At 40.6% G+C, this 71,332-nt stretch overlaps 6 protein-coding genes and 2 pseudogenes across 7 annotated transcripts; 2 read left to right on the forward strand and 6 right to left on the reverse strand.

Moving 5' to 3' along the window:
* Window positions 1–25,183: 25,183 nt before the first annotated feature.
* LOC144652152 (uncharacterized) lies at window positions 25,184–26,044 on the forward strand (the record flags this gene model as incomplete). Its single annotated transcript, XM_078512171.1, has 1 exon — window positions 25,184–26,044. A coding segment is annotated over one exon (861 nt), but the record flags the coding sequence as incomplete, so codon positions are not given.
* Window positions 26,045–26,352: 308 nt separating this feature from the next.
* Window positions 26,353–28,482, forward strand: LOC144652153 (uncharacterized). Its single transcript, XM_078512172.1, has 2 exons — window positions 26,353–26,656; window positions 26,783–28,482. The coding sequence occupies exons 1-2, from the start codon at window positions 26,353–26,355 to the stop codon at window positions 28,480–28,482; spliced, it is 2,004 nt and encodes a 667-aa protein (XP_078368298.1).
* Window positions 28,483–32,424: 3,942 nt separating this feature from the next.
* LOC144652309 (uncharacterized) lies at window positions 32,425–33,189 on the reverse strand. The gene has a single exon (XM_078512353.1). It carries the CDS (start codon window positions 33,104–33,106, stop codon window positions 32,444–32,446), a length of 663 nt encoding a protein of 220 aa, XP_078368479.1. The 5' UTR covers window positions 33,107–33,189; the 3' UTR covers window positions 32,425–32,443.
* Window positions 33,190–33,750: 561 nt separating this feature from the next.
* On the reverse strand, window positions 33,751–34,350 carry LOC144652155 (uncharacterized protein F54H12.2-like). Its single transcript, XM_078512174.1, has one exon. The coding sequence runs from the start codon at window positions 34,348–34,350 to the stop codon at window positions 33,751–33,753; it is 600 nt and encodes a 199-aa protein (XP_078368300.1).
* Window positions 34,351–34,953: 603 nt separating this feature from the next.
* Window positions 34,954–35,576, reverse strand: LOC144652157 (uncharacterized; annotated as a pseudogene).
* A 17,318-nt stretch (window positions 35,577–52,894) lies between these two features.
* Window positions 52,895–53,896, reverse strand: LOC144652160 (zinc finger protein 862-like). Its single transcript, XM_078512176.1, has one exon. It carries the CDS (start codon window positions 53,894–53,896, stop codon window positions 52,895–52,897), a length of 1,002 nt encoding a protein of 333 aa, XP_078368302.1.
* On the reverse strand, window positions 53,896–54,698 carry LOC144652161 (zinc finger protein 862-like; annotated as a pseudogene).
* A 3,650-nt stretch (window positions 54,699–58,348) lies between these two features.
* LOC144652320 (uncharacterized) lies at window positions 58,349–61,415 on the reverse strand. 2 transcript variants are annotated; one of them, XM_078512371.1, is made up of 10 exons: window positions 60,799–61,415; window positions 60,583–60,612; window positions 60,146–60,175; window positions 59,979–60,023; window positions 59,718–59,762; window positions 59,576–59,620; window positions 59,413–59,450; window positions 59,250–59,294; window positions 59,029–59,079; window positions 58,472–58,606 (listed from the first exon to the last, which is right to left on the reverse strand). In XM_078512371.1, the coding sequence occupies exons 1-9, from the start codon at window positions 60,893–60,895 to the stop codon at window positions 59,035–59,037; spliced, it is 420 nt and encodes a 139-aa protein (XP_078368497.1). In that variant the 5' UTR covers window positions 60,896–61,415; the 3' UTR covers window positions 58,472–58,606; window positions 59,029–59,034. The 2 variants fall into 2 exon arrangements, with proteins under 2 accessions (XP_078368498.1, XP_078368497.1); XM_078512372.1 differs by lacking the exons at window positions 59,718–59,762; window positions 59,979–60,023; window positions 60,146–60,175; window positions 60,583–60,612; window positions 60,799–61,415 and having other exon boundaries at window positions 58,349–58,606; window positions 59,413–59,457; window positions 59,576–59,681.
* Window positions 61,416–71,332: the final 9,917 nt, after the last annotated feature.

Below are 71,332 nucleotides of genomic sequence, written 5' to 3' on the forward strand. Positions count from 1 at the left end.
CGTGCGATTTTTTTGCCTTCACAGTTTAGTGGAGATGTACTATAGCTGTATAAGTAACCGCTACCATTTTGCTTTGGTGAGTACTCGTATATTTCAGTTCATAACTCGGTATTCTTTGCGATATTCGTATTTTTAAAATTAAACATTTTATCGATTTTAATTGTTGTTGTGTTGTTGTGTATTGCTGCTGTAGAAAGAATCTCTCTCTCAGAACTATTCTGAGATATATATATATATATATATATATATTTTTTGAGCGAAGCCATTCGGCTGTGGAAAACTAAATAAAAGTGTTATTCAACTCCTTAGCCTATGTTTCTTTGTATTTTGCCTTGCTTTTACACTAAATTTGGCGGACTGCCAAGACGTACTCTCCCCAGACCTTTTCGGTTACGGTAGCCGTAGTAGCACCTTGCCGTAGCGTATCTTAAACTGCCTAATTCCACATTGGTTGCTGTCTTCCTCTTGAATTAAAGCAACAGCTTCATCATTGCCATCATACTTTTTACGTTTCACAAACAGAGAAGTGTTTTCTTTCTCGCAAGACTGTCTAATGACTGTAAAATCACTGATTACTGTCAAACAAGCTTTATTATAATGTTACCTCTACATTTCTTTGATCCTGTCTTGCATAGGTCTTTGAGTCTCGCTGATGTGAACAAAAATCTGTGTGACTGATACAAACTAGAATTGCTTTTGCAGTTCTCCATGCTACGAGCGGCTCGGTTACCAAAGAACTGTGAACTTGTAGATCCTTTACCACATTCAGAGCAATCAACGAATAAGCTCTGCCAGATTGCAATCAAAAAGCATTTTTCACAGTAGCAGATGCACTTTCGTCTGGCAGTTTGTCTTGGCCTTCTTGAGTAAATTCCACAATCCACGCTCCATTAGCACAAGCTTTATGTTGTACTTCCATGACTGGTAATACTTCCATTCTTCCTGTTGAGTTTCTTGAAGCAGTAGCTCAACGTCCTGGGCCCATAATCTGTAAAAAGGAAACCAAACGAGCCACAACAATCCAGGAGTTTTAATCAAAACTTGGAGGTCACGACGAGAAGACTTGCTTCCATTTACTTTCACGACTTGATGTCGGTCAGACGGATATGATCGGAACCACTCCAAAGCACTGTCCACGATACCAAACCGTTGTGGCAGACGATCTAATAGGATATGATGATCACAGTATCAAATGCTGCTGATAGATCAAGTAGCAGCAGAATTACACAACAATTGTTATCAATTGGCTGAAGAATATCATCTTGAACTTTGATCATCGCCGTTTGAGTGCTGTGGTTCTGTTCATACTCTGACTGATAAAGTTTGTTTGAGTTGTTATCCTCAACGTGTTGACATATCTGAGCTGCAACAACTTTTTCAACACATTTGGAAATGAAGGCCAGGTTAGAAACTGGGCAAAAGCTGCTAAATTCTTCATGAGGTGGAGTTCGCTTCTTAAGAAGTGGATGCAATAACACATTTTTTAGAGCACCACAGCATTAGTTACAGACACATTGACTATCTTAGTGATGACTGGCAACAAATCAGAGAGACACTGTTGCTGGAATAGGATCGAGGTCACAGGACTGGTGCACAGATTTACCAATAAGCTTTGCTAACTGTACCTCAGTAACAGGTGTGGACTGACGAAGTAGAACATCACTTTGTCGTAGGCACGTATCGGGAAAAGGATTCTGCTATTCCATCCTCTTGCAATCTAGTTCTTTCAGTAACACCCCCAAAGTCCCAAACAGTTCTCTAGGATCAGATGCAAGTTCACTGATAAGCTCTGTGTAGTAGTTAATTTTTTTACATTGATATCATTATAATATGTTGAAAAAATAAAAAAAAAAAGTAAAAAAAATCCTTAAAAGTTAACAAAATGGTTATATTTATTAAAAATCAGTTAAATTAATCATCTTGAAATGTTCAGTTCTAAAACCCAATGATCTTCTAAGAATCTTCTAAAACTTATAAAGGTATTTAAGTGAATCGCCTGTGTGGCAGATTCAGACAGAAGCTGTATTAGTCCATGAGCCAGACCTCAAAATTTTACATTTTGGTACCACTTTGAGGGACCAAACGCCTTATTCATTTTTGGAAAGACACATATCCATGGATGTTAAAAAACATTGATGGACTTGAATGGGATGTAGCTGAGGGGTTAATTCGGCAATAATTTCACCACCCTCTAGAGCAAGGACTAGCAGAAGGGAAGAAAGAGCCGGCACCAATTACATAGTGTTGTGACTTCGTAACAAACAAATCTATAACCCTTACATTTCCTTGATCATACTATAACGAAGATTTAAACATTATCTTTAGATTTATTAAGGGTGCGGTAACAATCGTTTCCATGGCAACCAAATTGTCAGTAAAAAGCCAAGGCCTAATAACTTTGTGCACCATTTATTGACCTTCAGATTTTCCGATCCTGAATTCACTTTTTAACTATGCTGGTACATTGTATCTATCGTATTGAACACCGAAAAGGACTGTTATGCATGTGTTCTTCCTGTGTGTCCTTCCTTCTAGTGTCAAGAACATATACTATACAAAACCTTTGAAAGCACTGAATATGAAAGATCTACCTTGAGCATGAGTAGGCTTCAGAAACTTTGTATCAAATTTGTTACACCTCACTTGATAAACATAGACTACTAGCTGGCAGCATAACAAAGTTAATCCTCATCGCCTGAGCTATCTTCGGAATCAGACTCTTGCCCTTCTAAATTCTCATCTTGCCAATTGTTGCAGTCCTGCAGCCTACAGGTAGTGGTACACTTCAGACCATTGGCTAGGCACTGGCAATTTGGCAGCTTGCATACTGAGGTGCACTTGCAAGAAAGAAACTCTATGACGACATCTGGGGCAGGTGATCCGGTCATCCAGCAAATTGCAAGGTTGCCATCTTCATTACACCATCCATGACCAATTGGATTAGGAATTCTAGGACACGTTTCAAGAGCACGGCGCCACACTCCAGCCTGGTAGTTCGCACGTAGGCTGTGCATGAACAGGCAATCTTGACATGGTGGTAGTTGCCCTGATTCGATCTCTCCCTTCTTGGCTCTAAACAGCTGGTACCGTAGGTCATTCACGGTATTAGATGGACATCGGTTTGCATACAATTTACAGGTAAACTCTTGGAGCACACTGAAGAGTGTACTTGACATCGACCAGTCCTTTCCCAGTTGGCTAAATGCATCTTGGTACTTTCTGTTCTTCTGTACCAGCTTCAAGGCACTGATTTTGCCTTTTCCTCCGAAAGCACTCACAGTATCACACCCAGTGAATGCATGCATTCCGGGAAGTGCACTACACATGTTGTGACCAACAGCAGCAGCAACCTTCAGAACATCAACGAATCTCTCTCTGTTTTGGGTGCCGCACTTGATGAACAAATGGCAGCCAAATGTAGGAGCAACCGAGAGGCAAATGATAAGGACATCCGTATCTTCTGATGCGATGATGACGGAACTGGAATCTTCTGCTGCATGGTTTGCGTGGAGTAACATGCGCGTGTCTGCCTCCTCTTGTGTAGTGGACAAAGCGGGAACTTCACTTGAAGTGTCACTCGTCAGCTTGAAGCATGTATTTTCACACGTGATATACATGACTTTGTCGTGGAGCTTTGATCTCAATGCTTGCTTCTGCCAGTCCTGTGCTAGGAACTTGATCAAGTTGGTTTTACTTTTTGATGACGACAGAAGACGCCTCCACTGCTTGACTTTGTGGCCAGCAACGATTTTGCCAAAGAGAAGACCACTGTCTGACCCACGATTGACACGTTCAGCATTCTTTATGGACTCGTCTTTGTAAACATCAAATACCACATCCACTCGGTAGCTTTCTGACCCAGCACGTAATGCAGACACGAAAAGAGCCTCTGAAAGTTCACCGAAAGTTTTGTTCTCTCCGTGGGCTTTCTGTACAAGACTCATCCCATCGATCACACAGGCTGATGGTCGAGGAATGACTTCTGCCAAGGAAACATTTTTCTCCAGCTGTCGTGCTAAGGTGGCCTTGCTTGTTTTCTTAAGGGTGCCATCACAGTTTCCAAGTGACCATGGTAATGGCCCAAGTGGGTGAGCCAGAACTGAACTCATGTCCAACTTTCTGCTGGTAGCAATGAGTACCATGTGGCCAAATAACTTGTGGTCAGCTTTGAGAATAGCCTCCTTAGTAGTGCCTTTGGCCACTTTCGGTTTGTTCATATCAGAAAATGTTTTCAACTTCTGCTTGGGTAGTGGATCATGAAAGGGCTTCTTTCTGCTTTCAACTCGGTCATCTTGGAAGTGCTTGTACGCTGTTTCGCCAACTTGCTTTGCTGTGAGAAGATCCGTTGCAACATCAGCTGGGGCAACAGTAGCTGTTGAAAGGCTAATCAGCTCGGTCGGCTCACCGCTAAATGGATTTATCCATTCATTTTCCATCAAATCAAGAATGGATTGAACAGCTGCTTCATCCTTTCGAATACGAGATGATTCTAAGTCGTGATGGCTGATGCCAGGTGGCCTGATATCAGTCAGTTCCCGTATTTGTTTCAAGCAAGTGCTTCTGTGCTCTGCTGTAAGGTAATAGCGGCTCAATGCAGCTGGCTTGAGGCTGAATCCTTTGGTTCCTCCGGCAGTTTGTGTGTCCTTGTTGACTGTTTCTTCAATGGTTTGGTCAACTGGTATCCGGCCAAAGGGATTCTGTGTGCCCAACTGTACAGAAAATCCTCCATTCTCAAGCTGGACATGGACATCTGGATGATCAATTGAAAGTCGGGTCATCTCAGTGTAGTAAACGGAGAGGTAACGACTGTAATTCACTCTGTCGTAAGCAAAACACCACGGGAGAACAGCACGGATGGCATACAGATGGAGCATCCAGTTGCCTTCTCTTGAAGATCTAATCAAATGCAGAAGTGTCTCAACCATGTCCATGTACGACATCCAAAATTGTGCCAAATGCCCTGCCTCAGTTCTCAGGAAAGAAAGATAATCCTGATAGAGATCAAACAAATAGGCAAACCGCGGACTGTTGAGAACCGCATCTAGGTTTTCCTGCCGATTAACGTTGACAATCAGTGCTCGCGTGTCATCCAACAAGGACTGTAACTCTCCAGGGGAAGCTTGTTTCCCTTCAAACCACTTAAGGAAACCTTTCCAAGCTAGTCTCTGAAGCGCCTCAAATACAAGCTTGTGAAGGCGTATCCCTCGGTTGTACTGCTGGCCATTCAAAACTCGATCTACAGAACCTTCTGTGATGACTTCGGACTCAACAGCCAGATCCCGTAGTCCTGCATCAAGGAAACGCTTTCCAATAACCGCCAGGAAGTTGCAAATTGTGTGAAACGCGCCCATTCTCAGTACAATTGGTTGGAACTTGTCTGGGTGTTTCCAGGTGATTTCTGCTGCCTTTGCATACATGGCTTGGTCGAAAACACACACAATGTCCTTTAGATGAAGAGATTCTTTGATCTTGAGAGCTTGGTTTAACACTTCATTCACTGTGCTCATTGCTGTCGCTGGTGCGTTAATAGTTGGAAGGTAACCTACTGTGTCCTGGTTGACAGGAGTTTTATCTCTCGTCATGATGTTAAAACCAGTCCACCCACTAATGTTCTGCTCAGTGGTGTTAATTTGTCTTGCCATACACCAAGTAAAGTTCTTCATGTTCGCTGTTTTGATGGCATCGCTAGAATCAACTGGTAGCAGTTTTATTTCTGGCGGGCCAACACGCTCACCAGCGTTAAAACTTGGCAAAGGAAACTGTGCTTGTTCGATGCTTCTTTTCTTTTGCTTTGGCATTGTCGTAGCAGGTGTTGGTGCTTCAACTGTGTGTACCATTGGCTGAACCACGATGCCATTTACACGGTGAGATGTTCCACCTCCACTGAGAGTTTCCTCCAGTCGGTCAATGTTGTCAAACGCCAATGTTGTAGGCACACCAGGATAGATGTTTGATGGCAACATAACACCCATTTGCTCATCACTTTCAATCTTTTTCATACACAGTGCAGTTTCTATTTCCTCCAGTTTTGAATATGACACGCCATGGCCAAGCCGGTTTAACAGCTTAATCACTTCCACGTTTCCAGTGAGTGTTTTTACAGCCCAGGGAAGCAGGATGTGCTTGGCTGTAGTACACGACCCTCCGCTTACTGCAAACATGCAGTCTTGGGAAACGGAGTAGATAAACCTATTCACACGGGACGTCATAGGCTTCTCTGTGTCACCTGCCACAAGGGTCTGCAGGAATGCTGTCAGGAGGGGCGTTAAAGGTAGATAATCCTTATCCAACTCATGTGGTTCAGGAGGCCATCCAAGGTGTGCTTCATCTTGGGATTTCTTCAACTCGTCTCTGACGTATAATGCTGTCTTCTTGACCAGTTGTAATGGATCTGATTTACCTTCTTTCATGGACTTTAGCTCTCCTTTCATTCTCATTTGCTCAGCTGCCAAAGTAGTGATCTTTAGGTTATCAGGAATTATAAGGAGTTTTCCATTGTCGTCAGGAAAAATCAACAGACTTTCCCCAAATTCTCCCTCCAATTTACGGCGGATGTGCTTCTTAGTACTGGCTTGTACGTCTTCAACACCATGCGCTTTCATGTACAGAACTAGCTGGCCTGTCAAATCCACCATAGGCAAAACCCGGGGATTCGAAAACAATTCTTCCCTTATGTTAGCAAAGAGCATCTGGTAGGCATCGTCTTCAGCATCTGCATACATCCTGTCCCCATCTTTTCCTTTATCCAGATTGTCGCTGGGTTTATAGTATTCTCGTGTGTAATCGCGGTAGCAAGTCTTGTGATAATGAGCCTCCGCAGCAACCAATTCTCGAGACGTCACTGTTAATATCTTGCTATCCCTCTTGGCAGTGGCCACAGCTCTAACTTTTTCATCTGCACGAAGTTCACTTGCTTGAATAAGTGGCTCCCTGGAGTGTGATCGTTTTATGTATTTGTTGCCTTTGTCACAGAAAATACATATCTTTTGATACACCCGGGAACTGCTGGAAGCTCTCTTAGAAGAAGATAGCTGTTCATCACGAGGGTCTTCGGTCACGGTATTGGCAATCTTTGATTGTAAGCTGTTCAGCGTCTTCTTGTGCGTAAAGGCACTCCTACATTCTCGATGGTAATAAACAGCAGGAACAGCTTCATTGCTGGTCGGCAGTTGTAGGATGGGTTCGAATTTGTGCATTTCTGCTGCTTTTCGAAGGGTGACCCATGATGACTGATCTTTTGGTGTTACTAGTTCTATGCGTGGAGCTTTCACAGAGCATATTACACAGGTTGTAAAGTCAGTGTCAACACGTGCCCTCTTTGAAGGCCTCCCATCTGAATCCGGAGACGACATTTGCCGTTACTGTCACAAGCACGCACATGACTGAACGTTGAAGAAAGAGAAAATTGCGTCATTTAACTACCTTATTACATGAAATTTTCGCGACACGTTAATTTCGCGAATTTCGCGATTCCAAAAAAATCGCGAAATTAAAGTGACGCGAACAATAAGTGTCGCGAACATAACATGAGGCGAAAATTAAGTGACTCACATTATAATAATAATAATAATAATAATAATAATATGAATTTATAGAGCGCTACATCTAATAAAAATCCGTAGCGCTTTACAATAATAACAGATAAAAAATTTAACAATAAATGACCATAATTTACACATGTAAACAAAACGGAAAAATAATAATGATAAACTATAAATCATAGGCCCGTTTAAACAAGAGTGTTTTAAGTTTTTGCTTGAATTCCTCTAGAGAGGCACGTAGTCTTAAGTTGTCCGGTAAACTGTTCCATAGTTTCGGGGCAGTATAGGAAAAGGCTCTACAGCCATATGTCAATAATCAAGAAAGAATAAGTCTAGTACCACTGAAGGAAGGAATTATCAATCTAAATGGATTTTGTCGTCAATTGACTCAAGAACAATAACTCATGCACGTACAAGCATGACCTACTTGTAGACATTGTGAGGATCGGACTGCTCTGTTGTTGCTATTGCCGAGATTTAGTCCCGCCCTTGCGTTTTTGTTAATTTTGACGTTATTGTTCCTTTGATGAAGTCGTTTAATTTAATTCAAGGGCATGTTAAATAATACTGCCAAAGAAATATTAATTGTTTCTTACTCAAAAACGCGAAATTAAAGTGATTCAAAATACAAAATTTTCGCAAAATCGCGAAATTTAAGTGTCGCGAAATATGCGCACCTCAAAATCGCGAAATTAACGTGTCGCGAAAATTTCATGTGATAAGGTATTTAATTAGTTTTCTATGAAATGTTGCTAGCCTAGAATTATGAATTACACTGAACGTATAGCTGAACAAGTAAATCGAGTTGCCCAATCTGCCAACCATAATTATTGCCTGTAACAATGTAATTATAAGTCAACTTGATCACTAGGTTCACCACTATGGTACCTGTAAGTTCGTACAGTTTGACATCGATAACCTTTCTAAGTACTATTTTGGCTATAGCACTTCAAATATTACTGCTTTTAAGGTTTTCTTATCTTAGAAACTCGTCAAAAGGCATTTAAACATGATAAATTTGCTTAAAATGCCATAATAGACAGATATACTTACAGTTCTGGCCTCTCAACATTCCGCCATCTTGGATTCCAAGGATACACGTCATGTAAGACATCACAAAATATACTTTCGTTGTTATTTGCTTTTTTATGCGAACGAATGGGATAAATGCAGACATTTTAACATAATTACCAAACGGAATAGCATTAGTTTACATATTTTATTCAACAGTTGTGAATGTTAGGGAATTATAGGCATTTTGATAAGAAATACATTTCATGGCCGCCATCTTGGATTTTCACTCTCCAGGTGATATAAAAGCCTACGTTTAATGTTGCTTAGCTACAAAGAGGACAGGTCCATCAAAGTTTTTTGGGTTCTACATACAACAGGTATTAATAAAAACCAGGTAGCGTCTGGTCCCTACACATGGTACCAGTAGGTGGTCTGGCTCATGGACTATATATCCTCCAGTGTGTAGACAATTCTTTCTGCAGAATTGTTCTTTTTGCCAGTCATGACACAGTTTATAAAATAAAGAAAGTCCTTAAAATTTAACGAAACGGTTTTATTTAATAAAAATCAGTTAAATTAATCATCTTGAAATGGGTCAATCTTCTTTTCTTCTTTTGTGAAGACAAATCTTTTTATTCTAAAAGGTAGACATCAAAGTCCCCCCATGTGGCAGGAGCAACTCGTCTCAGTTTTAAAACACAATGATCTTCTAAAACGTATAAAGGCATTTAAGTGAATCGCCTGTGCGGCAGTTTCCGACAGAAGCCGTATATCCTCCAGTGTGCAGAAAATCCTTTTTGGAGAATTTTTCTTTTTGCCAGTCATGACACAGTTTATAAAATTAAAAAAATCCTTAAAATTTAACAAAATGGTTATATTTATTAAAAATCAGTTAAATTAATCATCTTAATTTGGGTCAATCTTCTTTTCATCAGGAACACATCAAAGTTCCCCATGTGGCAGGACGAACTGCGTGGATGAGCTGAGCTTTAAGACGTTTGCAAATGTTATCTAAATACTTTCAGTTTTGTCTGCCGCTTTGAATCTTTTTTATCCTTGCCATTAAAATGGCTTTCGTTTAAATGTATTGCATTGTCATTTAAACATTTTCGGCTTGAGTTTGAATGTTTGCTTTGCAGTTTTAGCGCTTGAGCATCTTTTTGAATGTTTAATTTCCGTTTAAACGCTTTCGGCTTCCGTTTAAATGTTTTGCCTTACTGTTTATACGCTAATTGTGAGCATTTAATTATTATGCTTGTTCGTTTGAATGGTTTAGAAGCCGTTTACTATCCATCTGTTTTTATCCGTTTTTGTTTTGATTTGACTTAAATATCATTATGAAGTCATATACCTTGATTTATTTGTTCAGTGACAATTTAATCAGCTGCTGCAGGCATGTTTCTAAACCACAATACGATCCTCTGCTCACCATTATCAGCTGATCTGATTGTCTGAACGCTAATGGTGTAGCTGTCATCTACTAACAGTGGCTCAGGGATGCATGTGTTAACTCGCACAGCCTGCATAAGGAGATTTGCGAGTACTTCTTTTGTTGCTATTCTGTTGAAACCCGCTTGATAAGCCTCGCAAAGTCGAACTAGTTGATCTTTTTGTAGGTCATGAGCCCCTTTTACCCATGTTTCTCTATGAAATTTCACAGTCGGCCATGCGATATCTGCTTCCCAGCACTGCTATCCATTACGATTTCCTGAAACACAATGTTGATATTTACGCTTACACCTGTATAAGCTAGTTTAATTTTGCAAATTTAAGTATTAACTACAACAAAAAGAAAAATCCATGTACACACAGTATGGGTTCAGCTACTGTTTATTTGGCAAGTAAGCTTAAGATTGTGGTAAAAAATTATCTGTATCAGAAAGTATTTCATGGTTATAGGGGTTTAGTTGGACCCCCTTGCTGACTCCCCTCCTCCCCTAAATTCACATGTAGACTGATGCTAAAATTCACCATTATATTCAAAAATTACTTCTTATACAAATATACCTTATGAGGAACACTGTCACTTTGCTCCTTTTGCTTTTTCTGTCTCTGTAGGACATGCTTCCTTAGCTCGGCACTTTTCTTTAAGTTATGTGCTCGTCGAAAGTCTGGGAGATACTGGGCTGCCCCCATATTCAGGTAGTGCTGGACCACTTCTTCATAGAGTTGGTTGATAGCATCCTATAAAAGGAAATCGATTTTAATGAGTTAATTAAATTATGTAAATATAATTGAATTTGAAATATATTATTTTTACTATATAATTTTGTTGTTATATATATATATATGGAAGTTCAAAAAATAATTAGTATAATCTAAACAGTTAATTAAATAATGTAAATATAATTGAATTTAAGTATATAACTTTTCAATAAACTGCCAACTGTAAATATCAAAGTGTAACAAAAAATTTAACAAATAGCTAGATTGATATTTAGTACTTTTTGTTCAGCTGTATCTACACAAAACAATAAATTTATAAAATAAAAGTATTTCGAACAAATGCAACTTATGAGTGTATCATTTTGATTTTTTTAAGCGCTACTGACAAGAAAACGTAGTTTTATTTATTTTTGTTTTTGCCCCCTTGCTATCATTCAGCAGAAGCACTCGCTGCTGCTCGAGGCTCATAAAGAATATGAAAGTGTTGTCTGTTATATGAATCAGGCCCCTGTTTCTAAACTGTCGACTTTCTGTCACCTGCAGACTGTCCTTGGTACAAGCTGCTATTTTACAATTTGGAGTAGGGTGCCACAAGATTTTCTTCAATTATTTCACACATTGCGCTTTGTTTATTCACAGAAGCAAGAGTTTTACTGTTTTCTGTGTACATGTTTCCCCTAACATGCTTCCGAGCCTTCTTCAGCAATTTCTTGACAGCCCATCCCCCGACGTGACGCACTTTTGCCTTGCCTACAGAATCCATCGCCTCAACATCAAACAGGACTGGCTCTTTGTTTCTGTCTCTCTTGACAACTTGAAAAACTCTGTAGCTAGTGCCTTTTCAATGTCCGACAACTCCATTCCCTGTCTTTCACCATTCCCTCAAACAGACTGCTTATCATTTCGTGGTACAAAGGTGTGCCAAAAAACTCACGAAGTTTAGCTGAGACCTTTGTAAATTTCTCTCTTTGCATTTATATGATGAATTCATATCCGTTCTCACTAATGTGACTTTCAATTAACTGAAATGACCGAAACCACATGATGTTAATAAAAATACTGATATCATCAAATTTATTATTTGAGAGTAATGTATCAATCAGTTCATTCTTGGAAACAGCAAACATGTTTCTTGGATCAGTTTTCTTCAGTGATTGAAGTTTTTCACGCACATTGTTTTTAGTAAACATTTGACTTGGTGGCTTTGCCAATTAGAGTAGGCGGAGTTCAACTGGGTCTTTGGCTAGATCAGGAATTTCGTAGTAAGATGACACATTCTCTTTTAACTGTTCAGCAGGACATGCAAAATCATCGATTGAATCAAGTATCATTGTGTTCAATCTGTCTGCTACGCTAAAGAATTCTTTGTTCATTTTCTTGTGCCAGCAGCAAGACAGATCTGATAAAGGTTCCCCAAGAGCCGTTGAACACATGTCAATTGCCTCCTTTGGCTGCTTAAGGAGTTGGTTGGGTTTAAAGTTCAGCATCTGCATGTGACTGGCTGATCTGACGCTATAGGAAAATACAAAGATCAAGTCAGGCACTGCACAATGCACAACTACTGCATCCAGTGTTAGTCCTTGTGATTTATGACAAGTAATGGCATAAGCCACAACAATGAGATACTGGCACACTGAGACAGTCTTTCATTGATGTTGGCCAAAGTTTTCTTTCCAATCTTCACAGTTCCTTCCTTCTCAATTCTGACTAGGGCATTTCCATTCTCATTCATTTCCACAAACACACTCATTGTCCCATTCTTCAACGTGTCCGTCTTGTTACACACCAACATTACTTTTGCACCTTTTTTAAGTATGACAGTGTCCTCTCCCGGCCATTTCATATCGCTGGTCTCTCATTCTTACCGCCTTCAGCCTAATCAACTCTCCTGGGAGTTGTTTACAACCGCTCTGTTGTGGAGAATGGTTGGGGCTTTTCTAAAAAATATGTTTGTTGCCTTATAATCAAGATCTCTGTGGAATGTTTCCTTGAAAGGCTTGCAAAGTAATTCGTTATTTCCAGCGTGCATTCTCTTAGTCGAATTTTTTGTAATGCTATGGCAAACTCGACTATGTCAGGTGATTGTCTCATCAGCCATGTAAGTTGAATCCAATGCGTTACTGCTGCACCAAAAACAAAATAATTGAACATGAACGTCCTGTCATCAAATCTGCTAGGAACAGGTCTTAGTTGCAGTGGCCATTGACCTCTCCAGAACCAGTTTGGCTGGCAGATCTGCCGTTCCAAGACCGTAAAAGAAATGTACAGTCAAGGCCAATCCACTGGCATACACTGTACAGGCAATTCCGCTGGAACAAACCGTGGCGAATTGAGGGTTTTTCGATTTACAGTTCTTTAAAATGCTTGTTTTATTTTTTCTACGTCTACCATGATTTCCTGGATGTTTTAAAATTTTTAAGATAATGATAAACAAATAGGAAAAGAGTGGGTCTTCTTACCTTACACCTTGCTTAATTTCAAAAGGAGCAGAAGCAAAACCGTTATTCGTTACGCAACTTGATATATTATTGTATTAATCCATTGAATAAATGAAGGTCCAAAACGAAAAGAAGAAAGGGTGCGAAACAGGAAATCCCTTCTCACAGAGTCAAATGCTTTTTAAAAATCAATGCAATAACTCTTCCTTCAATTTAATATTTTTTTAGTGTAATCCAAAGCATCGCCGATAGATCTTACAGCATCACAGATAGTGTTGTCTTTGAAATATGCACTCTATATTAGCACTTGAGTAGGTGATAGTTGCGACTGTAGGAAATCCATCAATTTTGTGTTTTAAATCAGATTAGAGAGATGGACATGTGCTGCTTACAGGAATTTCAGGAACAGAATGATTTGGAGAGTCGGTGCTTTGATCATTGCTTTCAGATTAATTAATCATTTAACAAACCACTTATGGCTGTTTTTGCTAATTGTGCTTTAAACTGATTTTAGAGTTAGCAGTTATTTAAAAGAGCAGTAATTACTAAACTACAATGGCGACACATGATAAAACACAACATGGTAGTGCATTATATACGGTGTCGTCAAACTCTAGTCCTGTAAGACACTCTACCATTGGTTTGATATCCTACAGGTGAACAAAACACCAATGGCCAAACCTCTAAAAAATGCAGTTGTGACATTTTGGGGACCAATTAAATAAGAGGCTTACAAGAGCTGGAACTTCTGGAATCACTAAGCAACCTAACTTCTATTGTAATTTAGTTCTATAGATCGGTTGTTAAGTCATAAATTGGTCAAATTGCCAGATATCTCTTCATCCTCAAGATTCGCAAGAAAGCACTACTAATTTGGAGTCATTAATTTTTGGCACTAATTGCCATAATATTTATTAAATCTTATGAAACTTGTGACGTTTCAATTGCCTAGAGTACTTGTACAGTACCTCAAATGTTTCCACATCCATACGAACATATTTTCTGTAGAAGTAAGGTTCACTGAGTGTCAGTTCAGCCATCAATTGGTGAAAAGCCCCAGCTTCTATTCGATGCCAATTTTTGACCCAAGCACATCGTCTTTTTCTTCTCCCCTTTTCTTTAATTCTTAAGAATGCTGCAGCAAGTTACAGAAAGGACGCTGTCGCAGCTGTTGTAAAATAAAGTTACCAAATACATCCTCCATTTTGCTCAATTTTCGTCTTCACTGCACAAGTGGGATAAAAGCAGCGCTTCAAAAAGACCGAGGGCTCAACTATATTTCCCGAGCACGCTGATGTCGGGCCGTGTAATCAGGTGTCAAACTACATGCACGATTTGCGCTACCAACACCGATGGCCATACCTCTGAAAAATACAGTTGTGACTTTTTGGGACCAATTAAATAAGAGGCTTACAAGAGCTGAAACTTCCGGAATCACTGTATGCACTACAACTTCATTAAACTGTATATGTTTCGGTTTAAATTCATTTTCTAACCAGTTTGATTTGGATTCTACTGGCATTTTCATCAAACAAACAAAAGGTTCATCATCAGGCATGGCTACCAGGTTATTTGATTTATCCTACAAAATGTTAGGGGGTGGTGTGTCTTCTGAAGAACTATAAGCCATACAATCATTAATGTGTTAACAGGTATATGAATACAACAGTATTTTTTAACACTTCGATACACTGTGAAGTAACAGTATAATACGTTTTTTGTTTCTGCTATGACATTTTACTTAACAGGTGTTCGTGCTGCAGGTAACATCTCAGGTACATGAACTTCAATTCTTGCACCTAGCAAAGTTAACTCTTAAGACTAGCACAAAGCTAACATTACACTTTTACATTATTTATTAACACATGGGTTTCAGTCTAAATCTTTAGGTACTGTATTGCAGGGTACCCAAAATAAACAGCTTGTTCACATTTTGCTGAGATGTGGATGGCCACACTGGCATGAATACTGGTGGGTTGATACCACATTTTGCAGATATGCATTATCAATGTTAGATATGTTTCAGCTCGATTTTATTCTTGGTTCAATTTTTAATTTGCTGTGTTTCGTTCTCATTATCATACAAAATCGTAAACAAACAAAATGGAAAACAAAAATTGAACAAGGATTTTTGATCTGCACAATGTATGCCTACATGTACATATACTTCTAGGGCAATCTAATTCACTGCACGAAAAGTACTTGACAAGTAGTCTCTGTGCTGTGAATCAATAGATAACCCCTTTCTGTAGACAGAGCATACTTGGGTTAAAGTCTCTTGATAATACAACTGGGATTGGGGTGGTAATACTTTGGCTTCTCACTGGAAATTTTTTTCTTCTGCTCCTGTGAACGGATCCTTAAACGGATACTTGTCTTTCTCTACATGTTGAACCACAAGATCCCAAGGAGGGTGGGGGGGGGGGGGGTGCACTCCTGTCTGGATTCTTAGGGAGCAAACCATGACACCCGGTATACATGCTGATTCTCCTGTTTACTTTCATGACAACAAATGGTTGTCATTATGCCATGGCTTTTTGCTGGCCTGTGACTGTGCTCTGAAAAAATACATAAATACATAAACTCTGGTTAAATTGTGCATGGTACATTTCTTTTCTCATAGTGAATTAGGTGGTACAATTAGTTTGGTACAAAGATTACCATGTTAAGATTTGTTCCATCCAAAGTGTCTTCTGAACTTTATGTCAATGTTTTTGTTCGACATAATGAAAAGCAGCTCAAGGGCTTAAACTGACATAAGGTATTACCAAAAGTGATTGGGTGATGCGTTATAAATTTACAAGAATTATGTTGTGAAAAGCAAGCACACAACTAAACCTCTCTGGGCCTCTATTTGATCTAAAAATAAGCCCTTCCCCCCCCCCCTAGATCGAATCTAGAACAAATGGTAAACTAAACACGGCACTTTTTATTTTTTCAGACATGAAAACACGATCTGCCATTCTCCGTGTGATTTGAACAAGGTTACAAAAACATATAAATAGAAATAAAAATTACAATAATAATAGTGATAATTAGCACAGTAACAATGAGAAAAAAATAAACAGAAAGTTTTAAATTCATGTGATGAACTTGTGCATTAAGTGTTGGTTTTTCCCGATGGATGTGGAGTGCTTCTTTGATCTTGTGTGTAAACTTTAAAGAGGCCTTACAGTAAGAACTCCATCTGGTGTCGTATTATGCACCAGATATCTTAAATAATATCTAACCTTTACTAACACAGTAACCTTGCTCTAGTCCTGAAAAGCTAACCCAGGACCTCTAACTGCTAAGTAGTAGATAAAATATGAGCGGGAGATCTGTATGGGCGTTTACAATGGCGAGCCATTGTAAATGGCCATACAGATCGGACACGAATATTTTATCTACTACTTAGCAGTTAGAGGTCCTGGGTTAGCTTTTCAGGACTAGAGCAAGGTTACTGTGTTAGTAAAGGTTAGATATTTATCATTACTATTATTTCTACTTGTGAAATGAAAGCAATAAATTGAATGCAAAGTATTGTTATGCGAATCAGTACAGATCTGTATCTAAAGTTAATGAATACTAATTAGCTGAGCAGGAGTTTGTATCAAAAGTTAATTCTATTGTTTGATTTGTATTGGGGTTTACAGTTGTGTACATGTGATCTGAATATGGTATTGGGATTGGTTTGCACCCGCATGAATATTTAATGAATTTTACAACTACTAACAAACTTGCCCGTGTCCATTAAGGTAAACTCACTGCCCTTTTCGTCTTGGCATTTGTTTCAAGACTAGTGATCTTGTTCCTCAAAGCAATTTGGACTGCATTTAACAGTCTTCCTCAGGGCGAAATTAGCAGTTACACTGCACGTGTCATACTACCTTTACAAATTTCAAACTTGCAAGCACACTAACTATAAATAAATAAATAAATAAATAAATAAATAAATGAATCTGCGTCGAAATTTCAAAACAGTCGATCCTACTTATGAAGCGAGCATTGTTTACATGTGATTAAGTAAATTACATTACTTGAAATGCAGTTCAAGTTATAGTTAATTGAGTACTTTCTCCCATCCCGAGTACACACAAAACAGTCTGTTTCTTCTAAGTATTTACATACTTCACATCTACTTGGTGTACATTTACATGTGCCTTGCCTATAATCCCCACGATCAGGGCTATTAACTCTTGCTCTCACCAATAATCACTAAGGCTTTTAGGTTTCCGAAATGATACTAGTATAGTAAAAAACCTTTTGAATATAGTCACCTCTCTCTAAATCAGAAACCGTAAAGCAGATACAATTTACCATCTCTTAGTGAGTTTGGTTATGGTGAAAATAATGGAAGACGACACAGGGACGGGACCAAAACAAGGTGACAATATTGTCTCATCTTATTTTAAAATAGTTGATGGTAGATTGGCTACTGGCATACCATGCAGTTGACAAATACCGGTACTGCACAGGCAGTCAGCTGATTAGCAATGGCTTCAACAAAACAAATTATTCAGTAACAACTGTTCTTACCATCAGGACTTAATGAGGTGTCAGTGACATGCCAAGGGAACGCTCCACTTTGGATGCTTTCTAGGCAAACCTTGGGGTTTTCCTCGGCAAGTTCTTTATACTTTGTTACTACCTTCTGCAACAAATCCTTCTCGATTGACACTTTTCACCGAATCCTTTTCCTTTACTTACTTGAAACCCAAAAAGCTGGTAGGTTTGTATTACAAATACATACAGAGAAAAAAAAACAAGAATGTCTGCACTTTCTTATTGTTACCTTAATACTGTTGCTGAGTGTCTTTATTGGTCTGAAATGTTTATCACATAGTAACAATACCGGTATAAAAATTTATTTAGAAATAAAAGACTTAACCTTTGTTGAGTCAGGATACTGTAGAAATAGCCTGTTATGCTATAGTTACCTAAAGTAATTGCTCCTTTTTTTTCTCATTCCCTATATTGGCAATGCCACGTATAAAAATTAAAAATTGTCTTTCTATCTGTTTGATTTTTTAGGAGTGTTTGGGTGAAAAATGTTCTTAAAATGAGCAATAAAGACTTAAAAAGGAAAATGAAGTATTTCTAACACTGTGTTTGGAGCCTTTGTATACTTTTTGGTTTGAAGCAACAAAGGTATCACCATAATAGCACTCTCGCTGTTGCCTGAAAAAATATTTTACATTGAAGAAAACACTTTAATGTTCATCTTTTTACTAAGAAAATGAAAATAAGAAATGTGCCTGGTAGGCACAATGTACCATATATTTGGTTGATGGACTTGTGAATATCCCATACCCAAAAGTGGATTTAAATCAAAGGCTATGGACAGGATTTTAAAAAAGGACAGTGATGTTTAAAAACTTTGCAAGTACCCCCCCAAAAAACCAGCTCGCCCTAATTTTAAAAATCACTCACGATCCAGCAGACCTGAATCGATACAGCTTCATATTTCCATCCACATGGACTGAATGTTGAACATCATCCCAGGCTGGGCACTTCATCCAGTCCATTTGTCGTAAAAAGTTAACCTCATACTGGCAATATTTCCACTCCCTGAATGCAACAGCAAAGGCTTTACTATTTATTGTTCCAACTTAAGAGGAATGAAATGAATATCAAATAAAATAATGATAATAACAACTAGTACTACAACATGTTTTATACTTTAATGTGATGCTGTATTTAATAAATTTCTAAAAATACACAACAATGTCTGTAAATGGATAAAATACGGTATATTGTTGCGGTTACTTAAAAACTGGAAAACATTTGTTATAAAGATATTGCATCATTCAAACACTCACCATTGTTTCCACAGTCATTATTTCCATAACGCTCGCAGAAATAATAAAGAAAAAATTTCAATTTGTTTTTCCCAAAACGGAATTTCATGATTTAACAGCATTTATGACAAACACGCCCTGACCTGAGGAAGGATTTCTCTGAACAACCAGGGCTTTCTTTTTGGAAAAGATCCCAGTATAAAAACAACCTCTGGATCAAAAACATAGCTCATGTTGCTTATGCTTCCAGGCCAAATTCCAAGCTGAGTAACAATAACTGGATTGGATGTGGGGAGGTCTTTTTGGCACTGAAGGCATCGAAACAGAATGAGGACATGTTTGATATCAAGACTTCCTTGAATCTTGAATCAATTGAACTAAGCGTTGCCTCATCAACAAGTTGACGCCCAAGGCACCTCCATTTATTTCCAATCAGGGATTGTGAAAGGCTCTCGCGATCATCTTTATTCATTAGTCATGACCATTACTTTGTATCAATAAGCAATATGAGTACAACCATAACTATTGTAGTTATATGCATTATTAAAAAAAGTCTAACCCTTAAAGGTGACGACAATGCAAGGGTTATGTTTTCCTAGTTTTTGAATGGTACAACTCCTGCACACAGGGGCACATCAAACTTTAATGTGATGATGGTAACAAACAATCTAAAAGAAAATATCTATACTGTATTTGGTATAGCTAATAACCAGCAGAACACCATTGTAAAAAAAACCCAATAAAAATGAATCAATGATAAAAGTATGCTAATTGGAAATAAAATTTGAATACACCACAGGAGGAAAGTTAACTCCCTAATCTTACAATTTAAATTGTACAAGTTACTAATTGTCCATTTGCGAGACATCAAAAGTGGTTTTACACAGACTCCTAACAATTAATTGGCGATTAACTAACTATACCTCTAATTGGGCTTTGAAAAACATTACCCCATGCAAACCCACACATGGTTTCAGAACCATGTGCACTGGCTGCGTTTGTTTGTGACAAGGTTTAACATACGCATCTAATTGCTAGTGTTACATTACAAAGGATCTCGTTAGATTACATTAAAAGGTGCCAAGTGAGCTGTAAACATTGAGGCACTGATAATTTTTTATGTCCAGCGATTTGCATAATATGAAATGGAGGAACCTCTTGGTTATTCAGCTTTTGGATCATTTGCTTCTGGTGCAATGTGGTTGGTAAGGTTTTGTGCACTAAAAACAGCTTTTTCAGCCATAGTTTAATTCGTATATCAGTAGTCCTTTTCGAAAAATGCATTTTTCACTGGAGATGTTCATTATGGGATGGCAGACTAGTAGTAGAGCACGCTCAATGAGCTGGTAACCAATCAGGAACGAGTACATATCATTAAATCAGATTGCAGTATTCAGGGATTTGCATAAAAACATGGCGCGAGGTTAAAAAAACACGCAAGGAGTCACGTTCCACGCGTGGAGCCCACGCAAGCTATTGTTTTAGTGGGTATATAATGAGATTCGGTGTAGGGTCCACGTAAAGTGACGTCATTAACATGAAAAAGTGACTACCTCTGAATGACGTCATGGAAAAAGTAATACTGCATTACTTACAGTGAGTACTTACAGTGAGTAGGTATGAACGGCTAAAATTTGAATAACAATAGGGCAAGTTCAGACAAGCTTTCTTACGTCATACAAGCGTGTTGGGGCGAGTTCCAGTCATGGTTACTAGGTAACCTGAACCAATGGTGTAATGGTAAAAACTAGGTGGCACACTCACTCAGTTTCACGACAGACAGCAGAAATATGTTTTTAACTATTATATTATATAAACAGCAAAAGCAAAATTACAGAACTGCGGGACGTGTACGTGATCTTAGTGATCCGTGCCCGACTTACTCAAAATAAAAAAAACAGTTTACAAATTCGAATGTGTGCTTTTCGGAAGATAAAGTTAGTATGGAGACACTGTGTATGCGAGCTGATGTATGTATGTGATGGAACAACTATATACAAGACAAAACAAAAGATAATTACTCGTCGTCGCCACGAATATTTACAATTGAGATTGTTTCTTCCATGTTAGAATTAGTGAAATATTCGAATCGTGTTCGCACGCGCGACGCGTACATATGGATTGAAATGGGAATTAAATAGTCTACCAGGCTTTCCAGTCTAAACCGGTGAACGAAATGCAGGAACTCCCTTGAAATCACCCTTCCACTGATTATTAGAGGAAGATCCGTTGCGTGGAAAGAAAGATAGGCGTCTAATGCGTCCCACAAACTAAACCATGTCGCCGGATTGACAGAGAAAGGAAACTGAAAAGAAAAACAACAAACACAACTTTTGGTACAAAAAACTTAAGTGCGAGTCACATTTCAAATGCATGATTACTTACTTCGGGGGTGACGCGATATCGGAAAGCCGTTTCGCTTTCTCTGTACAGGATTAAAGCTTGCCTTGCCACTTCTCTCTGTGGAATGGCCCTAATCTCCTCTGGAGGGTTCCAAATTTGCGCTGCGGGTTGAACAATTTCTCTCATGCAGTGTGCGCATGTGGTATGGGTTTCCTGCCACCGAATCTGGCACCGCGTGTGTACGAACTTCAAACAGCAGGGAAGCCGCCGAATGGATGGACATGCTACGCGTCCTAGTGAGATGTCTGAAAGACAGAAGAAGCACCGCTCCTCGAAGGTTCCGACTTCTGGTTCCAAACCTTGTACACGTCTGCTCTGTCGTTGTGCCATTTTTTTCGTAGACTAATTAGAAACTCTTTGAAAATACTTTTTTTTTTTGACTTTGATAGTTTGCGAGTAAAACACGAATGAAAGCTTGACTAAAAAAGCTATGGTTAACTATGGTTTCAACCTGCGACCTTGAGAAAGAAACGGATCGAAAATTGCCTAAATTAAAAATACGCCGCGCTGATTGGTTCCAAGATCAAGCCTCTGATTGGACGGAAGGTAAACTAGGGTTTCAACCTGCGACCTTGAGAAAAAAAACGGATCGAAAATTGCCTAAATTAAAAATACGCCCCGCTGATTGGTTACAAGATCAAGCCTCTGATTGGACGGAAGGTAAACTAGGGTTTCAACCTGCGACCTTGAGAAAAAAAACGGATCGAAAATTGCCTAAATTAAAAATACGCCCCGCTGATTGGTTACAAGATCAAGCCTCTGATTGAACGGAAGGTAAACTAAAGTTTTCTGTGAGGTACGCTTCCGCCATACTTGAGTCATTTGCGGCATTGTTTGAATCATTTTATGTTCTCTCCGTCTTTGATAACATCATGGAGTTCTCTGATGGCAAAGCAAATATGTTTGAGGTAAGTGATGTTTTTTCTGTTCTTAGTTGTAGTGTTTTCTAGCATCCTTAAGGTGTATTTCTTCATTCGAAAATGAACTTAGATTGAACTTTAATTAGAGTAGTCATTCTAGGGCTTCGGCTGGCTCTATTAGGAGCCGCTCGGTTTTTTACGTGTGCCTGAAAATGAACTTAGATTAGAAAAGGAACTTAGATTAAACTTTAATTAGAACAGTCGTTCTTTTAGGAGCGATTTGGTAAAGGGAATAATTGAACTTGAATTCTTAACGTCTTAAGTTGGTAGTTTGTTTGTTTGATTCAAACTTGTCGGTTTTTGATCTAAGCGGTCTTTGAAAATGAAAATTGTTTAAGCGTTGTCAAAGTAAACTTGCTTTTGAGGAATGTAAAACTGTTAAGGTTGATGCGAAATAGTTTTTTAAACAAGAACATATTCTAAAGAGTTTGAACTTGAATTCTTAACGTATAAAGATGGTAGTTTCTTTGTTTGATTCAAACTTGTCGGCTTTTGATCTAAGCGGTCTTTGAAGATGAAAATTGTTTAAGCATTGTCAAAGTGAACTTGCTTTTGAGGAATGTAAAACTGTTAAGGTTGATGCGAAATAGTTTTTTAAACAAGAACATATTCTGAAGAGTTTGAACTTGAATTCTTAACGTATAAAGATGGTAGTTTCTTTGTTTGATTCAAACTTGTCGGCTTTTGATCTAAGCGGTCTTTTAAGATGAAAATTGTTTAAGCGTTGTCAAAGTGAACTTGCTTTTGAGGAATTTAAAACTGTTAAGGTTGATGCGAAATAGTTTTTTAAACAAGAACATATTCTAAAGAGTTTGAACTTGAATTCTTAACGTATATAGTAAGCGGTGAACCTACCTTTGAAGAGTCGGCTTTTTAGTCGGTTTCTTTTCGGCTCTGTAGTCATTTTGAAAGGTTATCAAAGATTTTTTCGGGATCGAGACCCGGGTTCTTCATAAACAAATATTTTAGCACACGAATCGAAATAGGCAGAAAAGTTAAACGTACTTAATTAATACGTCATAAACGAAAATTCAGCTGCATCAACAATTATCCATATGAATAGAAATGTCACTCTGCGCGCGCAATGTATACGACGAACGCTCTTTTTCACATGCACCCACACCAGTGTGAGTGAACTTTACCCCTCGGGGTAAAGGGTATAGCTCAACTCCTTCGGGAGGGTATATTGACAACGAAAGAGCGATGATGACAGGTCTTGACCTCTCCATACCATGGTATTTGTTTTTCGTGGACTTCTCTTTTTGTTGTGTTGAAAGAAAAACAATTTTGTCCATTCAAATTGATTCCGTTTAAGCCTTCTGAAAATACATAACTATGACTGGTGTATACATATATAGAGGATATTACATGCTTGCGCAAGATATGAAATTTATCTTAGAGTGTATAAATCGATATATTTCACGAGTGAGCGAATTATAAACCTACTAATTACGATGTTTCCGACCATTTTCTGAAGATTTCCGAAGATTTGCAAAAATGTTGTCCGAAGGTCGTACGAATGTTCCCCGAAGATTTCCGACCATTTTCCGAAGATTTCCGAAGATTTGCAAAATGCTGTCCGAAGGTCGTACGAATGTTTCCCAACATTTCCCGAATTTTTCACTGATGATTATGTAATAATATTATATACTGTCCAGCTAGAAAACTATAAGTTTTATATAATGAACCGTTACTTGTAATGTCTGTTTAGTAATTTAATTTCAAAATGTTCTGATTGGTCATATCACGCCTCCATGACATAAGGGGAGGAGACGCGTCTTTATCGGTTCATTTTTTAAAGCAGTGTCAAGAGCAGGACTATGTTTCATTTTCAGGAGTCCGATTCTTCAAGTGAATCCAGAAGGAATCGTTCTTCTCGGGCTTCGGCTGGCTCTATTAGGAGCCGATCTCTTTCTTTGCCACCTTCTCGGGCTTCGGCTGGCTCTATTAGGAGCCGATCTCGATCTAGGGCTTCGGATGGCTCTATTAGGAGCCGATCTCTTTCTTTACCACCTTCTCGGGCTTCGGCTGTCTCTATTAGGAGCCGATCTCGAACTAGGGCTTCGGCTTGCTCTAGTAGGAGCCGATCTCTTTCTTTACCACCTTCTCGGGCATCGGCTGGCTCTTTTAGGAGCCGATCTCGATCTAGGGCTTCGGCTGGCTCTATTAGGAGCCGATCTCTTCCGCCCACCTGGCGTACACCCGCTCTTTCTGGAGCGACTCTGGCGCAAGCTGGCGCTTTTAGGCGCGATCAACTAAAACGTACCCACGAGGAAGCCTTATGCGAAGAAGATGGTCTATTGGAGCAACATGGTGGTGGTGTAACTAGCAAACCTCTGTATGAGTTTCAGATGACCCCCACAGGACAGCGTCGTACGTGGCGTGATGTAGTAAACAGGACTACCTTCAGGACCAGGTTAGATCAGCGGCGAGAACCTACACCCCGTGACAATCTAGGTGTAGAATTGACAGAGGCACTACGTCGAGCTATACAAAGACAAATAGAAAATATGACAGGTACTACACCTTACACCAGGGTCCACTTTGTAATGCAGTCTGACGCTTTCACACACGCCTTCCAATCGGCCATCTTTTCCGTACAAGAGTTTGAACAAGGCAGTGACAGATTGGATACTTACTTGCAGAGCCTCGCCGCCAACCTAAACTCAAACCAAGAGTTTACCGCAGACGACAGTTTCACCGTCGAAACAACCTTCATCAATATGCCAGGGCCGGGTAGTGGTCACGGTAAAAAGTACAAACCTGGTCGAGAAACTGTGCACAAATTACTACACCGCAAACAATCGATCGTCTCCATCACCAATGAAGACGAGTTGTGCTGTGCCCGAGCCCTTGTCACCATGCGCGCCTGGTGTCATAAAGAGGACAATGTGGATGGTGATAGACTGTATTAAAACCTACGCAATGGCTATCCATTACAGACTCAAATGGCCAAGGAATTGCACCGAGAGGCAGGGGTTCCTGAAGGGCCTTGTGGTCTGGTGGAACTGGAACAATTTCAAAAAGCGTTGCCACAGTACCAAATAAAAGTACTCTCAGTGGATAAGCCTCACTGCATTATCTTCTGTGGTCCACCAGCACCTCATGTCATACAAATGGTCAAAGTAGACGACGGGTGTACGAGTTTTGGAGGCTTTTTGTCCAAGTCTTACTTTTGTCACCACTGCAACCGGGCCTATGACCATGAAAATCTCCAAAACCACCCCTGTGAAGGACGACGATGCTCCGCTTGTGAACAGTTTGACTGTCCCGACTATCAAACTTCTAAAAACATTGACTGTTTTGCAAAACCAACTATCTACTGTAAGACATGCAACCGTTGCTTCTTTGGAGAAAATTGTATGTCGCATCACCTTTTGAAGACGCCTGACAAGTACTACATCTGCCAGACAACCAAAAAATGTCCCGAATGTTGTGCAATGATTCACTCATCGACACGTACCGTCAAAAAGGGTCAGCGTCTCGATGTCTTGATGCGTCATAAATGTGGTTTGGGCACCTGTTACTACTGCGGATTTTCGGTCATGGTAGACAGCCACAAATGCTACATTCAACACGTTGATCCTAGCGAAGACGAACCTAAGAAGAAAAGAAAAAAGAAAGCCGAAGAAGATGAAGAATCCTCTAAACCACCGCCTCTGTTCGTCTACGCTGCGATGGTGTACAGACACCGATCATGGTCTGTGCAGAAACTGAAGATTGTGATGACACTGAGGTCTTCTATGGCGAAGAATGCACCGAAAACTTATTTAACTTCTTAGACAGTCTGACTATCACAAGTGATGAACGTGAGCGAAACGTAATAGTGCTCTTTCATAACTTCCGAGCTTATGACAGCATGTTCATCCAACAATACCTCCACCGTTTCCATTGGGAAGTGACTAACCAAATTACTGTGGGTGCTAAAGTGTTGTCTCTTACTTCTGGAAATCTAATCTTCAAAGATTCCCTTTGCTTCTTACCATTTCCTCTCTCTGCTTTTCCTTCTACTTTTGCCCTCACTGAACTGAAAAAAGGCTTCTTGCCCCATTTGTTCAACACTATTCAAAATCAAGAGTACGAAGGGCCCATGCCGCCCAAAGAGTGTTACGATCCTGATGGAATGTCTCAAAAGAAAAAAGCTGAGTTTGAAGCGTGGTACCATCAGCAAGTGGCCAGAAACCATGTCTTTAATTTACGCAACGAAATGGAGGATTACTGTATCTCTGATGTAAAGCTGTTGAAGGCTGGATGCATAGCGTTCCAACTGGAGTTTGCGCGCCATGGAAAATTTAATCCAATGGAAAAGTGCGTAACAATTGCCTCAGCGTGCAACCGCTACTGGCGGAAAATGATGATGCCAAAAAAGACTATTGCGGTGGAACCTCCTCGTGGTTGGCATGGTGCCCGCACTAACCAGTCGATCAAGGCCTTCAAGTGGTTAGCCTGATGTGAGCATCAACTCCGGAGGGATTGTTCCTCCACTGGCGAGCCTATGGCTGACCGCATTCGCCATGCAGGAAATGGTGGGGAACATGGCATCCGGAGTCCAGCCGGTCTCCTCTACGTGGACGGCTTCGACCCATCTACACACACGGTCTTCGAGTTTCATGGATGTCTCTGGCACGGGTGTCCACGGTGTTACAAGCAAACTCGTCACAGCACTAGCAAGATCCACCCTGACCGGACCCTGGAGCAAGTCTACGAGGCCACCCGTCAAAAGATCAATCTCCTCAGGCATCTTGGTTATACGGTCATTGAACAGTGGGAATGTGACTGGGACTGGGAGGTGAAGACTGATCTTGGTCTCCAAGAGTTTCTGTCGACCTTCAACCTCGTTGAGCCGCTGAATCCTCGTGACGCGTTCTTTGGGGGTCGAACCAACGCTGCCACATTGTATTACAAGGCAGACGAGAGCCAGGGTGAACAAATCAGGTATATTGATGTGACATCTCTTTACCCGTGGGTGAACAAATACGGCGAGTATCCAGTAGGACACCCTGAGATTATTTCTCACCCTGAAGACCAAGACATTTCGAAGTACTTCGGGATCGCCAAAGTGGACATCCTTCCACCGTTCCACCTGTACCACCCTGTGTTGCCTTATCGGTGTGGTGGTAAACTGGTCTTGCCTTTGTGCCGTTCTTGTGTAGAAGAACAGATGAGCAAACCTCTGTTAGAGCGTGGCTATCAGTGCTCCCACAACCCCACACAGCGGATGCTTCGTGGAACGTGGTGCACCCCAGAACTGCAAAAAGCTGTCGAGATGGGATACACAGTGGTGAAGATACACGAAGTCTACCACTTTCCCAAGTCACAACGTAGGAAAGGTCTCTTCGCCAACTATGTTAACCAATGGTTGAAGATTAAACAAGAGAGTAGTGGGTATCCGGCCTGGGCTCAAAGTGTTCTGCAGAAACAACAGTATGTACAACAATACAAAGAACGTGAAGGGATTGCTCTTACACCGACCCTCATTTGCAAGAATCCTGGAAAAAAAACCTCGTCCAAGTTGATGCTAAACTCCTTCTGGGGTAAGTTTGGTGAACGAATGAACAAAGCAAGAACAATCACCGTTACATCACCAGCCGACTTGTTTACCCTTGTAAACAACAACTTCATCAACATCACTACCATACGCGTCTGCACAGAGGATATGTTAGAGGTTGTGTATACACACGTCCAAGATGAAGAGCCACAGAATGGAAAGACCAATATTTTTGTAGCCGCTTTCACCACTTGCCTAGCCAGACTCAAGCTCTACGAGTCATTTGAGGTTTTAGGGGAGCGAGCACTCTACTTCGACACGGATTCCGTGATCTACAGCTGGAAACCTGGTGAGTCCGACATATCACTTGGCGACTTCCTTGGTGATATGACAAATGAGCTAGACGATGGCGATTATATCACCGAATTCGTATCGGGAGGACCCAAAAATTATGGCTATCAAACAAAAAACAACAAGATCTGTTGCAAAGTGCGCAGTTTTAGGTTGAATGTTCGTGGTTCAAATCAGCTGAATTACCACGTGATGCGTCAAAACGTGCTGGAAGAGATCATCAATCCATTGCAAGAACGAAGAAACGTTGAAGTGATCAACCCCCATTTTTTCACCCGCGACCCCGTCAGCAAACGCCTCAAAGTCATCCCACGGACCAAACGTTGTGGATCCCAAGACCTTTCGATCCTTTCCGTACGGATTTTCCCCACTTGGTTTTGACCAACACGATGAGGACATGGCAGAACTTCTGTTGGATTTGTAATTCTTTTCTTTGTGTGTTAGACATTTTTTTTTGTTAAGTTTTCTTGAGGCGCAAGCCAGCTCTTCTAGGAGCTTTTGTAAATATTGTACAAACGTCTCAACCAGTTTCTTTGTTAAGTTTTCTTGAGGCGCAAGCCAGCTCTTCTAGGAGCTTTTGTAAATATTGGACTTCTCAACGGCGCGTCTTCGGACGGATCACTTTTGGAAGGGTTTAGAGATAGGTAGATAGTTTTAGTTCCCGGCTACATCGAGTCAAGGTGGTGCCTTGATGATACCCACCCTGCGGTTTCTGAGTTGTCAGGGATTTCGATCACGAGCTGGGGTAGCCAGCCCCTGGGGAGTGCCCCACAACTCAGAGATCTCAAGGTTTAGTGCTCTCCTTAGGAGAGGGGGACTGGGAAACCATTTTATTACTTTGCAGGCTGCTCCCGATTGGTTGGTTACCTCGGACCTCAACATTATCGTTAAGGTATGAACTCGTTATAGACTATCAATAAGCTAGTGAACTGACAGACTAAGTTTTTTCACTTCCACTTTAATTATTTTGCTTTGAACCTACAGTGTAAGTACAATGTGGTTTTACAACTTGAGTCTTTTCTTAACTTGCATGATTTTCTTGACAATTTTTTCAGTCATGGTGTGTTTACCCGGTAACTTAGTAATGGCCCTGATCATTTTCTCATCAGCTTTCCACTTGTCTTGCAAATTCTTGGCATGACTGTAATCGATATCGTGTCGTTTGGCAATCCGATCTAATCAATTGATGCCCGGGTCCCCTCTCTTGAGTCGTTTCTTTAACTTTGTTCCAGGCCCCATGTATTGATAGCCTGGCCAATGAAATTCAATTCCAGTCTTGCCAATGAGTTTTTGTATGTCAAAACCTTTCCCACGTTGTCGCGTTCGTCGTTTCCTCTTCCTTCTCGTACGAGATTGATTAATCCGTGTCCGAGTCATACTCTAATGGTCTCCGTAGCTTTCGACCTCTGGCCCAATCCTCCCAACCTGATAAGGGGCGTAATCGTTCCACTTCCGTTTTCCTTTTGCCTTTGCCTTTGCCTTTGCTTTTGCCTTTACCCTTACTTTTACTTTTTCCTTTATCTAGGAGATCGTCAGCCTTTTTTAGAAGTGTTCCTAGTTTAGAATTGGTTGGAATGGGGATTTTTGAAGCAGGTGCCGTCTTTTTCAATGTTTTTACACCTGAAGGACCTGGAGTGGCGAGCTCTTGACTGAAAGGTGTTTCAAAAACCTCTTCTTGTTTTCGTTTCTTTGACGTATTTTTGAGGATTTGCTTAAACACACTATCCAAAGTTCCCCTTGTTAAAGCTCCTTCCTCATCATTCTCGTCTTGCTCTTCTCCCGCACTGGATACGGTCGACCCAAATTGCCGTAAACGTTTAGTTAATCTTGCTCGCTCTTTGGCTAGGGGTTTGACTCTTGCAATGGCCACGGAATCAGGGACAGATTTATCTTTGAGTAGCACATGTGTTTCGGCAGCCAATCTGGCAGCCTTGTTGAGCAATGCATTGTCTGTGATTTCACCTTTGTAGTACTGAACCAAGCTGTTAAAGTCTTTAACTGGAATCGCCATTACCTCCTCGGTCATTCTTGTAGTGTTCTTGCAGTAACGTTTCGTAACACTCTTGCCAGTAATCCACTTGACGACTTAACTCTTCTACTCTTCGCTGCAGATCGAGTCTTGTCTTTGATTTCTCGCCACACTCTTTACACAGCTCGAAGGTTGTTTCTTCTTCTCATCTCGCAGTTGCTTACTCTCCTTCACTGCCTTTCTAATCTTTTTCTCATCATCCGAGTCGCTGGCAAGCGGCTCGGCGGTATAACAAGCCACCGTATCCCATCCGTATTTTTCAGCAAGTAGGATGTGCTTATTTCTTTCCAAAAGCAAATCCTTACCTTCCGTTAACTTTAAGCTACGCTCTTCTTCACCAGTCGCTGCCAGCGCTTCATCAATTCTATCTATAACCTCATTGTTCAGCTGGTACTGTTTCTTGTTGCCAGCAAAGCGAAATTCAGGCTCTGGTGCGCGGGGTTTCTGGCTGGTCTGCGACTTTGAACTAGCCACTTCGCTCTGCAAGCGTTTTAACTCGGTGGCGTTGGCTTGCTGCTGCTTTAGAAGTTCCTTCGCCCAGTCTGGTGGATCAGAAGAAGCGTGGGGAGGCGAAGGACGAGCACGAGTACTGCTACTCGATTCGCCACGAGCACTCCGATCGCGATCCTCGCCACTTCGCCCAGATGAACTAGTCTTCGGGCTTTTGTTGTATGGCTCGAGCCTTTCAGCCGCTCTAGATTTCGAACGAGAACTACTTGAACCCTTCGCCATCAGCACAGCAGAAAAACGAGCGATGAAAACGGCCTAACAGAACAGCTACTGGAAATACAGGTCAGGCAATGGCGGATGGCAAACGCAAAGTGAACCGTGAACGTCTCACGTGACCTGAAACCCCCCATACACTCGAACCCGCTCTAGCCGCATTTCCGCGCTTTAGCCGCTCTAGATTTCGAACGAGAACTACCTGAACCCTTCGCCATCGGCACAGCAGAAAAACGAGCGATGAAAACGGCCTAACAGAACAGCTACTGGAAATACAGGTCAGGCAATGGCGGATGGCAAACGCAAAGTGAACCGTGAACGTCTCACGTGACCTGAAACCCCCCATACACTCGAACCCAGGCTCCCAGCCGTGTGGGAGAAAAACGTTTTCCGCTTCTTTCGTTCCTCAGCCAGCGGAAAACCACACTTTTCACTAATGCAAGTTGAGCATGTCGAGTCGTACTTTAATGCTAAAAACTCTTGATACGTTCTGTCGTAAGCATTGCGCCAGTGTATGACACTCTGTTCTAAGTCTGTTTGTTTGGTATTCATTTCGCCGATCATCTTTACCAATTTAGCATTGGTGTCTTGAAGCAACAGTAATCTTACTTCTTTTGAAGACATTGACAATAAACCGTGTGTAATCCTTTCCAGAAACCGCTACCCTTTTGAGTGAGGAGATGTTGCTTCCTTCGTTTCAACGAGTTTTTACGTCTACCCACTTCACGTAATACCCTTTTGTACCGTCGTAGTTTCGCAGTTGTTGGTGGATCGAGAGGGATTCTACGTTTCAATAAGTTTAAAACCATTTCACTGACAGCGTTGATTTGATCCGCATTGGCATGTTGTAGCATGTCCTCTCTTTTCAATCGATTGGCTTCTTTGAGAATCGATTCTAAGAAGGGGCGTTGTCGATGTAATTGCTTCATACTTCCCACGGGGCTGGACGCTTGTCGTAACTGCCTGTAGCACCCAAAGCACCCATTCTCTTATACCTTTAGCTTTTTTTAAGAATAGAGAGTAACCCTGCACCTATGATATTAGGGTGTCTACGTTTTCGTTGACATAGCTGCACTTTTCTCTTTCTTTTCGATGATTTTCGTAAGACCATCTCACCGTCTACGTCGCCTATAATATTTGACGTTATCGGTAATGCCTTTTATACCTTGCCCAGCTAATTTAGCTGCTAAGCTTACAAAGCTAGGAGAAGGGCCTGACAAAAACATGCTCGCTCCTTCAGCTATCTTGTCAACGAGACGAGTTCTACGCCTGGCCAAAGCCCCACCGCGTTGCTTTCGTCTTATTCTACGTCTACCACCAGTGTTCCGTTTACGTCTAACCATGGTGTAACAATGAACTGGGGTAATGTAGGTAGAGAGCTTATCTTCTACGTCTTTTTCTCGTGGCTGCTTCTAACCCTTTTTTCACTCCGTAACCCGTTGCACTCGAGATACCTCCTAAAGCAGCTGCCTTTCCTGCAGCTATCAAGGCTGGAATGAATGCGGCTAAGGGAAGTATTCCTCCTTTCTGTCTTTTTCCTCTCCTTTTTCGTTTAATAACAGTTCGTTTTCTCTTCATGCTGTTTGATCCTCACTGAGTAGCATCGCGTTTGAATTGATGATATCTCATACATCCTTCTTCTTTTAACAGGTGACTGAGAAGCCGTCTTTCGTCTGGGCTGGAAGGGTGTAGATCAATGGTCATGTACCCATACGGACGTTCCGTCAGACGTTGAAAAGTACCCATTACATCTTGCCACCGCGAGGGAAACGCTTGTAACAGTAAATTCCGCATAGCTAATTGATCTCGAGGGTTTTTAAAGGCCACAATGTAATGTGCATTTCGTGAAATACTCTTAGCATATTTTCCCGGTGGGAACATGTCTTGACACAAGTACAACACAGTTATGTTTTGATGATGAGAATGTTTGGTGAACAAATCCAATACCCGTTTGTCGTTTCCTCCTTCTTCCATCAAGTCGTCCAGGACCAAGAGGCCCCCACGAGGGAACCATTTCGGTAACAAGTCACTGTCTGGAATCCCCTCATGAAACGTGATACCTCCACCTTTCATGGTTTTGAATCCATCTTGCCATGCCCCATAGCAATAATGAATCTGTTCTGGTGGGGTTTGAAATAACTCTAGATGTTGTAAGAGAAGTTTTTTGGTGAAGACGGACTTGCCCGAACCCGACGGTCCCACAATCAAAATACTTGAAGGTGTATGAAATCGAAACGGCTCACTTCGTTTCATCGTGAATAATGAAAACGAGGACTGAGCCAGTCTTTTTTAAATAGGATTTGAGTCTGACTAAAGACAAAAAGAGTTTTTTAAGAGACAAGACGTTTTTATTATCTAATTACACTGATGATGATCACTTTTACATGCATGATGCCATCCTAGATCGTGGATTATCAACTTCTTTAACATCTGTCCTACTTTGTGATCGTTGTGTACATAATCGTGTTTAAAAAATTGACTAAGATAATCGTTCATGCTATTTCCTCTGGCGCGAGCTCTCACGTACATCAATGCGTTATCGCCACAGCTTTGACTGTACAACGATTGCAGACTCTGTTCGTTTTGAACCACGAACTTCCAATGTTTTTTTAACCAGTCTTTCAATGGACGCGTTGTCTGATACACATCTAACGATAAGGCATAGCTGTCCATGACTTCGCAAACGTTACTGTCACGAGTCCACAAGGCGATCCAATGTTTTCCAGGTTTGTTGTGAGGGTCTGTGTTGACAATGTAGCCTCTAGGCGAGTGCTTTTCAGGCTGAGAGGGTAATCGATCGCAAGCAACTGTACCAAAGAAATAGGGTTTCAACACGGGATCGTGGGTTGCTAGATAATCCAACTGCACATTGTTCAGGATTACTTTTTCCATGGTTTTTAACGTTGGTAAATATCGTACAACACGGCTTTGTTCTTGTCTATCTCCAAGAGGTTCTCGAACTCTCCGTACAGGATGATGGTTATGTTAACACCTGGCGCTGCACCAAAGTTCAGGACTATTTGTACATCTCCACTCTGTTTGGGATTCATCACTGGACTGTCTGCACAACCATTTGCCGAGTTGTCAAACATGAACAGCGTACAATTTTTGCCATGACCCCAGTCTGTACTCCTGGCCATATTACCTTTGTGTTTGCATAAGGCACCACTGGCTTGTAAAAATCGAAAGTACCCCCTGAGATCTTTGGTACCATTGTTGTGAACGAGTTCCAGCGTTTCATAAGGGTACTCCTCTGCTCTTACAAGTTGACGGATACTTTGCAGTCCAAACTTTTGAAAGCAGAAGGGATCTAGTCCCACCGCTCCGTTGAAGGCTTCAGACAAGACCATTCCTACAATCAATCGGTTTGGAATTCTTCCTTGAAACAGATTGTTACATTCGTAACGTTGTTGATTCCCCTGCATGTTAAAGGTCCTTATTTCACTACGTACCGTAGGATAGGTAACCAGTTGTCGATCCACACTCATTTTGCTCATCAAGTCTCGGTAGACAGATGGATTGAGCCTAAGCTGGCACAAGTACAAGCGTACTTTGATGTCTTCGGGAAGTAATCTTCCTGCACTTCCCACCCCGTCCAGGAAAAGATCAGGGGAATTGAAGTACATCTGAATGCCTATTTGAACACGTGGCACCAACAATTTGCTCAACTGAAACACTTCAATGTGGGGTCTGAACCGTAATACATGTGCTTTTCCATTGGTGTAAGAGGCTTGTTCGGCTTGGAGGGTTGCTAGGGCTTCTTTGTGATTACTTGATTAAGAAGAATCTTTAAGCTTTTTGCTGACCTTTTGAGACATGCCTAATTTTCTCACTTGTTAGTAATTAAGTTTCTGATATTTCATCAGTGAAAGCACTCTCTCTGATGGGTCTGGTCAGCCTGTAGATTCACAGTCACACTTCATTGCGCATATGCTACTAAGCAGTGTGTTTCTGTTATATCCAGTACATTTTACACTTTTTTCAGAAAAACTTAAATTGGGAGATTGTGAAGATCACCTCCCGGGAACCAACTGTCAGTTGTCTGTCCATCGACAGTTTGCTGTTTGTTGACTGTCTTTCAGCTATCTGTTGGCTGTTAATCAGCCACTTTTCAGCGTGGTTTTCACTATGATGTAGGCTGACAGATGATGTGTTGGTAAGTTGTCATTTATATTGTAACACTTACCTTTATGTTTTTCCTCCGTAACAGCTATAAAGGGTTTGAACTCTTGTCTGGACTTTTTTCCAGCAACGAATTGGGTTACTTTGGTTCTCTTTGTTGATGCTGCTAAATTATGAGGTAATTTCTTCTTGAAATCATCAACCCGGCGAGCAATACTAACTCTCTGATTTTATTGCCAGAGCTTTCACTTACAATCCAGAGACTCACCAAATTTCCCAGTCAATGAAGCACAGTCATCTTGATTGACATTTGAAAAGCAAGAAAAATATTTTGCTGAATTACTTAATTCTCCATTGACATACGCGATAAATTTCATATCCCTGGGAAAAGCTCAAAAGAAAAGCTAACATTCTTGCCCAGGACTGTATAGCTTCTGGTCTCTACCACTTCTATTTCTGAAACAAGTTTCTCTGTAAAAAGTGAGACAAGCTTGTGGTCTTCCTTACAGTAAGCCCCAAATAGTAGGAATTTATCATTGGGACTAGCTACTCTGGGTCCCACATTTAGAAAACTGACAGCCAAGACAAGGATTGATCCCATTTACCGAAGTGGACCCCATCCAATGGCTACCGTAAATGTAATGTAATGTTTAATAGACACTCATTGCAGTATTAATAACTGAATTACAGAGTAAAAAACAAGCTAAGGTATAAATATAAATATAAATATAAATGCCCCCTCCTCTTCACCAAACCAAACTAGCTTGTCCCCGGGTTTTCTAAACTGGTCAGTCTCAAAGTAAAACTTGGCCAGCACGAGAAGGCAATTTTCCAGATTCATGTACACCCCATCAACTTTTTGATTTGGTGGAAGGTCATGGCACAAGGTGTCCCTCACTGAATAAACTTCCCCAACATCAATTTCTGTAATTTTGGTAACTAAAGCCCCATACGAAAGGGGTTTGGGAATAGGGATACCCATACCAAACTTAATTCTTGCCTTTGAAATTGAACTTTTTTGGTGAGCTTTCCTTTGTTTTTCATAGCAAGGGCTTACCTAGATTGTTGGTATCTCACTTTGCCAGTCACTCCCCCAGAAAAGAGCAGGGGAAGTGAACAAATAACATTTTGATCTCACTTTTCACTGATACTCTTTTACATGACCACTAATGACAGCTGCACTAGCCTTTTTCATCTTTTTAGATGATTTAATATATTTACGTAGATCTGCTATTGTCCCATAATTCATTAAGGTAGAAAACATGCCATCCAATGCAGGGTTAAAGCAAAGGGAGCATCAAATTCAAGCTAAAATATTTACGAAGTTTCCATGTAAACATGGCCAAACTGCACATCAAAGATTGCAGTCATCTGGTTTTCCCGTGCTGGAGAGGTTTTGATTACACAGGATTTTCCTCTTGAGTTGGCCTTGTCAAAGTATTTACCATCAGCTGGGCGACATCTTTCTCACCATCGCAACAAATTCCTCCGACAAGAGGCACATAAATACTGTTCGCACGATATTTTCCCCACATTAAAACATTTCCTTACTTCCTCTACAAGCTTTGAGACACAAAACCAAACGAGATGACGACTAACTGTTACAAATGTGACATTTTCTTGAAACCATTGCAACTTAAAAGTTGACGAATGTTAACCAGACAAACACTTTAATGTCTTTAAAAGTCTTCGACTCAAAAACGTTTTCTTTTTAAGAACTTTGATAACTTTTATCTCTTATGAGCCTTTTTAAGAATGATTATTCTAACAAATGATTTGTGCAGCACAGCGTTTCTGGATCCTTATGAAAGTGTTTTTACTTATTACATCAAGGCCTAAGGCTTTGCAGAGCAAACCAAATTTCTTATAGTTGTTACCTTGCAGCAAAGAATCATTCAAAAACACAGGCTGGCTGGCTGCCTCCTACCCACCCTTATTATTTGACGACGGAGAATTTACCAACGTATCTTGAGGGAAGAGCATTTTCAGGACTTAACGTACATGATGTCTGTATATATTGTTCGGTTTAAATAAGCATTTCACAACGACAATTAAATCAATAAAGGACGAATGAAATAGCAAGTAAATGCATTGTGTCAATGATTTGACAACAAATGCAAGCAAACTTTGAAATACTTAATTGTTATATTTCGATATAATTCTATATCATCTTCAGACTAAGGTGACAAACAAGAAGCTAGGATTTAAATACTGAAAGATGGTACATTAGCATTTAAAACATGCACATAAAAATACAAAACAAAGACGTTAATGTCAAGAGAATAAGCAAAGTTCCCTGCTAGCTTTTAAACTATTGTTCAAAGATGGTGATGAATGCTTGATATGTTAGGCTTCTTTGTATAGTAATAGATTTCAATTGTCATCGCTGTCTGTTATCTTTGTGTTAACACGCACAATTTGGGTGAGATATTCTTTGTTCACTGCAGTAGAAGGTGGGTTGTTATTAATCGATCAATCAATCAATCAATCAAACTTTATTTATAGAGGGTTACACGTAATAGTTTTACAACTAATAAATTTGTGGCGCTCTCTAATGTACTAAAAAAATTAAGAATCTACTATAAACAATAATCTAATTTAAAATTTAGTTAAAATCGAAATGTAAGTTAAAAATTTAAAAACTAATCCACAATATTGATCCAAAGGTAATTATTACTAAATAACACAATCTAAAAGTTATTATCTAAAAAAGGAGTAAAAATATTATTCTTGAGCTGACTTAATTTAAAATATTTATACAAAGCATTCCTAAGGATATTTACAGATGAAGAGGTGCGTAACCTAAGGGGGAGGTGATTCCAGCATTTACTAGTCGTTGCGGAAAACGTGTGACCTCCCTCTTTCACTCTATTAAATTTCGTTGGTAAAATGGTAAAATTAGCGCCCCGTGTATTCCTATTGTGCTGGCTGTTATTAAGTCTTAATAGGTCGTTTATGTATAACGGGAAAGCACCCATGATCCTTTGGTGAGCTATAGTGCACCTTTTTATATCAGCCTCGATGTAGTAAGGTATCCATCCTAAAGTATTAAAAAGATCTACAGTTCTATGGCGTTGCTGAGCGTCAAGGATAATACGAGCACATCGTTTTTGCAGCCTGAATATCTTACTTATGTTGTCATGGCTGCAGCAGCTGGTCCATGTTACACTGCAGTATAAAACCAATGGTTTAATTAAAGAATTATAATAAAGTATGCGCTCTGCTCTTGGAAGATATGCCTTGATTCTGTTGAGTATACCAATACGCTTCGAAATCTTCTTACATAATGAGTCAATATGAATATCAAAGCTGAGTTCTTCATCAAGTTCAAGGCCTAGCAGTTTAGCGTTCTCGACTTGCTCTAGTGCGCTTCCTTTGAGCTCTATCTTAAGCTTTCGATCTTCATTACTCAAATGTTTCCGTAAGCACGGTCCATCAATTAGTATTGTCTTCGTCTTGGAACAATTTAGTGGCAGTTTGTTGTTAGTTGCCCACTCATGTACATTGGAGACCTCACTGGAGAGAGTGTTCTTAAGTTCTTCAACATTTGCACAATCGGAAGAAGCGAGAAGGGTGGTGTCATCCGCAAACATGTCCAACCGCGTATGGACATGTAGAGGTAAGTCATTGATAAACAGCACAAAAAGTAAGGGACCCAATATGGAACCCTGTGGCACACCCGCTGTAATGCTCCTAACGGTCGAAGTTTCTCCTTTAAGGTGGCTCCATAGGGTTTTGAGATATTATGGCGCGCGCATAAGTGATACCCATCAAGATATCATTTTCGCGTTATTTTTTAAACTAGTTTAATAAAAGCTGCCGAAATATTAAAAACAAGGACTAAAATATGTTGTGCATTATTCTTTTTTAAAATAACGGCCTTTGTTTTTGAGCTACATCTACTCAAAAAGTCCTATTTTTTGGTGTTTTTATGGCTTTGATCTTAAATTTCTTTAATTTTCTTCGGTGAAAATTTTTGAAATTCTCCCAACAGATTGAATCTGATGAGAAATAACTTTTAAAAACAAAAAAAGTAGGGGTTGTCCAGGTCGTTTTTGCGTTTTTGGTTATTTTGTGTTTTTTTGACTAAGCAAAAAAACTGGCTTACAAATTTGTAAAAAAACGGCAAAAAGGGCAGTTAAAAAGGTATCACATCTATGCCAAATTTTAAGGAATTTCACCGAAGGAAACTCTGGTAAATACAAGGGGAAATTTTCTATTTTCGCCCGAATAATAATTACGTCATCAGAATAGAAATTGTCCAAGATCGCTATTTGAGCATGCGCGAACTTTCGAACCATACGAGTTGATGTGTAAAGACGAGCGTTCCCCGTTGTTGTCGGTTTTTGTGCGAATATCTGTTAACCCCAAGGTTAGTTAGAGACATACCTTAATCCTTTATGTAGCAGAATCTCTGAAATTCTGCTCGAAGTATCTCACAATCGCGGAGACTATTCTTTATTTTCTCTTTTGCTTTCGATCGTACGAACTTCACAAAAGCGGCCAGAAGCACCACGGACGTTGTAAACACCTTTTTAGGGTGTTGTAAACTCTTTTATCTGCTCAACACAGGAAAGTACGGGTGTTGTTTCATTGGTAGGAAGCAAGTCTCGCGTTTTCTCGCCAAAAATTTTGCGCTCGCGTGAAGCCGCCATGTTTGTTTTGATTTGCCGGCATTTCAAGCTCGCCCTTTCGTACCCATTCTTCGCGCGGCCAAAAAACCCTATGGAGCCACCTTAAATGATACCAGTTGAGTTTGATCGGTTAAGTATGAACTGAACCAAAGTAAAGCGTTACTGTCTAGTTTGTAAGCTTCAAGCTTGCTAAGCAAAGTCACATGATCCACCATGTCAAAAGCCTTCTTATAGTCTACTAGAACCAGACCATTAACATGGTTTTTGTCTAGATTGAAAAGCAGGGTGTCAACAATATATGCAAGCGCCGTTTCTGTGCTGTACTGCTTTCTGAATCCAGACTGGTTCTTATAGATGAGGTCGTGATCATTTAGATGATCAGATAAATGGTCATGCACATGACGTTCGATGATTTTAGACAGCACCGGAAGTACTGAAATGGGCCTATAGTTATTTACATCATCCATATCACCAGCTTTGTGAAGGGCAGTCACTCTGGCTCTTTTCCAACGACAAGGAAACGTTCCTGATGAAAGTGATAGGTTGATGAGCTTTGCTATTGAGGGCATGAGCTTTGCTATTAAAAGAAATACCTGTCAGGTAGATTGTATAAACCTTGTATGTGATTGATCTGATCACAGTAGCGCAGATGTTTATATATAGGGCTCTCTTTGTCTGTGGTCACATGTTCTTGTGTGCGGACAAGCAGAGTTCTATTAGTTTTGCTGATGTACGGGGAATTGCAGCCAGAACAAGTGAATTCATATACAACATTTGATTTGCTTAGTAGCGGTGTTTCGTCTTTAAAGCTTGTGATGAAACACAACTTTGTGGTCTTCTGTTTTATTTTGATGTTCACATTCGGATTGACGAGACATCTACGCATAGGCGTGCGGGCAATTTTTTGCCAGGGGGGCGGTGAGACATTTGCCCAAAAAATTCTTGCAAGCTGCCCAAACTTTTACGAAGCAGTCGAGAAGAAATAAGGGTCATACGATGAACTAACATAGGCTTTCAAATAAGGTGAAAAATTGTTACATAAGAATCTATCGTATGAGCTCATAAAATACGTTAAAAGAAATACCTGTCTTTACCATGTTGACGGCCGAAGATGTCAGCAATACGATCTATGTCACTGTTGACTACAAATTTGGAATATGCCTTTTTAATGCAATGACAAGTAATAATTTAGGCCAAGTAAAAAACAAATGTTTACCTTCCGGATTTCTATAAAAGAGAGAGCGGGCGGGCTCATTTTTTGTTATTTTTATTATTATTATTATTTTGTTGCATTCCATACCTGTGTTGTTCGAATATCGATGTTTTATCCTCCATCGTCAAATTCTCTAGGCCAGAAAACAAATCCTGCAATGTAATTGACCTATCCAGTACGGACCAAGATAATGAAGCCGGTGGGGACAAAAACAGTTGTTTTGTTTTTTTACTTGGCCACACTGAAACGTTGTCGCCCCATCAGGTGCTGCAGAGATAAGTTTTCAATCTGCGCAACACACTGAATGATCGTTCTGCAGAACACGATGTAGCAGGTATCACTGCATTGATATGAACCACGTAAGGAAACTTATCAAATAGATCATTCTCTTGCATTGTCTCCAGCATTTCTGAAACAGTTATGTAGCCTAATCCATGTACACGACAAAAACTCGCGTACATTTTCTGCTCGGCTTCCAGAATCTCGCCGTTGATTTTGTAAAATTAAGCAACGCGGAGAAGTTTTTTTTATCAGGTGTTTAACTGTGACAGATATTTGCAGTACAGTGCCCAACAGTAAAAAAATCTACAAATATGTATATCAACAAATGGTCCCTTTCACTACTAACCAGAAACTCATCAGGTGTTGTTGCAGGAAAATGCAGTTTTTGTTCAGGTATCACGACTTACAGAGCGTGGATTTCTTGAGATTTGTGTCAATTAGTACCAGTAGTACTGGTACAACCTTTCACGCTAAATCATGGCTATCCCGAGGTGCGATTTTCTACTTTGCACAAAAATACTCTCACTTCAGGAGTCTTGGGCAACAGAAATTACTGGGTGTCTAAGAAGCGTGTGCTGCGTTCTGATTGGTTAACATACTAACAGGTAACTGACAGTTACTAAATTGGATTACCAGAAAATTGGTGGGCATTATGCAAAATACCGGGTTCTTACGGCAGACGTTCCCTCTTCCCCTCTTTTCCTTCTTTTTCCCCTCTCCCTTACCCTCCCCTTTTTACGCCTGCTATGCAGACTACAATTTTGGGTAATTAATTGAAAATTTTGTAATGTTATCATCAAATTATCACTATTTGCCATTATCCATGAAAGCAAACCATGTCCTTTTTTTCTAAATTTTCTTGCAATTAATATGTCATTATATTGTTCCAACATAAAGCATTGTAACGCAACAAATCAAACTTGTTCTTGCTTTGTCCTTTACTGAAATGTGCTCCTGAATGGGCGAATTAAAGCTGTAAGTTGAAAGTGCGCTGCAGATGGTTTACTTGAGTGGGATTCGACTGCACTGACTGATCCAAACGTAGGAGTCAGGGCTGAAATAGGGATGGCGATTAATTAGGCATCCATTTTCACAGTGGTAGTACCAGTTATTTTCTCAACCCACTTGTCTTTGGCCATTTATGTCGTGGTAAAAATCCTTCTCCACGTAACGAATGACCAACCCAGTGAATGGGGGCCCATTTACATCCACAAACTCAAATAGGCGGCCGCGCATTCTGATCATGATAGGCATAATCACAAAACATTGCTATGGTACCATGCCATCCTTTGATAACAGCTTAATGCGGTAGGAATGACAGCTGGGGCTGGATGAAGGGAGAATGTTGGGTTAACCCTACAACCTGGGCGGGCAGTGCTGCCAACCTGAAAGCCTGGGGGGAAACAAGCAATTTAAAATGGTTGGATGTTGGTTAGATTGCGAGATAGGAATTCAACAGAGGGCCCCCTTTTCTTTGTTGCCCTGTGGCTTGAAGTCGGATCTACGTAGGATTTTCTGGAATAAAGTTCAGCGCCTATGTCTAGTTCTAGCTCCTTTGCAAATTGAGTCGCTCAGTCTCTTTGACGTCTTAACGTTGTTGTCTCCTTTTGTCTCTGTGTTGGACAATGGCCCCCTTCATACATTCCATTTTCGTACAGTTCCAATTTGGACTTAAGAAGGGCGCATGTCGAGATTGTAAGCTTGAATAGTGTATGCTAAATCTGTATTAGACCAACAGTTTAACATGACGAAAGTCAATTTTGTAACGGTAGTATCGAAAACGAAGACCTCGAAAACGAAGACCTAAGACCTAAGACCCAGTCGAAAACTAAGACCCAGTCGAAAACTAAGACCCAGTCGAAAACTAAGACCCAGTCGAAAACTAAGACCCAGTCGAAAACTAAGACCCGTACGAATACTAGGGAGAGTTGAAAACACTGACCCCCGATCCGCGGACTACCCACTGACCCCCCACTCCGCGGATCACCTACGGACTACTCCGCGGACTACCCTTACGGAGTACCCCTACGGAGTACCCTATAAAATGAAACGAATTTATGTTTACGGGGGAAAGAGACAAGAGAAACCTACCTGTGCCACTTGCACGATCGATCGAAACAGCCGCCATCTTGTTTACCTCGATCCAGTCCTTCTTGTTACAAACTCAAACGGGACTCCGTCGGCTAGTACTAAAACCAGGAACGCCGGAATACTAAAACCCGGAACAGATAAAATGTATATCGTGTAACCCTTACAAATATGAAGAGCTAACCGTAAACAGGCTAACCGAAGTTCATAGTAGGCTAACCGATGAATAGTAGGCTAACCGAGGTGAATAGTAGGCTAACCGCAGTGCATAGTAGGCTTGCTATTCACTCCGGTTAGCATACTATTCACCTCGGTTAGCCTACTATGAACTTCGATTAGCCTACTATTCATCGGTAAACATACTATGAACTTCGGTTAGCCTGTTTACGGTTAGCTCTTTATATTTGTAAGGGTTACACGATATATTTTATCTGTTCCTATTCCGGCGTTCCGGCGTTCCCGATTTTAGTACTAGGCTAGTCCCGTTAGGACTGGATCGAGGTAAACAAGATGGCGGCTGTTTCGATCGATCGTGCAAGTGGCACAGGTAGGTTTCTCCTGTTTTTTTTTCCCGTAAACATAAATTCGTTTCATTTTATAGGGTACTCCGTAGGGGTACTCCGTAAGGGTAGTCCGCGGAGTAGTCCGTAGGTGATCCGCGGAGTGGGGGGTCAGTGGGTAGTCCGCGGATCGGGGGTCAGTGTTTTCAACTCTCCCTAGTATTCGTACGGGTCTTAGTTTTCGACTGGGTCTTAGTTTTCGACTGGGTCTTAGTTTTCGACTGGGTCTTAGTTTTCGACTGGGTCTTAGGTCTTAGGTCTTCGTTTTCGAGGTCTTCGTTTTCGATACTACCATTTTGTAACAGCATGGTCCATTAACTTCACCAAAAACCTTCACAAGCAAACTCTTCCATCAAGAAACCTAGATTTAGTAAGCTCTCTATGGAGTTAGAAACGCTATTAGAAAATTAACTTTTAACTGCCCTTACTGACACCATTCAACACATAAACAGCGGAAAACTAAACTACTGAAATGCAACTGAGTTTTCTTGATGAACACAAAAGTATTCTTAAAGACTTCAAAAATGAAAGCGAAAATAAGTGCTTCAAACAGCTTTATGGTAGCTATATTCTTTCTTGTAATTGTTTTCTTTCGTGTTGAAGTTGTCAAGCTTATTTTGCTTTTTTTTTTTTTTATGTTTGTAACCGACTATTTTCATGAAAGAATGGCAAACAGCGTGATCATGGGCATGCACTGAGCAGCCTACTAGAGATGATCGGTAAAACGTCTAGATAAAAAGAGCAAACACTAATTTGAATTTGTATCTATTCGATGGAATTTGACCAATTTCATGAAAATAAAATTGGCAACTGAATTGGTAATGTTGACATCAGTAATGCAGGCCAGCAATTCAGTAATGTAATCAGAAAGGGTTGAAATTCCTTTTTTGAGGCGCTTCATGATGGCTTCTCTCAAATCATGAGGAATGTCACCAAGTTGAAAGCTGTTATCATTTGCTACAGATTTTGATACAGATACTGGTGTTGACACAGATTGACTTCGAGTGTTCTCTGGGGTCTTTTCCAAAGACTTTTTCCTTGAATTGCCAACATGACTCAGCTCCTCTAAACACCCAGTTGGAGAGAGGTTGTATGATTGCTCTGCAGCATCCATTGTTTTAAATTTGTTCCTTAACAAGGTAAAAACCCTTCCTCTAACCCTGCCATGTACAAAAAACAAAATCATAAGTCTTGAAGGTTATTAAATGACAAAGAATAAAACTTAAATATCCTGTTCTGTACTTTTTGAATTCTTTGTAAAAGAAAACTGACAATGGCAAATTTTCTTGCATTTTGTTACTTTATGGCAAAATCCATTAAGCCATGAACGCCTAAGATTATTTCTGGAATGTCTATTGTGCTATGAGCAATCAGATTTGAGATGTTAACGCAACAGTAACAAGATAAAAGGTTTCTATTCTTTCCTATTCTGTTGCATATGTGTGGTGGCTTTTCATACCAGATTCCAGTGTGCTTTGGTAGTCTTTATTTCATCAAATAAATCCTTGAAGTAGTTAGCTTTGGCTTGTCGAAGCTCTGTGGTAATTTCATTTCTGATTTTCTTCAGATCTACTGTCGCTTTTTCAATTCCGTTAGCTGCACCTTCACATTATCTTCGAGTCTCTGAATCTTCATTTTTTGGTTTCTTGATGTGTTTGCTGCACTTCTCAAATTTCTTAACTTTTTATCCAGCTTCAGGAGATTTTTGTGCGCACTGAGCATAGCCGTGCCCCTTACTGTACAGGTCCCTTCTTTTGTCTTTGATGGGATGGATATTTTATATTCTCATACAGTAATCTCTGGGAGTGACTGAATATGAGCGGTGTTTTCTTTAGTGCCCATTCCGTTGCTTTCACCCCTTCTATTGCTGTCTTGGTCCACTTTCGGTAGTTCACATTGGAACAGATTTCTTCCGCTTTTTTGTTCCAGTAGTACTGGTACAACCTTTCAAAACCCTTTACCCTAGACGATTCACCACTCAGAAAATTTTCATCCCCCTCTTTGCTTCATTTGGGAATCTTTGTGAATTGGGTTTTCCAAGCAATCTGCCCATGACAAAAAAATAATAATAACCAAACACGTGTTAAGTTAAGGAGACACGTTTGGGAATTCGGGGGTCTGAAACTTTCTTCCTTAAAATTTGAAGGGTTGTTTTCTGTTTTCGGGATTCTTCCAAAAACAGATGTCCGCCATATTGATTTTCATTTCTTAACCAGTCCTAAAAACTTGCTGAAACGTCGATTTTTGAATCAATTTTAACCTCAGAAGAATCACAAAAAACAGAGATGGCCTTTTAAAATCCAAAATTGAATTCGTCCTAGGTCATTTCTACAGGTAGTTGAAATTGGAGCTTTAAAAGACCTGCCTTTGATTTTGTGGAACTGTAATTTGACATGAATTTATTGTCGTCGTGCTGCGCAAAAGCACGGCAAAAAAGCAACAGGGTATAAAATAAATAGAACAGAACACCAAGCCATATGTCAATGTTTAATTGACTATTTCATAAAAAGAAAAGCCGGAAAAGGTCCCATCTTAGGATGGTTTTTAAGAAATTTATCGCCACTGATAAAAGAGTTGCAACCTTTCAACGCAGCAAAAACACTGATATGAGTAATCGAGCTATAGCAAAGGCATGCGGGATTTCATCGCTTCAGTAAAGAGAATTTTACGAGAATCTCTATGCGCGACATTCGTTCATGCCCCAAACTATCTTCCGATTCCTCCATCTCCCAGCCCGTTCTGATTGCTTCTTCTGCCGCCTTTTTTCCACGGTTGACAATAAATTGCGCGAGATCTGTTATCCCTTCCATTTTCTGTTTATTGGCAAGTGCAAGAAACTTGAGATAGGTGTGGATTCCTTTTGACACGCCAATTTCTGACACCTCAAACATACTCAGACGCGGTTGTCGTTTTCTCTTTTTAGATGCTGATAGCTCAGTTGTACTTTCTCCTTTGTTGGAATTTTCCTCCTCTACTCTCGTTTCTGTTCACCCCTGCTCTCTTCAGTTATAGTTTCGCTAGCTGCCATTGTAGAGGGTGGACCTCAATTCAAGAGATCCTTGTGGTTATGCGACATCAGAACATCATTATCTTCCTTAGTAACATATTGCCAAGCTGTGTAGTAGTTGATATGGCGATTCAAGAAGTGGATGTTAATTCCGTATCGTTAATGAAGAAACTGCAGAGCAGACAACCATCTCAGTGGCCTTGAAAGTTTAATGGCCATATGAAAATGAATTCCTCCTGTTCGATGCCGTTCAAGACAAAATGCTCACTGTTCAACCGTTGATTCATTTGAAATGCCGCTTAACTCAAAGGCCTCTTACACAAGCTCTGCCAAATGCTTTTGAGAAGATACTTTACTAGTGTTTGCTTGGCTAAAAGTCATAAGATATACTTGTCTTACTTCTCTGACTCCTAATTCTTGTGGCTCCAGGCTGGCCATGTTTTTATCATGACGATAACGCCGATGCACACTGCTGTAAACAAAACTCACAGCGACTTGCATCCCAGTAAGCCAAGTGGTGTGATGAGCGTAATTTAAACGGATTGTGCAAAAAATGACATTGAGTTCCCTACAAATGAAACCGAAGAAAACATTAATTTCCTACTATAACAAACGCAAACCGTTTAAAAACAGATCACTTGTTGTACTGCAAAAAGATTTCAGTATTTTTTAAGTAATACAATCCTTCACTTTACAATACAACCCTGCTCCATCGTACCACCACATGGGTTGGAAGTTTCCTTATCATTTTCTGATTTTCGTCTGGGTCATTTAAGACATTGAGGTACTGGATGGTATTCATGGCTGTGTTGCAGTGCTGCAAGGAGTCTGCAAACTTCCTCAGGGCTTGGCCATCATTAGGTGGAATCTTGGGCCAGTTGTTAATTCTCTTGCGGTAAGCATCTGCCACGATGAAGGGATTCCCAAAGCGGTCTTTCAGTATCTTCTTTGCTTTGGTAAAAGCTTTGGTGTCCTCAAAGGCTAACAAGCCGCTGATTGCTTCCTTGGCTTCTCCTGTAGTGTATTTACCAGGTAGTAAAGCCGTTCGGAGGGATTCTTGGTTTTTTTTTCAATGAGAGTTTCAAAAGACTTTATCCAATTTGGATATCGTAAGGGATTTCCTGTAAACAGCTCTAGCTCAGGGCGTGGTATGGAATCACGGTCTTGCCTCTGAGTCAACAGGTCTGCTAATCTCTGCATGAGGTTTTCTCCTGGAGAAACTGGGGTGTGTGAGATATCTGAGTCAGCAGCGTTTAATGTCTCATCAGGATATGGTTTTCTAGGCTGTCCACGTAGCTGAATTGTTCTGGAAACAAATGGTGGAGGGAGTGGATTGAAGTCTGACAAGGATGATCGTGCTGGCTGATACTGCTCTTCTGAAGTGAATGTGTGAGCCTTCGAAGTGCTGGAGAGAATGGAAAACGTGACACTGGTGTCAGCTCTGACATCTGAGTTAGGTGTGCGAGGATAGAGGTTTGCTGAGGGGGGCTGGTCAACAGGTAGTACTTTATTTCTCGGAGTGGAGATAATCGGTTTCGGTTCAAAGCCTGCCGTTGAAGGCCCAGGAGGTAAGTCCTTAGGAGGTCCCTCATCCTTCAGCAGAGAAGAGGAAGAAGTTGTTGAAGGAGTGTCCAAAATGGAGTCCATTTGTGAAAGAAGATACTTTTTTAACTGATCCTCCGAACAGCTGTCGGTCGGAAGTGATTGATCTTCCCTTGTTGGACCAAAAGTTTCTTCTCTACTCTTTTCACTGCTTCTAATTCGGCGTGTGTAGCTGCTAACTCCTTCAACATTTTAAGCTTCTTCATTTCGTCTTCTTGCTTCCTCAGCCTTTCGTTCGTTTCACTTTCTGCATCGAGAAACTTTAATTCGGCTCCAAGTCGAGCTGCTTTGGCTGCCATATCGGCTATTTTCTGGAGTGAAGAACTCGAAACAGACAATCGTTTTGAGCGTCTGGAACTAAGGGAAAGCTTGCTGGATGAAAAGTTTGATCGGCGCTCGTCCCTTTGTGATTGAACTGCATAGATTTTTTCCTTGAGCTGCCGCAAGATTTCACAATTGCCGCTATTCAACGTGTCAAAACGGGCGTTCTGTTCTATTCTTTCATCCTTGGTTTTGAAGATATCGTATAACACCTTGTGTGCGCTTACGAAATCATCCATACGTGCTTCTAATTTTCCTCTCTCCCTTTCTAAAAAAAATCTGTTTCTTTGGACAAAAGGGATTCGATTCTTTTAACTTGCTTTGTACACGCTCTATGTGCAGCTTCGAAGTCTCCTTCAAACAACTGGCGGCGATATTCCTTCATCTTATCACTCGGCACTTTAGAACGGCTACTCCTTTCGAACACGATTCCCTTGATTTCGGCAGATTTAATTGTTCACGATCGCCGTCTTCGTCTCCTTTGTCAATTTCATTGTTTTTGGTCCGACAATTCGTATTCTTGGTTTTGTCTGAATTCATGTTTAATCACCCAACGCGAACGAACAGAAGAGTTTTTGCTGTAGCGGCAATAGGTTTATGACTGAATTTAAATCCATATGGAAAGCACAAACATCACGTCGCAGAATTAATGTGGTGATCTTTTAATTATGGTCCAACACGTAAAAACTGTAAAGAGGATATAATAACCAAACTGTACTTAAACAAAAGCTACATTGATCCGAAGTACAATATAATAAAGGTCACTTAAGGTCGCGCAGGACCCTTGCAATCATTGCTATGTATTTATTTAAAGAGTATGCACGAACTGCTGGACGACTGAAGCCGACAACAAACGAAATATTCATGAGAATGTTTGTTTTTAAACTCTTTCGTATAAGTAATTACTAGTAATTGTTCTCAGCTTTGTGCCACGTGCGCTGGAACATAGGGAATTATCATAATTAGATTCACAGCTTTGAATATATCACACGTTGCTGTAAACATTGACTCGGAAGGTCTTCGGAATCCTCAAAACCTGCAATTTTGTGTCCAAGTTTTCTCCGCCGATATAGAATTGTCATCAAAGAGCGTTACTTTCGAAAGTATAATCTAAAACCGAAAACACAGGCATAAAAACTTTTATTCTTCAACTTTAAGTATATGTTTCTAATTCTCGATGATATAACTTCTATCAACAATGCGAGAACGTTTTTGCGAATGCTTAATTTTGCTATTTAATTCGGCTATTTTTAGCCTTCAATAATGCGAAATCGATTTTCTCAAATATTTCCGAAAGTCGGCGGTATTTTGAAAAATAAACCCCGAAACCTTTAAAAACTCACTTAAACCTGTTAAAGATTAAAAATAACCGAGGGTTTTATTTTTGACCGTGGACAAGGTTTGCTTCAAAAATCTGTGCCTTCGCTCTTAAGATTGAAAGCAAATGCACTGCAATTTAAGTTATAAGGGCTTTAAAGCCTGAGGGAGATGCACATTCTAGCACAATTTCTTTGTCTACAACTATGAACCACTGATATGACGAAGGATCCCGAATGTCATCTTCTCCAGTGGAGCAAACTAACTGGGGGTCATTTGATGGCAATGTCTTCAGGAAGTCTTCTGGACTACTGCCTTGCTGTTGGAAGGAAAAAAAAATCATGAGAATTAACATGAGATATACTATCTATTTCAGGTTGCAGTTCATAAGTTAGTTCGCTTTGCAGTTTATTGATATATTGAATGAAATCATTCTTTGAAACTTCAATCGAACAATTGTAAATCAAATTAAAAGTACTTAAAAGCCCATGGTAAAATTGAAAATAAGACATCTGACGTTATGGCAATTGATAATTTTTTTTAAATAATTTTTCGGCTGTGTGCTGTTTTTTTTTTTTCGTGCGGGAACAAATTACATGTTAACGAGCGACTGTATAACCGCCGCATTCATGCAGTTATGCGCTCGTACAGGTGAAGTTGGCTTTACCATACCAGGGTCGATGTGAAGGGATTTCTTCAAGCGAATGAAGTTTAGCCTGCGCCAGCTGAATGTCATCCTCCAACGATTCGACTTCACGCTGAACTTGTTTGGATGTTTTCTCAAACGCATCCTGACTGTCTTTCGATGCCGATTGCAGGATCAGTGAGACAGACTTCCTGTTAGAACTTTGAGTGGAAATTTCCCGATAATTGTTCTTTTCCAAGCTATTGTGCACTTGAATCGACAAACTAAATGCTGTGCCGCTCTCTTCTTCTACAACACACTTTTGAAGATGCCGATTGCAGGATCAGTGAGACAGACTTCCTGTTAGAACTTTGAGTGGAAATTTCCCGATAATTGTTCTTTTCCAAGCTATTGTGCACTTGAATCGACAAACTAAATGCTGTGCCGCTCTCTTCTTCTACAACACACTTTTGAAGATGCAGTTTCTCCTCTTGGATGGCGCTACTGGAATTCCCATTCGAACAAACTTAAAATTTTGAGGCAACAATTTTCCTACTTCGGAGACGATGTTGTGTCTAATTTCTTTGAGCGTTTTGCTTAGAAAAGCTGCAAGAGGAGGTCATTGCTCTTTATCTTTACTAGAATTTCCGACATTTTCAATTTCTTGGTCGCTTCCGTGCAAAATTTACAAATGAATGATTCAATTATTCGAAACATGATCTTTATCTTTCAATCTTGCGGTGAAGGCATGTCAATCAAATTGAATCATGAAATGTTCACGTGAATATTGGAACCTTACGTCGCCAAGCGTTTATGCGTGAAGCGCATTGACTGTAACACAGCCAGTTTTCACAGTCCAGACTCAGTAATATTACTACCATGCCAATGTAAATACTTTCTCTGGTCCTGTGCTATAATATATACAATAGCCAGTAACTGCATGTAGTCAGGACATAAAGTTTCTGCTTTGTCACTGACTTTGATATTTGATGCGCAGCGTGAGAGATCTAAAATTTAATAACAAACTGTCATTCATGCACGACATGTCAATCAAAAGGTTCCTCGTGAGTCACTTTTGTATTCCATTTTAACGTCCTCCACGAGAGTTTAAATTTCCTCGTCTTCAACTGGTTGTGAAATCTGACTCTCCAAACTATCAACGGTGGCCGCTTTGGTTGTGTTTGAGAAGTTTTCTTTTTAAAGGCCTCGATAGACTTTTGAAGATTTGCTTGGCTCTTCTTTAAGGCAGAGAAAAATTTGTCAAACCTCTTTTCCAAACTTTGCCGATTGGATTCGTTTTCGCGAATATCTTTCGTAAAATTTGGACATTCCTGTTCAACATCAAAGTGTTTTTTTCAGCGTATTTAGATTGCGCGACAGTACGTTATCGTGCCCCTCGCAATCTGTTGTGATAGCAACATCTTTACACAGAATTTCTTTAACCTTTAACTTTAAAAGTTAGGCTTTCAATCAGCTAACTCTTTCAAGGCTGCTGCCTAAGGAAATTTTAAGGGAGCCCTTCGGGCTCCTAAAACTGATAGTTAGGAGCCCAAGTCAAATTTTTAGGAGCCCAGAATAAATTACAGACCTTGGTAAAGTGGAGTGTTTACACGCAATCTCTCGAACCATGTTAAGGGACGCACCATTAGAAAAAAGCGAAGGGGTGAAGGTAATTTTTCCCAAAATAATTGCTGCAAGCAATTAGGGAAACTTGTCTTAAAAAATCCTGCATATATGTGTTTGTGCCAAGAACAAATAATATTGCACAATGTAAAAAAAAATGACAAGTAGACCTTATAAAAAATTCCTGCACCACCCTATGAGACCAACAATTCATTTACAATGAAAATAGCTGGTTAATTTCAACTCAGACCTATTTATTTATCTTTCACATTCGTAGTACTGACAGTGTTTACAACTATGACTGAATGAAATTAAATTGCGTTACAGTCCTTTTAATTCAAACTAAATGGCAATTTTGCAGAAAGACATAAAAGGAACAAATTCTTTTTTTGTAGTTTAAGTCACTACTCTTTTAAAGTTTCAATCAAATCTTCTATAAACATATTTTTATCAATAGAAACCATAATATTCCACATTTGTTTGTAATCATACTAACATCAAAAAACATATTCATATCTGGTGTCAAAAGCTTAATGCAGTTATTGTTCTTTTCTCTCACAGAAATTATCAAGCTGTAAGGGAGTTTGAGTATTCCCCCATTTAAAATTAACAGTCACACTGACATCACAGTTTAAGCACTACAAGGTTCAGTCTTTGGCCTTCGCCCTCTTTAGAGAACTCCAGGTTTTAGCCTCTGGATGCTTCTCAATCCAGTCTTCACGTCGTGTTCTGACACTGTTTTCCCGCCAGTGCTTGACAGCCTTGTCTAGGTGCCCAGATTGAACAAAGGCTTGGACTCTCTCTGACTTGTTCAAGCTGTGATATTTGATTGAAATGCGTAAGTTGTTGTCCAGTGTCCTAGCTGCCAGGCTGGAGCGCTGAATGGTCTTGGTGCGATTCATGGAGCTGAAACCTCGTTCACAAGCTGCAGTAGACAAAGGCCAGGTCAACACAATTTCAGCAATTAATAAAAAGTTCGGAAAATCATCTTTATGTTTTTTGAACAGAACAGAGTAGATGTCATTAGTTTTCTTGTGCTGCATAACACTGACAAGACTCTTTACTCCATGCCACTCATTGTTGACTAACTCTTCGTTAAAACCAGCTTTTTTCAACGGCTCTCGGTATCTGTCAGAGATAACAGAGAGCTGGTCATCAGCATAAAAAGCTAACTCTTCGGGATCTCCAGGCCAGGTATCTGGATCAAACACTGAAGACGCCTTGATCACAGGATCGTTGAATAGGTACTGAAATCGCTCAGATGTGCTTTGACAAACTTCATCTACGACACTCAATTTGACCTTTTGAAACTGGGAAAGATCACTGTCGTCTCTTGTAAGTGCAATATCCCTGAACATCTTGCCACCTCCTACTTCTTTCAGAAAGGCCTTGACCTTTGGACCATCCGACAACTTCATGTTAAGGCACTCCATTTCAAACTTCCGTACTGCTGCAGCTGCAGTTGTTACAGTCAGAAATTCGGCCTGAAACACCTTACTTAAATGCGCAGCTGCCTCTGCAATGTCCCATAGAAAACTTGTGAAGAGCAATCCTTTGAATGATGTCAAGAACTTGACTGAAAATGCTGCTCGTCCCTGCCTGCCACTAGAACCAATGCGCATCTCTTTTGTGTTTTCGCAGTGCATCATTAAAGTTCTGTATCCACGAAACAGTACTCGAAGTGCCGTCTGGAGATGCGGCAGCCACCTAGCTCCAAAAACATTTGTTGGTTTAGAGATCTGGTCATCAAGTACTTCTGCTAACTCCTTTAATTCCCTCAAGGCCTTGGCACTGAAGTGATATTCCTGGTATAAACTGCGAAGGGTATCGCGGACTTTCACAAACTCTGGGAATTTCTCTAAGCACTTGACAACTGCTAATTCAAGTTTGTGCGCTCCACACCAAAAACCCAAAAATGCTGTATTTTCTTGTCTCAACAACCCCACAACGCCATTTTTCTCACCTGTCATTGCGGCACAGCCATCAGTTCCTAAACCGGTGGTTTTCTCTTTCCACGTGACTGGATCGATTTTGGTAACTCTTTGAAAACAAGAATCCACCGCCTCTAAGTAACCTCTTCCAGTTCCAGCCTTAGGTTCTTCAATTCCAAGGTACACAGTTGCTGGTGTTCCAAGTGACTTGTCTTAGTAGCGCACATACATGATTGCTTCCTCAATGACACCATGATCTGTACTTCCATCAATCATTAAGGAGAAAAAATGACAATCCTTTAAGTTTTCTGCGAGATCATCCTTCATGACAGAGCTTATATGGTCAATAAAGTCAGTACATGCAGATCGGCTCAAGTATGTTTCACCTAGCTCTACTCCATTTAATTTTTGGAGTGGGCTTTTTTCTTATGGCCGTTCTAAAGCTATATTAAAGGGTTTTGAATTTTTTCTCTAACTTTTCGTCTTCTTTGTCGTAGAGTTGTTTACAGCACTTATACATTCCAGTGCTTCTTGGGTCCTTAATCGCTTTTTCCGCAGCAATACATTTTTTGTGGTTCAGACTTGCCTCATGCTTCTTGAGGGCTTCAAGTTTATAATTGGTTGTCCTAGTACTCTTTGAAAATTCACTTTCCTTTGATGCAATCGAAGGATGCTTTGAGCATACACCACAATACATGGATGTTACTGCTGACCCCGCTGGTTGTGCATTGGGATAAGGAGCATCAATAATGAGTGGCTGTCCCGTATCTTTTTTTAACATGTTGATATGTACCCAAGGATGAGCCTGAATCCATTTCCACAGAAACGACCTGGTACGTTTCATCTCATACTTCTTACGCTTGTCCATTTGAATTTCATTACAATCATTGTCACTTTTCCTCTCCTTTTTCATCTTCTCCTCTTCTTCAATCTTCTTTTCCTTTTCAGTCCATTATTCATACTTAAGTCTCATTTCATTCTGCGTCTCCCTTTTCTCTTCCATCACTGCGCATGCTTCATCCTCTATCTTCCTCTCATCCTCCATCCTCTTTTCATCCTTTGTTTTCATTCCATTCTGCGGCAACTCCAACTCTGCATCAGTCTTTTTTTTTCTTCATCTCCCTTCCCTCCTCAATCACAGCTTCATCTTCTACCTTCCTCTCATCTTCCGTCTTCTTTTCTTTCTTCGCCTTCAATCCATTCCTGCGGAAACTCCAGCTCACCTTCCATCTTCTTTTCATCCTCCATTGCTTTTTCCTTCTTCATCTTCTTCGTTCTATCATCCTCCACTTTCATTGGCTTACTTTTTGTGTGTGCTTGCTTGCTTCTTTTTTTTTGGAGCAGATGGAAACCAAAAGTCCTCAAGACAAAACGACCTTTTAAGGGGGGGTGCCTTTCTGGTAGGCCCGTCTGAAACTTTTTGGAAGGTTTCTTCTTCGGCATTCTCTTGAAAAAGAGGAACGAAGTGGTTTGGGACATAGATAGCATTTGGGCGGTTGTCCAGTCCGCCTTCCCTTGACCAAAGAATGTAAAAACATTCTTTTTCAGACACCGTTTCTGCCTTGCCACGTGGTTTGACTAGGCCATGTAAGAGAGGGCGGATACCTTCAGCACAATTTGGGTATATTGTAAAGATCGGCCTGCAAATTACTGTCGCAAGTGCCATAATGTGAATTAAAGCGGACCACTGGCCTAACTGGCATCCCCCAATCGCATCGCTCTTCACAGCAGACACACGGCTGCAGCTGCGCTCCCACTCTGCAATTCCTGGTTCTTTAAGGGCAAGTGTAAAAATTGTTACCTCTCCAAAGGGGCAACCAGATTGTTGAGCCTCCCTAAATCTTGGATGGCTTGCGTAGTAAGCAGCATTTTCAAATAACTCAATAACCGTTAAAATGCGAAGAATAATGGAGTATTTTGTTGTACCCACAAGGGAGAGAGAAACAGCATGAAACAGGCAGTTGCCGTCCCCAATAGCTTTACGAGCAATCACGTTAACTGGAACATCAGATGGAATCAAAGACTGTGCAAGTATGTCTTGCTCCAGTTCTCTGTACCTCCGGAAGGACTGATTTAGTTTCAGTTGTTGAGAGTACTTGGCCTTTAAATCGCAACAAAAATCTGGGGTGTTGGGTTTAGGGTTAATTAAGGCTTCTTTCAACGCTTTTAAGTCGTTAATCTGAAAACAAAATAAAGCCAACTTTTTTTAAATCTCCACCCCGCTTCTAGCCAATCTATATAATTATACTTTATAAGATTAATCGATTTAACTTATATTTCCCATTTCGATTCCGTTCTAGCTCAATTTCACCCTACTTCCACTAGTTTTAATTATTGTACTGACCGTTTCATAACTTGATTTTATGGATCGAAGGTAGACCACCGGTAGTACGCAATGCAGCGTTTCCAACAATTTCCACACATATTTCGTTTCGTGCAATTTTTGACCTCCAAATAAAGACTAGTTTTAGTTCAAACATGGACTAATAAATGATAGATAAGTCACCAATGCAATTACTAAATCTAAGTATACATTATGATCGAAAAACTCATTCCTTATCAACATCTTACCGATTACAAGCTTACGGTCTATTGTCAGAAGGCTCTACAGCTACGGTTACGGTTTTTTGGGTTCTATAAATAATAATTTTCTTGAAAGGGTTTCACATCGTTATCAAGATTTTATGTTCAGAAACTTTGTCAGATGGGTTGGTAACGTTACGTTACATACACGGGCGTGTTACATATACGGGCGTGTGACATATACGGGCGATTTCATAGATACCTTTGGTCACGCATTTCACACTACTACCAGTCAGGATGTGACAGTTCTCGTGAACAGCACCCAGAAACAAAACTTAAATGGGTATATTAAGCGCCTACAAGACTGCATATTTCATTCATTCAGTTATTTTCCTCGAAAAATGTTCGAGATTTCGGGAGTTCAAGTAACTCATTAGTAAGAATTTTGAAATGTTCGAGATAGCGGGATCGAGTTTGAGTTTCTGAGGGTTCGAGTTATCGGTATTCCATTGTATATTTAAGCCTCGTTCCGGCAGTTTATCGAAATCGTCCGCATTACCATCTCACCTTTCAGGACATGTAACATATACGGGCGCGCTCAACATCTTTACCCTTTTACTGTCGGAAGATTTCTCTTTCGCTGGGATTCGACTTTCTGTAACTTAAAAATTAGCTAAATGATTCTGTTTTAACTAGAAAGTACTTTTGTGTCCATTTTCATGAAGGGTAAATTTACCTTTCAGGACATGTTACATATACGGGCGCGCTCAACATCTTTACCCTTAAACTGTCGGAAGAATTCTATTTCGCTGAGATTCGACTGTCTGTAACTTAAAAATTATCTAAGTGGTTCTGATTTAACTAGAAAGGACTTTTGTGTCGTTTTTCAGGGAAGGTAAATTTATCTTTCAGGACATGTTACATATACGGGCGCGCTCAACATCTTTACCCTTTTACTGTCGGAAGATTTCTCTTTCGCTGGGATTCGACTTTCTGTAACTTAAAAATTAGCTAAATGATTCTGTTTTAACTAGAAAGGACTTTTGTGTCCATTTTCATGAAGGGTAAATTTACCTTTCAGGACATGTTACATATACGGGCGCGCTCAACATCTTTACCCTTAAACTGTCGGAAGAATTCTATTTCGCTGAGATTCGACTGTCTGTAACTTAAAAATTATCTAAGTGGTTCTGATTTAACTAGAAAGGACTTTTGTGTCGTTTTTCAGGGAAGGTAAATTTACCTTTCAGGACATGTTACATATACGGGCGCGCTCAACATCTTTACCCTTTTACTGTCGGAAGATTTCTCTTTCGCTGGGATTCGACTTTCTGTAACTTAAAAATTAGCTAAATGATTCTGTTTTAACTAGAAAGGACTTTTGTGTCCATTTTCAGGGAAGGTAAATTTACCTTTCAGGACATGTTACATATACGGGCGCGCTCAACATTTTTACCCTTAAGCTGTCGGAAGATTTCTCTTTCGCTGAGATTCGACTGTCTGTAACTTTAAAATTATCTAAGTGGTTCTGATTTAACTAGAAAGGACTTTTGTGTCGTTTTTCAGGGAAGGTAAATTTACCTTTCAGGACATGTTACATATACGGGCGCGCTCATCATCTTTACCCTTTTACTTTACCGCGTTAAACATCTTTACTAGCGGAACATTTCACTTTCGCAGACTGGGTTAATACAAAAACAAGTTGATTTTTTGTTCATTTATTTTAATTAATTTTAATATTGCCGCCAATTGAATAAAAATTATAGTTGTTTACAGCAGTTGGTGGTGTAGGGGTGGGGGATGCTGTCTGAACTTCCTTCGTTCTCTTGCTTGGCCTTTTTCGGCGAGTTTGTGATGGACAATCGGCCTTAACATGACCATACCCTCTGCAGTTGAAGCATCGTCCTGTTATAAGAAACACAAATTGTGAGAATGTTTTTTTAGTCTCTACAGCTGTACTTAATCGAATCTGTGTTACTGTAAGAAAAAAGCTAAGGTGGGAAGGGTAATCTTCCCCCCTCCACCTACCTTGAGGTTCTGTATGTTGTTTTGTAAAACTTTTAGCAACTGATTGTTCATCCCTTTTGGAAATTCAAATTTGTTTGTTTTCGCTTATGTCCATGACATTCACCCTTGTCATGAGATCGTTCAGTTATATTTATATCGTCATGAGGTCTGGCCATTAATTTTACTTTGTTAAAATAGCACAGAAACCTTAATTAAGGAAAGGGTCCCCCCCTATCCCACACTACCCTCACGCCTTTATCCCTTGGACCACGACAAATATGAATTTGTTTGTGGTGAAGGTGGAAATTAAGGGCACTTACTTTTCCTCAAATCCAGGTTGTTGCGCAGGTCATCTTTTGTTCGTCCTTTGCCTGTGGAGTAGATAAAAATTTAGTTTTATACAACCCGAATCTTGATAACTTTAGCTTTCTTTGTCTTTCCATGCAATTGCACCCAATAATTGTCATTTTAATAAAAACGCTCTGCTAGTATGCAGTGTGTATTAATGTTTTATTCCAATCAACCACACATGAATACATACCCCGGTCTCGCCGAGATGGCCTGTCCGCTCTTGTACTCCTATAATCTGCGATACACACAAAAGATAATATAGTATTTAAAAATCTATCTTTCAATACGCTTGGCTAGTATGCAGTGTGTATTAATTAATGTTTTATTCCAATCAACCAAACATGAATACATACCCCGGTCTCGCCAAGATGGCCTGTCCGCTCTTGTACTCCTATAATCTGCGATACACACAAAAGATAATATAGTATTTAAAAATCTATCTTTGAATACGCTTGGGTAGTATGCAGTGTGTATTAATTAATGTTGTCTTCAAATCAACCAAACATGAAAACATACCACAATCTCCCCAAGCTGGCCTTTCAACTTTTGGACGCCTATTATCTATTATACACACAAAAGACACCATGTTATTATTTTCAAAAATATAAACACGCTCGGCAAGTGTGCAGTGTGTGTCAATCTAATTATGAAAACGTACCCCGCTCTCGGCCGGCATGGCTGTCGCCTCTTGGATTCTTATCGTCTGTAACAATCGCACAAGACAAAACGATATTAATAAAAAAAAAACACAGTATTGTTCCGCAGTTTGCCTTGTTTTCTTCTGTTTGCAAATTGAGTTTCATTGCCAATCCCTTTTTTTTTTCAATGATATCGACCTATAAACTGCACGAAAACCACATAGAATTAACACAATATACCGCGATCTACCGCTATACGTTAAACAAACATGAATGCCTACCCCGCTCTTGGCCAGCTGGCGCTTCTTCTCTTGGTCTTCTCCCATCTGTAAAACACACAAACGAGAAAGGAATATTGCTAAGAAAGCCAAAGCATGCTTCACACCTTTCCCCTCTCTTCTCCTGACAAAATATGAGAGACGCTAATGCAAAAGGAGCATTGAATTACCTTGCCAGCCCCGCCTTTTCCTTGATTCGTCTGAAAGTCAAGACAGGGAAATAATAAATATCCTGCTTCGCTGCTGGATTTAACTTGCGACCAGGCTTTCTCTTTTTTCGTGGCGGAAGGAGGGCTACACCGCCGCAAGAAAAATAACGCCTGAGCGCAGATTAGAATAATAGATTGTAACAATTTTTACAGCTTGGAACGCTTTTCACATTGGCATTTGTACTCAAATAGATCTAATTATTTCAGTTATAATTATTATTATTATTATTATTATTATTATTATTATTATTATTATTATTATTATTATTAATTATCATCACAAGACAGCCACATCGGTAATCGATCATCTCTCTCTGTTTTTATTTATAAATGAGGCCAACGATACTTTGATAGACCTCCCGTACGATCAACAGACTATTCGACAATTTTCAACCTACCTTCCAACCATGGCCAGTCTCTTGTCTCATCTGAAAATCAATCATTCACACGTGATAATTATTAATTTAAAAAAAAAGTGGGAATGAACCGTTAGCTTGAGCACCATAAGTCATTTCCTTGGTCATGGCTTATTGGTGTCCTAAATGCGAACATACTATCATATTTCGCACCTAATTTTCTTTTGGATTCAAACAGACAACTAACAAACCACTTACTAACTAAACTATAAGAGATAAGTGAACTTCGCTCATGGGGGTTGACTCGTTCTCCATCCTGATCACGTGGACCAGAAATTCCTGCTTCTAGATCCATTTAACATGAGCACTGTTTTAAACAAAGCACTGTGATCCCTATTACCAAAAAAAAAATGAAAATTATACGGACTTGAATAAAGACACCCCATGCATTTATAAGTAATGATTCGAAACAAAAGTGACATTTCTTCAGCCTGCACTTTTACAAAAAAAGGTTCTTTTCATCTGCTACATGGTTATAGAATGAAATGCGGTCACACTTTCAACAGCAAGTAATAAAATAGTACTCACAACCCAAGGTAACCTTGTAAGAATGCGAAATGGCTTGTAAAGTTTGCTCTGATTGTTTAAACGGAAGCGTTGGTTGACAGCCACTCCACCTTAGAAATTGCAAAATTGGATATGATGAAAGAAACTTTGATTACGCATTATCTCCTGCTCGAAGGCTGTTTGACTTTGACCAGATGCAAACCTAGTCAAATTGTGTGTCAACTGAAATTAAAGTAATAAATAAAAAAATATTCAGGCAAAGAAGGCAAAGAAGGCGGTGAAACAATTATTTTTCTCTGGTAGCAACATTTTTGTTTTAACTGATTATGAAGACAGTTGTGCACATAAAAAAATTTATCTGAAAGAGTCATACACGTATTGTTGACAGTAGGTTACCTGATGCGCCGTCTGTCAGTAGCCGTCTAAAAGGTATGGTGACGTATTTTTGATCCTTTTTCGCAATACCGTCGCCTACGTGAGGTCTACATTTATAGAAGCAATTTCAACATATAGAACCGACGATAGTTTGGACAGTCGACCGATTGATTCAGCCCGAGAAGAAACGTAAAGAGATAATTATTTCTCTGGAAGGTATGTGCAATATTAATTTCAAACAACAGCATTTCAATACTTGTAAACAATCGAGCGCGTGCACTGAGAAAATGGCATCAAATCCATCAATTCAACCGTAATGTGGAAAAGAGTTAATCATTAAAACCTCCACCCCGACAAGAATCTGTAATTTCCGAATGGTAATGCAAGAGCGTAGGTTTTCAATTTTGTGTGTAAGTAGATGTACCTATGGGGGCGTGGGTGATTGGGGACAACCATTTGTTTTCTAGAATCGAATGGATGTAAAAATCTTGTAGGCAATAAAACCAACGGGTTAACCAAGACGCTCTCTACCCATAGACTAATATTAAAGCCATAAAAAATAAATGAACATCAAAAGACGAATATCCCCCCCACCTCCCCCCCCCCTCTCTTCACCACTCAAATAAATGCCAACTGGACTATGTCAATACGTCGCAGCCCGTGAATTTACTCTACGTAGGTAATAAGAGTACCGTATAAGGATAAGCATATGGCGTAATTACGTAGTGGAAAGTGAAATTAGGTGAGGTAACAGAAAACCTTACCTTCTATAATTTATTCATTTATTCAAGGGGTAAAGATCTTTAGAGTTTAAATAACAAGGACAACAGCTTTGTAAAGGCTCTGTAATTCCTGGCTCAACAGGTCAACACAATTTAACTCGTGGTCGATTCTGACTCGAGCGCTGGGCGACCAGGCCTTATTACATAATATCGTTACATCCTCCTCTTTCTTAAATTTAACATGGCACAAGCTCCAAGTGGCAACAAATAAAATAATATAATAATTAAGTCTGTAAAATAAAGAATGAAAGATGTCCACAAAGGCAAATTTAAATGCCCTGCACAAAGTCCATCCTAACATAGAATGAAAATATAACAAACGAATTAAAGATGTCCACAAGGGCAAATTTAACTGCCCTGTGCAAAGTCCATCCTAACATTATTCAAAACGAAAACACAACAAAGTTATAGTTCTGCTTGACTGCACCCCTCAGGGTGGGCAGTAGTCTTTGAAACGGATTGGGGTCCTAATTAAACGCCCTCTGGTGGATCTTCTTTCAGATGGCTGTGGGATCTCTGGCGGCCTTTGAGGGGTCCCTGGTCGCTCTGGAGTTGTGTGGGCAGGTAAAGGCGTGCCTGGCTGAACTGGGTCAATGACTCTCTGGGACTGGTCGTCCGACGGGAGTGACTCATCTGTTTCCTCTACGTGGCTATCGATTGCAGGACTCTCTTGTGTCGCTATCAAATCCTTTCTGTTTCTCCTGTATCTCTTCCCTTCGATGACAACTTCATAGGATCTTGGCGCAACTTCCTGGAAGCATGTTGCTTTCTTCCACAGCTTTTTTCGATCTTTTGGATCTGGCTTCATTCTAACTATATCTCCAGGTTTGAGCTCTTTTAGTCGTTTGGCCCCTCTGTTGTAGTAATGTGCTTGTTTCTCCCTTTTCTTTGTTAAGAGTTTCTTGACAGGCTTTGGAAGTTTGGGTTTCAATAATCTTGCTGAAGTTGGGAGGAGAATCCTGGTTCTCCTTCCCATCAGCCTCTGTACTGGGGAGGAATCGAGCCCTTCGGTTGGAGTGTTCCTCCAGTCGAGAAGAGCCAGGTAGGGATCCTTGTGGTCTAACTTTGCTTTCTTGAGGATTCGTTTGGCCGTGTTAACTGCATTCTCGACTTTTCCGTTTGATCGAGCATGGTAAGGAGAGGAAGTGATATGCTCGAAGTCCCATTCTTGAGAAAATGTTTTGAAATCTGATGAAGAGAATTTAGAACCATTATCACTTCTGACTGTGTTGGGGATGCCGTGCCTGGCAAACTGCGATTTCAGACTTGTAATAACTGATGAAGCTTTCGTATCGGACAGGGCTCGTAACTCAAAGAAGTTGGAGTAGTCATCCACTATAATGACATACTCTGTCTTATCCAGTGTAAACAGATCCACCGCAACCTTTGACCAGGGCCTGTCGGGTACTTTCTGTGGCATGAGGGGCTCTTTGGGTTGTTCCATGCGAAGTGAATTGCATGTCCCGCAAGAAGAGACACAGTCCCTGATGGCTGAAGTCATTCCAGGCCAATACAGGATTTCCCTTGCTCGCCGAAGGCAGCCCTCAATGCCAATGTGGCTTGCATGGATTTTCTTTAGCATCTCAGATCTCATAGCTGCTGGTACTACGACTCTGTTCCCTCTGAAGAGTATTTCATCTTGTACTGTCAGTTCATCTCGGTAAGAGTAATATGCACGGATTTCTGAAGGGACTGCTTCTCTTCTCTCTGGCCACCCCAGCTCAATAGTCTGCTTCAGCTGTTGCAGGACTACATCATCCTTTGTTTTCTGTTGAAATTCTGCGAGACGTTCTCTGGTCACAGCAAGATGTTTGGTCATGTCGACTCCTTCTACAGATCGGATGAATTCTAGTTCATTCTGTGAGATATGGTTTGGTAAAGGTAGGTACGCCCTGCTTAAGGTGTCTGCGATGTACATCTCTTGGCCTTTCTTGTAGACAACTTTAAGCTGGTAGTTCTGCAATCGCATCATCATTCGCTGGAGTCTCTTTGGGGCTGTGAGTAGTGGTTTCTTTAGTATAGCCTCCAGGGGCTTGTGGTCAGTCTGGACGGTGACCTCTCGGCCGAACAGGTACTGATCAAACCGCTCGCACGCGTGTACAATCGCGAGAAGTTCCTTCTCAATCTGAGCGTAATTTCTCTCTGTTGTTGTTAGCGCCCTTGATGCAAAAGCTACTGGCTGGCCCTCCTGCAACAGAGCAGCTCCAAGACCTGATTGAGATGCGTCGCACTGTAGGGTGACCTCTTTTGACACATCATAGTAGCGTAGCACGGGATGATTAGTGATGAGTCGCTTTACGTCTGTGAAGGCTCTTTCGTGGACTTCATTCCAGTGCCAATCCACATGCTTGTCTTCTAGTCGCCTCAGTGGTTCCGTGACTGTGGACAAATGCGGCAAGAACTTTGAGAGGTAATTTGCCATTCCCAGGAACCTCTTTACTGACTGTACATCATTGGGCTTTGGCATCATCATGATTGCCTCTACTTTCTTTGGGTCTGGTTTCAGTCCATCGGCTGTAAGCAAATGGCCGATGTAAGGTACTTCAGTAAGTCTCAAGCGGACTTTGTCTTTGTTGAGGGTGAGATTTCTCTCTCTGGCTCTTTCAAGGACGATCCTCAGGTTCTTGTCATGATCTGAGGTGGCAGTCTCCATGTCGTCACCTTCTCCGTACACCAAAAGGTCATCAGCAATCACTGCAGTGCCTTTAATATCTCCAAAGGTATCATTCATCCTTTTCTGGAATTCCTCGGGTGCTGAGGAAATGCCAAAGGGCATGCGCAACCAGCGGTACCGACCAAATGGGGTATTGAAGGTCGTAAGTCTGCTGGAGGCGTCATCTAGCGGCACCTGCCAGAACCCACTTTTGGCATCAAGTACAGAGAACACCTTTGCTTTGCTTAGACAGGTGGCAACTTCTTCAACAGTAGGGAGAGGGTAGTGAGGCCGCTTGATGGCTCTGTTTAGATCTTTAGGATCGATACATATTCTGAGCTTGTTGGGCTTGACCACTGTAACCATACTTGATACCCAATCTGTTGCTTCGCTCACTGGGGCCAGAATGTTCTCATCTACCATTCTTTCCAATTCCAGTCTTAATGGCTCTCTTAGGGTAACAGGTACCTTGCGGGGTGGGTGTATCACTGGTTGTGCTGTTGGGTCGATCTCTATGTGGTAGGGGTCTGCGAGGCATCCAAGGCCTTCAAAAACATCTGCATACTCTGTCAAGATGTCATCCTCAATGACTGTCTTCGACGTTGATGGAGTGAACTGGCTGTCTTGAGTCACTGTATCCACATGATGAAAGGAGTCTTTCACCATCACTTTTAGGAAATTCAACCTTTGGCATGTTTCTGCACTCAGAAGTGGTCTCACATCTCCGTCAACAACTTGGAACTCAAGGACATGGGACGAGCCATCTCTTGTGCACTTGAGCTTGCACTTCCCCACTGGGTACATGACTGCTCCATTGTACATGGTTAACTTGGCCTTGCTTTTCTCAACATAGAGGTCATCAGGATCTCCCATAACTCTTGCATAGTCCTTCAGTGGTAGAAGGTTACAGGTTGCTCCACAGTCAAGCTGGAATTTGACATATGCATTGTCGTTTACCATCATCGTCACAAACAACTGACTAGCAACTTCATCATTACTCTCGGTGTTCAGTGATCCAATTTTGTGAGTGACCATGTCGATAGCGAATTCGTCTTCAGTATCATCTTCTATTTCAACCAGGTGGAGTCGTTTGCCTGTTTTTGGTGGTCTTGTTTCCCTTGTTTTGCACTTTATTGCAAAATGGTTTGCTAGACCACACTTCTGGCACTTTGAACCATATGCTGGGCAAAGATTCTTGTTTCTTGGATGTCTTCTGCCACAAAATTTGCAATCAATCATAGGTAATTTACTAGTCTGTTTTATCCACGAATTTACTAGTCTGTTTTATCTACGAACCCACGCCTCCGAATGGAGGCGTGGGTTCGTATCCCACTTCTGACACGATGTAAAGATCTTTAGAGTTTAAATAACAAGGACAACAGCTTTGTAAAGGCTCTGTAATTCCTGGCTCGACAGGTCAACACAATTTAACTTGTGGTCGATTCTGACTCAAGCGCTGGGCGACCAGGCCTTATTACATAATATCGTTACACAAGGGAAATCGAAGGTTCAAGATATCGGTAGTTTGAGATTTAAAGGTTACAATTTATCACGTTATCGAGGGTGCAATTAGGGTCACGACAAGTTAAAAGGCCGGAAAACCGTCCAAGTACAAATATCTCAGATTTCAACTGAAAGGTTACGCGAGCAGTGCTTTTCACATCCAACGAACTACGATTATTACATTTGTCCTATTCATTTTTAAAAATATTCCTCCTGGTTTTTTTTTCTTCAAACTGTCTGGTTCTGTCTGGCACAGTAGCTACTTATAATGAGATCTGTAGACCGTTACTAATAGGCGTTGACATGCTGCAGTTGATAATCGGCCCCAAGGTCTTGTCGGCCCCTTTTAAAATTTACCAACATGAAACTTTGAATATTTCAATTGTTTCACCTTGCAGGTGAGACAAACATTTGAAATGTTGCAAGATGTTGAGGACAATTTTGTCTCGGAACTTGTCCGAGACAATTTGAATCGTTGTATTTAGGGTCGCACTTGGACACACAAAATTACCTGTTACTTGATACTGTGTTAATTTCGCAGCAAAAATAATATTCAAAAGGGAGAGACAAACCAGCCGCATTGAATCAAATCAACGCGAATTTTTGTTTCTATCTTCTTAATGCGAGCGTTCGTAACGATGTCGAAGCTGATATAAAAGAAAGCGGCGTGCCGCCGTATAAAGCGGAAAATTCTGTGCAAATTGCTGTGCATCATAATTCGGACGTGCGGCAACAGAACAGTTGCTCTGTACTATACCATCTTTCCTTTCATTTGGATTATCTTGGTGAGGGCTCTTTTCCCAAATAACGTAAATATTTGGTCAAAGACCGCTTAAATTCGTGTTCATGACTAGACAGTAAAATGTGAAGCGAACAATTTTTTAAGGATCACTGAACAGATTGACACTTTTGTCACAAGAAAAACAATTTTTGTTTGTTGTCCGTAAAAAGTCCTGCGTCGAGGCAGGACGACGCCTTCTTTGAAGATTTGTCGCACTTGGCGCATTTGTCGCACTTGGCGTGGTCAACTGATGAGAGGACAATTTTTTTGGTTATCAAAATAAACTTGTCCCGATTTTGTCCCAAGTGCGACCCGGGCCTTAAGGAATTTGAAAACATCAATTATCTAAATAAAAAAATGACGATTATGATTTCTAAGCACGGTAAATTGATTAACAAAACACAATGTAATGGCAATGTAATAGGATCCTCGAAGCTGAAAAAAAATCTTAGCACTACCAAAACGCTAGTAGATAATTACAACTGCTTTATTTGTATTTGGTTAATAAATGAAACGTTGCCAATACAAGGAAGTGTAAAACTGTGAGTGTTATCGCTGGTAGAATCAGCTGAATGTTCATCTAAATACCATCATTGAGTGAAATCGATTAATTGATTGATTTTCATCGATTGGTCAGGGCGGGCTACAAAATCAATTCATTTCTTTACAATTGTGTGCGTGGGAAAAAATGGACGTTTAAGCAGTTAGCAATTCCCTTTCCTAAATTCAAACCGTGCTATTGATTTTCAAAGCTTTGTCTTTATTAAAACGCATGCCGGCCATCTATTTAGGCATTGATCCTGTAATTTTATTTTTAGGAACAACTTCTACTCAAGTTTCCAACAAATGTACTCTTTCACCAGTTGTTTAAGCAAATTGTTATTACAATGAGTGCTAAGAAAAGCAACCTGGAAAAATATTTCTCTCCTTGTTGTGGCGGAGCTGTACCCGATTGTTCATTGAAGGAGACACATAGACACTGTAAGTTATGTAACAAATTGTTCGATACTCCTTTCCATTGTCTACGCCACTTTGCCTCAAGTCACCTTTCACGAGTAGTGCCGTACAAAGGTATCCCTTGTTTTCCTTGCAAAAAGGAACACACTCAGTTAGGGAAAACAGATAGAGCACATTTCCATTGTCCAGATTGCACCAAGATCGTGTTTCAGCGTCAGCGTTTTATTAAACACCTTAAAACCCACACTAGCGAGCGCGCCCCAACTGCTCCATCTAAAAAAGACGCATGTCATGACAACGTAAACTCGGGCGCGGAGGAGGATTTTGAAGGTGAAGAAGAAGGTGAAGAAGGTGCTCATTTGTCAGCGAACGAAAGACAATCGCAAGGTAGCGATGGAAGCGGTAATGAGGAAGAACCTAGCACGATCACAAAATGTAAGAGAGACAATCCAACTTCAAAGACCTGTCCTTTTTGTGAGAAGTCTATGCATCCCAAAAGCCTTCCAAGGCATTGCAGGGAAATGCATAACACGGAGATAGTGAACGTCGCGACCTGTGTAGACGAAGAGCGTGGTTTGTTTCTAGTACGAAATAGCGCACGAGGCGGTGTAGCATATCCCATACATGTACAAAAGGTGTTAGGGAGCAGAAGTGTGGCAGTTCGATGTGAACAAACAGAGTGCACGGACTTCATGCGAGTTGCGTGGAAGAGTGGTCTGTCAGCCGCCGAATGCAGGCATCTAGATCAAGTTGGAAAAAATTCCATCTTTCCAGAAGAGTACAAGTTACTTCCTAAAGCCCTCCATGATCTGTCCTCCCTTGGGACCTACCGAATGTTAACGGACGAACGGATAAAGCAATGTGAGGATTTAAAGGCCGAGGCTGACAGTAAGAAGGTAAGGTGTCTTGTTGCGGCGCAGGAAAGCACTAGATTCACACACTTCTCAATTTATGATGGAAGCGTCAATTACTACTCCAGGTTTGGTAGGGTTGTAGTTACTGCGGATGTCGAAGGAGGTACTTTGGATTGTAGATGTTGCCGTAGAAAACGCAGGTGCATCCATAAGTGTATTTGTTTGTGGTATTTCAGCCAGCAAGATATGGTGGATGTTTTCAGGGAAACCTATTCGGTAAGTGTGGAGAATGATGATTCTGATGTAGAGTCGTTTTCAATTGAGGGCCCTTCTACCGTAAACCTGTACCCTCCCAATGATCCAGGCATCCTTGCCGCCATGTGCAGATACCTCCGCGAGCAGAAACACATTCCAATGTATGCGCTAAATACAAACATTTCACCTTCTTCAAAGTTGGTTCCAGGAGAGACTACCTGTCACTTCTGTTCCCTGCCGCTGAGTGCACCCATAAGAATATCGCAAAAAGCAATCATACTTACCATGAAAGAGGTTTTTGATAGCGTGGAAACCTACTACAAACGTTGCGAAGAATGCGGCGTGTGTTACAGGTACCAAGAAACGGCACGTGGTATACACAATTACAACGACACCTTTCTGATTGGTTTGGACGTCTGTGCGTTTTTACGTGACTGTCTGCAGCAACATATACCAATCGGAAGCGTTGTTAAAGTGCTAGAAAGCCGACTGGAAACTCGCCTAAATGCTCAGGACGTCATCAATGCATACTTGCATTTCGATAGTTTGAGTCAACATGACTACAACTTTTTCTGTATACTTTGCGGGTACCACCCGACCACACTTATTATGGATCTGAACAAGAAAGTGTCATTCGCATGTGACAAATCGCAGCTGGAATTGCCGGAAGAGTACGACCAAAACGACGCCGATTATGTTGATTGTGAGTGTTTCTGGGAAAAGGTAGAACTTGCGATGTTAATGAGAGGTTTCCCACGTCGTAAAGTTCCAGATTTTGAAGTGCAGACGCATCTACTTTCGTGGTCACCATTCATGGGAAGGATGACACGTAAAAATGACCTGCTGCTAAATACGGAACACCGTAAAGTCGACCGTAGCAGCGGTGAACTGGAAGGAGATTGTAGGGACATCACTGAAGAACGTCTGTTGGAACTTCTTAACAATTCCACTTCTAAAGAGGTTTCAACCTTCGCAAGTACACTCGGTTTGAAACCAAATGGAACGAAACTCGACGTAATCATGCAAGTAAAGCATGCCATTTCTAAAGATGACGCAAAGTTCAAGAAGGCGTTTAAACAACTTTGGGGTTGTTCTGGTGGTTGGGTTTCAGGAACATGTCCGCATGGTGTGATATATGCGTTGAAGTTTGTGCTGAGAGCAGAAAGTCCAAGTGACTATGTTGATCTCATTCTGTCCATGGCGCACCAGCCAAACATAATTGTAAGCGATATGGCAAACATGTTAGTGGCACATGGAAACAAAAGGGAAAGAAACATGTTTAGGCCATTTAATGGAATGGTAGCCGAACCGACCACAAGTAACGTCGAGGAAGCGCTTGTTGGTACGCTTGAAATTTCTCTTCCCTGGTTGGACGGCAAGGTCAAAGATTTCAAGAAAAAAAAGGCTGGAAGACACCCTCTGTCTGGAAGTGAACAGCATTTGTGCCTATTTGACCGTTTGCACGAGAAGAACGTGAAAAAAGATGAAGAGGCCCTCAGGCGAGTGACCAACGTAAAGGAACTGAAAGGAAAGCTCAATAGCCAAAAAGACGAGCAGCTTCACGCAGCCTACAACCACGACAGTAGGTATTTAAATCAGATGAAAGCCGTCAACCATATTTTCCTCTTCAGGTCAAACATAGACATACGCAACGAGAACATAAATCAGAGACTGGAAGCCGGACTGGTTGCAGCATTCAAACACCAACTGTCACTAGACGAGAACGGACAAGCAGTCATCGACAAGACAAAACCGCTCATGTGTCCCAAGACGAAACGAAGGCCAGGTGACGAAATTGTGGATGAAAGAGGCAGTGATGTACAGTCACCCCGAATCAAAAGAGAAAAATCTACAGGCAGCGATCCCATTAAGAACGCAGCAGACGATGGAGATATCTCTGACTCTTCGGAAGCTTGCAACCTTGATACTCAGGCTTCTGGTCCCAAATCTTCCGACGACCTTGGCTCCCGAAACAATCCCATTGAAGTATCCAAGATAAAGGTGCGGCAACTGGCTGCCGAAGATGAGCCCTGGATTGCTGCACTTGGTTTGAAAGTCAGAGACA

The sequence above is a fragment of the Oculina patagonica genome, chromosome 4 (assembly GCF_052425735.1).
Source record: "Oculina patagonica isolate OP01 chromosome 4, crgOcupat, whole genome shotgun sequence".
Taxonomy (NCBI): domain Eukaryota; kingdom Metazoa; phylum Cnidaria; class Anthozoa; order Scleractinia; family Oculinidae; genus Oculina; species Oculina patagonica.

Bases quoted from the DNA above. Each gene is read 5' to 3' on its own strand.
- LOC144652153 (XM_078512172.1), top strand. From the start codon at position 26,353: ATGCCGCCCAAAGAGTGTTACGATCCTGATGGAATGTCTCAAAAGAAA. The intron at 26,657-26,782 runs GTTGGCATGGTG...TTCGCCATGCAG, and splicing joins TGCGGTGGAACCTCCTCGTG to GAAATGGTGGGGAACATGGC.
- LOC144652309 (XM_078512353.1), bottom strand. From the start codon at position 33,106: ATGAAACGAAGTGAGCCGTTTCGATTTCATACACCTTCAAGTATTTTG.
- LOC144652155 (XM_078512174.1), bottom strand. From the start codon at position 34,350: ATGAGCAAAATGAGTGTGGATCGACAACTGGTTACCTATCCTACGGTA.
- LOC144652320 (XM_078512371.1), bottom strand. From the start codon at position 60,895: ATGGATCTAGAAGCAGGAATTTCTGGTCCACGTGATCAGGATGGAGAA. The intron at 60,613-60,798 runs GTAAGTGGTTTG...ATTGATTTTCAG, and splicing joins TATCTCTTATAGTTTAGTTA to ATGAGACAAGAGACTGGCCA. The intron at 59,295-59,412 runs GTATGTATTCAT...TGTGTATCGCAG, and splicing joins GCCATCTTGGCGAGACCGGG to ATTATAGGAGTACAAGAGCG.
- LOC144652160 (XM_078512176.1), bottom strand. From the start codon at position 53,896: ATGATGCACTGCGAAAACACAAAAGAGATGCGCATTGGTTCTAGTGGC.